The sequence below is a fragment of the Callithrix jacchus genome, chromosome 3, assembly GCF_049354715.1.
Source record: "Callithrix jacchus isolate 240 chromosome 3, calJac240_pri, whole genome shotgun sequence".
NCBI classification, from domain to species: Eukaryota; Metazoa; Chordata; class Mammalia; order Primates; family Cebidae; genus Callithrix; species Callithrix jacchus.
In genome coordinates this window covers 142,318,256-142,390,344 of record NC_133504.1, presented here as the reverse complement: position 1 = coordinate 142,390,344, position 72,089 = coordinate 142,318,256, and the positions used below count along the sequence as shown (strand labels likewise).

Sequence of the window (72,089 nt, the reverse complement as noted above, 5' to 3'; positions counted from 1 at the left end):
AAGGTCAGTCTCTTTCATTGAGGCAGGCTTGATAATTATTTTTGGAAGATACAAGAAAGGTCAGTATTTTTAGTCATTAGTTTTAGCTACTATTAATGTCACCTCCATTCTCCAAAGACTTCTGCTTTGGGCAATAAACTGTCACAACACCATTAGACAATAACTGTGACCACGCCCACCCACTCCCACTCCCATCACTAAGAGCTTGCTGAACGCATGTTCTGTGTCCACTTCTGTTCTGAGCCAAGGATCTTGGAAGCTGGGCCAGACGCAGTAGCTCATGCCTGTAATCCCAGCACTTTGGGAGGCCAAAGCAGGTGGATCACTTTAGGTCAGGAGTTTGAGGCCATTCTGGCCAACATGATGAAATCCCAGCTCTACTAAAAATTCAAAAATTAGCCAGACGTGGTGGGGAGTGCCTGTAATCCCAGTTACTTGGGAGGCTGAGGCAGGAGAATCGCTTGAATCTAAGAGGTGGAGGTTACAGTGAGCCAAGATTGTGCCATTGCACTCCAGACTGGGAGACACAGAATGCGACTCTGTCTCAACAAAGAAAGAAAGAAAGAAAAAGCAACTTCGGGGTCAAGAGGTGACTCTGTGAAGGCTGCACAAGCTTCCCCAGGGGACCTTCGGCAGACAGAGACCACTGGCCCACAGCAGCAGCTCATTCATTTATGTGCCCTTCATGGACTTTTCTCTTCCCAAATCACTTCCTCTACTCACTTACTTCTGTTTCCTGGGATCACATCCCTAGCTCAGAATCTTCTAAGCCAAGGAGATCCAAGAAGGCAGAGCTGGGAGCTGGTTTCATCCCTATTTATGCAGGAGAGCAGGACACTCAGAGGGCCAGGGAGGGGCACCCCCTTCCCATTCAATTTGGTGCAGCCTGCCTCCCTCCCTATCATAGCAGGGTGCTTGGCTCATCCACCTGTTTAGCTTTCAGTCCATCCTCACTTCCCAGGTTCCGTTCCAAATTCCTCTGGGACTTCCAGGTGTCTCAGATCCCTAGTCAGCTGGTGCCTTAACCTTCTCATCTTTCAGCTCCTTTTACTAGGGCTGGACTCAGCTTTCTGATCCTTCCTTGACATACAATGCTAATTAGGAAGCACCCACATTTTTGCCAGAAGCCCTTTCCATGCCCCACACCTTTGGTTCAGACCTGAGTCGTGCACTACATTAGAATTGAGTTCATTGCGCCCCTTGGCCTTGGATCTGGGCTGCTGGAAAGGTTTGCCTTCTGCTGCCCCAGTCACTTCTCTCTTATTTTCATTTCAAGCAAGTCCTGGTATTCCCAGTGTGCTCTTCGACCAAGACACGGGCTGGGTCATAACAAGATTTAGCACAGGGTGTGCTGAAATAAATGAGAAAAACCAAAGGGATAGAAATGATGAGTTCCATGAGATTCATTCATTCTTTAAAGTATGACTGAAATATCGAGCAACACAGTTCCAGAATGACAGGAGCTATTTAATGCTTGTGGACTTGCATAGACACAGGAACAAGACCAGAAGAAGCCCCAGGGCTTCTGACAACCAGGTGAGTGAGCGTAGGGAGGTGTCATCCTAATTCATCTCCCACGCAACTCAGAGTGCAGATTCCCCTCAAGGCTCAGGAAGGAAGGCGTTTGGCCAGGAAAAGTGCATTGCGTGTAGCGTATCAGCTACATGGCCCTGGGGATAGCAATAGTGTTGGAATGTTTTTCGCTCAGGCTTCCAGTTTCCATGAAGCAGGTAATTCTGTCCTCTTTCTGCCTGCTATTCACTCATCCCCCTGCCTGCTCCTAATCTGGCTGCTCACAGGAAGGACACATTCAGCTCTGCTCTAAGTTTTACCGGGCCAGGCCTCTGGAAGCAATGCTGTGATAACCCTGTGTTGCTTGAGCTTGGGTGGGGAGTTCAATACTGGGCTGCGGCATTAGAAAGCCTAAGCCTTAAGCCATGCTCTCCCTATTCATTGCCATAAGGGAGATTTTGATCTCATTTTCCAGTTACTCATATCTGTCTCTCAATTAGTTCTCAACTCCAGTGGGGAACAGGGAGGTTGATTATTGGACTTCCTCAAAACTCACCACGTCATTCCAATTTCATAGCATTGGGGTAAGGATGAAATGAGTCTTTAGAACAGGGCCTGGTGCTTAGTGAAAGCTCAAAAGAGTTAGCTATTTTTCTTATTAGTAGTTGAAGTGGGAAGGTCCTCGAAACAAACCTCTCAAACACCGACTGGGAAGGAAGTGGAGATTTTTTCGGCTGGGAGCTGCGGCAGCATAGATGCCTAACAGCCAAGCTCCACTAACAAAGACAATCCTTGCCCTTTTAAAGGCTTACAACTTTAGAAATTACATGTAAAGGGCTCCTGGACTTATAATTCTAGAAATTACATGTGAAAGGGTCTTGATCCATGAAGTAGGCGTTGGGTATGTGACTTGGGCTGGGTTTGATCATGTTTAAGTAAAAACAATGCCTTCCCGAAAGATTCCTCCATACTGTCCTGCAATCAAAGGAGTGCAATGAAGGGCGGCGCCCAGGTCTGCCAGCCTCGACTTCTATTGAAATGCAATGTACGAGTCTAGGGAAGGGCTCCTAGAAGCTTAAGAGGATTAAGGGTCTCCTTCCTCACTTTGGTATAAGGATGAAATGAGTCTTTAGAACAGGGCTTGTTACTTAGTGAAAGTTCAAAAGAGTTAGCTATTTTTGTATTAATAGTAGTCATGACAGTAACTCATTACACCTACATGTTGAGAAAAAAATGAACAATATGAAGTATGTACTTTAAGCATTGGCTAATAACGCTTTGGATAAGGGAAGGAGAAGTAGATGGAATATCATACAGCAAAATGTGAATTGAGAGAAAAGAAGTGGGCCCTATGGGATCAGTCACTCCAGGACCTAAGGAGAGGCAGACTGACTCCCTGAAGGAATGCTCAGGACCGTGCCTCTGGCTGGAGCCCTGGGCTGCTGTGGGCAGTTCCTCAGCTCCTTCCAGCAGCAAATCCTGAAAAGGATCATTCTGCCATTGTGTGGCAGGAGTGCAGCACCTGTTGTCACCTCAAAGGCCAGGAGTGGGGAGGAAGGTAGTTTCTTGTGCTCTTTTCCCATTTCTTGCTCCTGGAGGGAAAATGGAGAAAGGGAGAAAACAGCCCAGAGCCTCCAAACCATATTAAGTCCAGGGCTTGCTGAGGCTGAGAGGAGGGTCATCAATGCAGATTTCTTCATTTGTTCTTTCAAAGTCCTGTGAATGGGCAGGTTCATCTATTCTCATCATTTACAATTAAAATATTGATGGAGTGGCTCCTACGCATCTACCTCAGCTTACTCTTTTTAATTTGGGTGTTAACTTACCCAGGAAATATCTCTAAGAAAGATGCCAATAACTCATTAACAGCTTATAAAGGATCCTTTTTCTTTTTTTCCAAGTTATTTTAAAACGCAACAGTTGGGAGATTTATCAAGCATTTGTTATTATAAGTTGTTACTGGGTGTTTCTTATAACTTGACTGAGGGTGGCAGCATTTATGGGGATCTCCCTAATTTTCCAATAACTCCCCAAATAACACCATAACTTTCATTTTTATTTTGAAGGAACTCAAAGAAATTTAATGATCCTACAAGGGAGTGCGAATTGTGGAGAGACAGATGTCATGGAAATGGAAATGTTCCATTTTACATTATTCACGGAGACAGCTAAAGAGCCTTGCTGGCAGCAAACACATTGTTTAGAGGGTCTCTAGCAAGCCTGTGCCAGGAGTAGTGGATAAGAGGAAAGATGGGGTGCCCTGATCCTTCTAGTGGTCCATTCTCAGGACATTCCAGTTTCACCTGGTCCCCAGCGATCCAAGATGAAGCAGTATGAAAGGAGAGCCACTTCCTCAACCTGTTTAGTCTCTCTGACTATCTGACACTTTCTTCTCCCCTGAGCAGGTGGTTGGGATTGGCGGGGAGGGCTACAATGCTTGGCTCCAATAGCCAAGGGACCCGAGTGTAGGATTGGGTTTGGGGACTAGAGCTCTAGGTACATGACTGGGTGGGATTGGATGAGAGAGACTCTAAGAAACTTGAAAGTGCCAAGTACTGGACCCCTATGCACCTCAGCACTGTTTCATTTATGCAGATTCCTACCACTCCTCTATCCCTGACTTAATTAACAGGATACCTCTGATTGCTATTCAGGGAATAGTTATGGAGGAGGAGGCAAGAATGGAGGCAAAGAGAACTGTTTGAAGGCCACAGAGATAATCCAGGCAAGAGACAGTGCCTTGGACCAGAGCATGTTCTCCACCACTCTCAGTAGCAGTTTCTGTTGGATAATGCCTGGTGTGGAGGCTGTCCTGTGCATTGCACAATGTTTGGCAGCATCCTTGGCCTCTACCCACTAGTTGCCAGTCATACCTCTACCTGATGCCAGTAGCACCCTCTCCATGTGACAATCCAAAACACCTCCACATATTGCCAAATATCCACTGAGATGCAAAATTGTCAAATGGTATTGAGAACAACTGGCCTAGGGTGCTGGCAGTGAAGTTGTAAGAAGTGATCCGATTCAGGATTTGTTGAGTTTATGCATGAGGAATGAGAGAGGAATCAAGGATGACTTCAAGGTTTTTGGCCTGAGTGAGGGGAAGGATGGAGTTTCCATTGACTGAGATGGGGAAGACCAATGGTGGAACTCCAGGGCAGCCTGGAGCTCACATGAGAGCTCTGGATTCTAGCTAAAGTATATGTATTACATTGCTTATACAATTTCAGAAAACATGGGAAGGAGCTAATGGCTAAGGTCACAGAGATATAAATGGTATTCCAATGACTCCAGGGAAAAGAAGCATTGCTAAGACTTCTGAGGACCTTGGGGCCACAGATATATTCCAGGAGGTCATGTGTTCTTAGGTTTGAGACTGAGGGTGAGGCATGTCTTATCTCAATGAGGGACAGTGGTTACCTTGAACTTCGGATTCTTTCTATCAGAAAAGTCAACAGGATGTCTCTCTGGACCTTTAGAATCAAAGCAATGAGCCGGAACCACGTCTCTGATCTCCACAGCCTTGGGTCCATATGGAACTACTTACAATTTCACATTTACTTTAATTATTTAATGTCTTATTTCACTCCACTGAAGAGGAAGGCATAGTTCAGAGAAGAACACTTCAATGACTTGCATATCTGATTTATCAAACTGAAAATAACTCGTTTTCTCCATTTGCAAAAAGTCCATTGTGCTTTACCTATCATTCTCTGGATAGAGCCTGAGCTGAAAAGTATGTTGCTAAAGCACAGCTATATATAGAAACTTCTCATCTGTCTGAAGATATAAACAACCGCAGGAAGTTTGGAATATGTTGTTAAGACTGCTCTCTTGGTTTCCTCGTCACAGATCCTCTTGCTATTCTGCAGGGAATGTGTTGCTGTCTATTTGGTGTGTGGTTTCCGCTGCTCCTCTCTTCCTAACTTTCAGCGGAGCCTCTTCTTACTTCACTATTGTTGAAGATACTGACTAAAAGAAAATGGCACACTGCTTTCCAGTTGAATGAGCAGATTTTTCAATGTCTGGGAAAACAATAAAATCTATTTCTTTTCTTCTTCTTCCTCTTCTCTTTCTCTCCCCACCTTTTCTCTCTCACTCTCTCTCTCTCTGACAGGGTCTGTCAGCCAGGCTGGAGCGCAGTGGTGTGATCACAGCTCACTGCTGCCTCCAACTCCAGGGCTCAAGTGATTCTCCTGCCTCAGCCTCCCAAAAGTGCTGCGTTTACAGGCGTGAGCACCGTGCCCAGCCAAAAATCTCACTATTTCAGAATGGATCTTACAGGAGAGAGGGGTCTGGAGGTAGAGAGAGAAGCCCTGATTTAATTAGTAAAAATTCTGAGCTGAAGAATTTTGTTTTTAACTTTATTTCTTTTGAGTAAATACAATAAAAACTAAGCTAATAAAAATTCTTTAAGCAGAAGTTCTGCTGGAATACACTTTAATAAGTGTAAAAAATATATGTGTGCATATTAAGTGCTTTTTAAAGATTGTCTAAAAAGAGAATTTCCTTTAGAGTTTCTGTATAATTAACTAAATTGGTACATTAAAAATATTGCAGTTTCACAAAGTCTGTGTTAGTGGATTAAAATCAATGAGATTTTTATGCCTAATGCTCCCTTGCTATTACAGGGCTTGCTAATTTGCCTAACTGATATGGTCTCTGTGGCAGGGTGATGGTATTTCAAACATAGGTTAAAATTAAGAGTAATAGGAGTAATTAATCATAAGGTGATTTCTTTGCTTACCTTTTTTCAAGTTTGTGCTTTAGGTCTATGAAATCATAAGATTATTTTGCCTTCTTAAATTTAGATAAGCCAACTGTTCCTCTGTTTGTTTTTCTTTTTAAAAATCTTATCTTCTCGAAGAAACACAAAGAGAATTGCTTACATTATCTTCAGGGTCTAAGATCTGGGGTCTTCATTTTCGCACCACATCCTTAGCAAAGCCACCACCAAGCACCTCCCTATTTCCCCAAAACAAAACATTTACGGGCATTTAGGAAGTTTCTATGGTCTGTCCAATAGAACATCTGCAATGATGGAAACTGTTCTACATCTGCTTTGTCTGATACAGAAGCCCTCACTGCCTGCGGCTATGGAGCATTTGACATATGACTGGTGATGACAAATGGAATTAAATTTCAGTTAATTTTAGTATTAATAGCCACAGATGGCTAGTGGCCATCATATTGGATAGCTAAACTAGCTACACTGTTTCAAGACAGTGTACTAAAGAAATAGAATTCCGAATAAGCTTAAGACTGTCCCTTCCCTCTCACCTCTCCCCTTCATCTCTTCCATCCTCTGTCTGTCTTCCCTTAAACCTGCACTAAGTACCTACCACCTTCAGGCACTGTGCTTGGTACTGGGGAGCAGAGGCTAAAGATGGCCTCTTACTCTCAGAATCAGCAAAAGTTGGGGTGACAGTGACAGGTTGTAGGAAGAACAGGTATGCAGTCAGTGCCCAATGAACAAATATGTTCATATCATGGGTATCTATTTTTGTCCAATCATATTTTTCTTTTATCTAAAACTCACCATAATATCCATCAAAAATAGCCCAGTAAGGTTTATCAAAATAACTTAATGAAAGATGGATGACTTTGAGATCCCAAAAATGTGGAGTGAGAGAAGCCATGAGGAAACAGAGAAATGGGAACAAGAGGAACTGTGGGTTAGTTGGGGATAAGCGAATGGGGAGGTTCCAGCCAGGGGCAGTACATGGTGGCCTTAAATGGTGAGGATGGTGAAGGCCAGGGAAGAGCTTGGCTTCAGGGCATGAGGATGAGGGAACCTAGAGAAGGACATGAGTACCTAGGTCCCAGTTTGTCTTGATCTAAGAATTATGCCTGAAAACCTAGGCAGGAAGGATCCTGGCTTTTTTATTTACATAGTTGCCAACAGAGGGTTCTGGGTTGGACTCAAAATAATGAAGAAATAAGAGATAAAGAGGCTAATGACATGTTGGCCAGCCAGGCTGATGAAAGCCCAGGTCATGTTCATGATTGTCTCTGGAACATACTGGGATCTCCAACTGCGATGAATGCTATATATATTGTCTGTCCTAGTCTTGCAGTGCTGTCCTTGATCCTACACTTCAATGGACATCTCAGTGTGATGTTACTAATGAGTCATCTCCAAAGAGGGCAGGTGAACTGTTCTGACTTGGGCACATATTAGGAACGAGGGAATAGAAAGGAATGATCTGAATTCCAGTGACTAAATTAAAGAAGGTGCTCTCCAGAACTTGAGCAGTAGGAATGAAAGACGTCGGGGTCTAAGACAACAGATGTCCTGTTGGAGGGTTGCTGGGCACTTAGGGTTCTAGCTGTCATTCACTTATTCTATTACTGCATTCATTTATTCGTTCAACCCATATCTGTTCAGGACCCTTAATATTCATTTTAGAGACAGTCCTAGGTACTGTGGACACAGGGGGGAAGAAGACTTACAATGCAGTGGGGCAGAAGGGTGTTAAATAATTATAAAAACGTACGGCCGGGCGCAGTGGCTCACACCTGTAATCCCAGCACTTTGGGAGGCTAAGGCGGGTGGATCACACAATGTGAAGAGATCGAGACCATTCTGGTCAACATGGTGAAACCCCGTCTCTACTAAAAATACAAAAAAAAAATTAGCTGGGCATGGTGGCGCATGCCTGTAATCCCAGCTACTCAGGAGGCTGAGGCAGGAGAATTGCCTGAACCCAGGAGGTGGAGGTTGCGGTGAGCTGAGATTGCCATTGCACTCCAGCCTGGGTAACAAGAGAGAAACTCTGTCTCAAAAAAAGAAAAAAAAAAGTACAAATTCATTTATGTTTCTGATATAAGCTGTGAAGAAGAGTTACAAGGTGCATTATATAGGAAACTGACCTATCTTGGAAATCATGGAGGCATTTTCTGAAGATGTGACACAATACCTGGAGAGTTATACATGCCAGGGTGGGGAAGAAGAGCATTTTAGGCAGAGAAAACAATGCACTGTACTCCTCCTTCCTGGTACCTTTCGCATCTGGCTTTATGTAGCCATTTATTAAATTACTTGTTGACTCTGTGTCTCCCTATCCAGACTAATCACCCCCAGAGATCAGGTGGAGTGTATTAGACGTGGTTACTGCAACCTGTTCAGTATCCATCCTAGTGCCTGGCACTTGTGAGGTCTCAGTTAGAACCTATTGAAGGTACATGTGTGGAAGCTCAGAAGGAATTTGGAGCATTCGCGAGTCTAAAAGGAGGTCATTGTTGATGAGCACAGAGTAGGGGCTTGAAAGGTTCAAAATAGGACGGAAAAGTTACCCTGGGCCTTGTGAGCCACATGAAGGATTTGGTGCTCTCTTTCAAGAGCAATGGGAAATGACCAAAAGTTGTTAAATAAAAAGTGATGAGATCAGATGTATAGTTTAAAAATAACATTCTGGCTGCTGTATGAAGAGTAGGTTGGACGGGAGCAGGAGTGGGCACAGGAAGACCATTGGAATGGTTGCACAGTGGTCCAGCTAAAACATGATGGCATAGTAGACTAGGGAGATGGAAAGAGATGAAGGGACTCAAGAGGTTAGCTAAAAGGACAATTGCAAAATGGTCAAAGGATCTGAATAGACATTTCTTCAAAGAAAATATGCAAATGTCCAATCAGCACAAGGAGAGATGTTCAAAGTCATTAGCCATCAGGGAAATGCAATTTCCTGAAGAAAGAACCACAATGAGCTATCGCTTCATAACCACTGGGATGAGTAGAAACAAACGGACAGATTATAGCAAGTGTTGGTGAGGACATGGAGAAACGGAAACCCTTAACACTCCTGGTCAGAATGTAGAATGATGCAGCCACTTTGGAAAGCCAGTGCCTCAAAATGTTCAACATTGAGTTACCATATGACTCAGCAATTCTGCACCTAGGTATACACTCAAGAGAAATGAAACCAGATGTCTACACAAGCATTTGTATGCAAACAGATGTCTACACAAGCAGTTGTACACAAGTGTTCATAGCTACATCATTCGTAATAGCCAAAAGTGGTAACATTCTGAATGTCTAGCAACTGAAAAATGGATAGATAAAATACGGTATAGCTATACCGTTCTATATTATATAGTAATGAAAAGGAATAAAGTATTGGTACATGCCACAACATGGATTGACCTTGAAAATATATGAAGTGGAAGAAGCCAGGCACAAAAGATCACATACTGTATGATTACACATATATGAAATACCCAGAATAGGCAAATCTACAGAGACAGAAAGTAGATTAATAAAAAGGTAGAATGGAAGGAGAAGATGACAGAGGTGAGAAGGACACAGGAAGGGGTGTGAGAAACCATAGAAGGGAAAATCTAATAGATCTGAATATTTTGCAAGTTTGTCTTCAGGAACCTGGCAAAGTGGTTCTCTACATAGAGCCTCTAGTTTGGGAAGAAAAAATTGGGGTTTTGAGAAAATCCCCTTAATAGCTAGAGGTTGCTTATTTAAACCACAGTCCAGTGGAGGAAGCAATTTTGAGCCTTCCTAGAAGCACTTACACTTTAAAGACCCTCCTATCTTCTGTGTTATTAGGGGACCAGCATGGCAGTCATTTGATTAATTTAATAGACTTTTATATAGCATTTATCAGCATCCGTACAGCGGCGATACCATACAAAAATGCCAGCAGGGGATGTACAAAGCCTGTAACTAGTGAGAGTGAGATCAGTGGGAAGCATGAGGGAGATGAAGGCCCCTGATTCGAGTTAAATAATAATAGCTTCCCCCCTGGTCACAACGTCACCGCAGATGAGAGGGTCTTTAAAGTTTAACTGCCCTCACTGGAGAAGCTAGCAGTTTTATCCCCAGGGCAAGCCATCAGAGCGGGGACAAAGCAGTGTTAGGCAGGCTGATGGATTAAAAAGGAATGTCTTTCTATGAGTGGCATGTGTAATATGTGGATTTCAGTTAATCCCTTTTCTGTCTTGAGGCCTGGAGATGCTCTGTGATGTTTATGTGACCCGAGGAATGGATGGGGAAGCATTAGGGGCTCCTGGAGTGGAGCAGTAGGATCTGAGATTGCCAGGATTTCAATTTAGTGGGGAGACCAGGCTTCTGGGGCCACAGACTTCTGTGAAGGGAGAGGAAAGAGTAAGGCAGGCAGGAGTCAGTGAAAAGTGAGTGAGGCTGAGTTAGGCTGGGATGGCCAGCAACAGGAGGTAGAAGTGGAAGGTGTGAAGCTTTCTGAACAGAAGCTGGTTGGATGGGGGCCTTTGGAGCTTCAGGAATTACCTGGCAAAAGTTGAGACTCGGAAATAGCTCAGGCCTGGAGAGCAAAACAGAGGGGATCTGTTACCTCGGCAGCCACAGAATCACTGGTTCTTGAGGATATCTCGGAGGCCATCTGGTTAAACCCAACAGATCTTGTTTGCCAACAAGATCCCACAGAGGTGACACATCCCAGAGCTGTGAGAAGCAGGAATTCCCTAGTCCAAGTCCCACCTCTGGCAAACATGAAGGTGAGTGGGATCTCCTAGGAAGCAGTCTTTTGTCCTCAACAATTCTGTAGTGAGAGACAAGTGAAGAACCATTGGGGCCTCATACTAACTCCATACTCACTGTTCAGAAAGAATCTGGCGCTCAGTGCCCCTAAGAGCCTATACTCAATTCATGTCTGAGATGTCAGAAATGCAGGACTCAAAGGGACACGAAAATTCAGGACATGCTGGAAGGAAAAAAAACTTCTCAAAAAAGACCCAGTGCCTAAGACTACCACCACTGCACATTTCCAACATGGCCTTGCTCATAGTGGAGACGTTTTCTCCCTAGACATGGTAAATAAGCTGTGTCAACATTAGGCCCTGCATGGAAGAGTGTTTCAACTGAGGTTTAATTCCAGCTCTGGGCATTTAGTGCAGATCCTGCGAAGACAAACTCCGCAATTGTTTTTCCCTCCTCAGATACCCCCCAAGTCTCTGCTATCGTCTTTGCCAACATGACACACTAATTCCAGGAACCTAAGTTTTTCCCGGAATCGCTGAGAGTGCTTTTGTTCCCTAAATTTTGTGGGTAGGAAGCTAGTGCTATAATAGCTGTATGTCATACTAGGTCTTTGGATTCTCTAAAAAGATGACATTCATGAAAGACTTTGAGGCTTGAAGAAACTGTATCCATCTCAATGCCAGGAAGGTGGGGATCGCTGCAGAAAGAACCAGAATCCACTCCCTGCCCCTCACCCACATTTCTGTTTTTTGAATCAAGAACTCCCTGATTTTGAATTAAGAATTTTGGACTTGGGACTCATAGGGCAACATGATTTGCTTTAAAAATCTGTTCCCTTTGTACTTTCATTTACAAGAAGGTTTAGTCCTTGGGCTTAAATTTCTCCCCAAGAATTTAGTAATAAAGAATCATTTTTATTATTGGAATATGTTTATGTTGTCAGTAAGTCTAATTTTAGAACCTCTGATGAGCTGTGTTGGATGACATATTTTGGTATGGAAAACACAAGAGGGAGTAAATTTTTCAGCCTTAGATTAATGCCCAGTTTGGGATTTTGATTCCCGTGCTGGTTAGATCTACTTGTGAACCTTGCGGTGGCTAAATCTGCACTTTAACCTGCAGACCCAGTAGGGTCCCCAAAGGAGCAGTGGTGGGTGGTTATTGGGCACCGCCTCATGGAAGCCGAAAGAACACTGATTCCAGGATGCTGTTTTCCTTGAATAGCAGCCTAGCTCCTCTCTGCCCTGTGTGAGTGGTGAGTTTGGGAACGGGCTCTTCTCCTTCCAGCTTCTCTCTTGGGCTCTACCTGCCTGCTGAGAAGGTACACTACTGTGCACGCACAGCCACAGGTAATTGTGGCAAGGCAGGTCCTGAGTCCATGCAGAGGTTATGGTGTGCCCCCTCACTACCCATGGCTGGTGGATTGGTTGAATTCAAGGAAGCAGAGTCCATTAGCTGGCCCACTTGGTCAGACATTGGGCCACATCCGCCAGCATAGCTTTGGATCGGTGAACCCCCATCTGTCTGACTCACGTGTTATCTTTTGTTCTCTTTTCTATAGGAAAATCATAGTGTGTACATTGCTTGAATGACCCTTTTGGGGTTTGGCTTTACTCGCAGGTAAAGGAGACATTTTCAAGGTTGTAACCAGTCATTCTAAGCACGGTCCTTGCAGCAGTGGAGATAATCCCAATGACTACAAGAAATCCCTGACTCATCCAGAACCTGTAAGCTCAGGACAGCATCACAGGAAGGCAGCGAGTTGCTGAAGTGCTTCCATGAACAATCTTTGCTCCCTGCCTACGTGGGCAAGAAGCTGTACACTCCGGGATAATTTGGATGATTCCAGCATGGGTATACTCCACTCTGCCTCATGGCACTTGCCAAGGCTGGAGGGAGACCACATACCTCCCTTCTGTTTTCCATTGCATTCCCTTCCCCAAACTTTCCATCCAGAAATTCTTTGGTTGACCCTGCCACATTGTATATTCCTGGTTTTTTTCCCCTATGATACATTTTCTTTCAGTATTCTTAGATTCCTAATAAATTGATTATTTAAACATAGACAATGTCTAGATTAATTTTCTACATAAAAATACAAATTCTAGGGTTCCTGTAACACCTTTTACAAGATGTGATCTAGACTTCTTATACTCTATGTTGACAGTTTTCATTTCAACCAAAATTTAGGTGACTGCTTACTCCATGCATCTCAGTGTCTCTGGCATTGTGTGAAAGATGGTGAAATGAAAGTCACAAGCCCAGTCGTCAATGATCTCACTCTCTTGAGTGCAAAGAGTAAGTAAAAAAGGATTAGAGAACAGAATAATAAATGAAAGAACGGAGGTTTAAATGGGTTGTAATTTGTGTATGGTGGCTTAGGGGAAGGGCATCAAGCTGAGGGAAGACATAGTGCACCCCACCTGGTCCAATGGGTTGAATCACATACAAGTGATCAAGCTTCACTGCATATTTGATTTTCACATTTCACGTATGTTATGACTTTAAACATACTGCAGTGTTTGGAACCCAGTATCTTGCCATTGGATTTGCTGAGACTGTAACAAAAACCTACAGGAAAGAGAAATTTTTGAAGAAGCTCCCCTGGTGTCCCTTGGTTTTCTTTCTGCAGACACACAATGGCCAGTGACTGCAGGTATGAGAAACCTCACCAGCTGCAAAGAGTGGAAAAACTCCTTCCACTTTCCTCTAGAGTGGTGGTGTAAATGGTTGTTATCAACGTAGTGGGTAACTTTGAAACCAATGCTTCTCATGCTTTAACATGCAAATGAATGACTTGGGGGTTTCTCAAAGGCAGATTCTGATTCCAGTAAGTCTGAGGTTCTGCACTTCTCACAAGCTTTCAAGAGATGCTGATGCTGCTGGTCCTGAGACCACACTTTGCGTTGCAATAACTGAGCCTGTGTAAACTAATAGGATGCATTTATACAATTTTCCTGTGTCCTTGGATAACTGCCCTGTGGGGCTTTATGGTCTGGTCATCAGGACTCCTTTCTGAATGCCAGAAGACTTCCTGAAGTGGGTTTTAGGTACTCTCAGCCTTTATAGGGAATGATCAAGGACAGCCAATCAAGCACCCCTTTCTTCTCCCAAGACTCACCATGTTCCCTGTGTCATTCATAAGGTGCCTACAGGAGCTAGCATATTCTAAAATACTGCTAATTTTATCTCTTCTACAGGTGAGGAAACTGAGTCACAGAGTGAGAGTTGTTTGCCAGGCTAGGATTTGAACCCAAGTAGTCCAGATCCAGAGCCCAATACTGTGCTTCTCTGCCTTTTAACTATAATAATCTGACCACTGATGACTAATCCAGCCGTTGACCCATGCTTTAAAGAGAACAAAATGGCTGGGCACAGTGGCTCACGCCTGTAATCTCAGTACTTTGGGAGGCTGAGGTGGGTGGATCACAAGGTCAGGAGTCTGAGACCAGTCTGGCCAACATAGTGAAACCCTTTCTCTACTAAAAATTTTTAAAAATTAGCTGGTGTGGTGGTATGCACCAATAATCCCAGCTACTTGGGAGGCTGAGGCAGGAGAACCATGTGAACCTGGGGGGCGGAGGTTGCAGTGAGATTTCGCCATTGCACTCCAGCTTGACTGACAAAGTGAGACTCCATCTCAAAAAGCAAACAAATAAACAAACAAAAAACAAAAAATAACCCAAGAAAACGAAAAGCACTCCAGCTTGACTGACAAAGTGAGACTCCATCTCAAAAAGCAAACAAATAAACAAACAAAAAATAACCCAAGAAAACGAAAAAGTTATATTGAGCCCTGTGGGAAGAGTGTTAACTTTCCTCTGAGACCTGAGTTCTTTTTCCTTTCTGCGTTTTTTACAATCTAGAATTAAACCAGTTAAAACAAAACTTTCTCACACGCAAACTTGAAATCCATTCAATATTACATTTATTTTCTTCTATCCCCAAAGAATTCTTTAATCCTTCAAAGTAAAAAGAAAGAAGAGAAAAAAAAGTAACTGTATTAGCCTGCCCTGGCTGCCATAACAAAATACCATACACTGAGCAGATCAAATCGTAGAAAGGTACTTTCTCACTGTTCTGGAGGCTGAAGTCTGATATCCGGGTGCCGGCATGGCTGGCTTCTGATGAGGGCTCACTTTCTGGCTTGTAGATGGCCACCTTCTCTGTGTCCTCATATGGCAGAGAGAGAAAGAGTGAGAGAGAGAAAGCTCTGATATCTCTCCTCCTAAGGGCACTAATCCCGTCATGAGGACCCCACCCTCATGACTTATTTAAACCTATTATCTCTCAAAGTCCTCATTGCCAAATATCATTGCCTTGGGAGGGTTTCAATTTTAGAGAAACAAGATTTAGTTCGTAGTAACAACTCAGGGATGGCCAGTTGTCTGTATGTTCTGGGTCCAGAAAAGCTTTTCTTCTTCAGAGTGGTCACTCTGTCTCAGAGCAGGACAGAAACAGTGTGGGAAGTGACACGGGTGACAAGGGACATCTCACAGGACCTGACTGGGAAGTCTCACGGGCTCTAAGACTATGTATGAGCTGGGGGTGGGCAGCATGTCTCTGTGGTAGGGGAGAGAATCTTTTCTAGTAGTTTTACAAGTAGAGAACAACTATTTGGAGTGGGCACCTGGAGGCATATCTTTCTCCCTCCCAGATTCCATCTTCTTAGCTTATTCAAAATTAAAACAACCTAGCCTCAGGCAACAAGCATTCTACAAGACAGCCCACACTAGAAATGAATGTTTTCTTAATCAATTTTGCTGAAAGGAAGAACTGAGATTGGCAAAAAAAAAAAGCTGGATTTGGTGAGACAATTAGAAAAAGAGGAATTGGAGTTTTTCTACATGTGTGTTGCACAAAACTGGGGTTGGGCAGGGGATCCCTTCCATCATATTTCCCTAGAAACTCAGAGTTTGGAAATAGCGCCCTACAGCTCTGATCTCAACTGGGCCAGTGGGTGTCTTTCCCGGGACTTTCTGGGTTTGGGATGAGAAAGCTGGGAGAGTCTTTCTAGTGACTGAAGCCATAAGATGACAAAGTCGGGGCTGTTGGCTGCCATGTCTGCAAGTCTTCAGACAGAAGGATTGAATGGAGAAGAAGGGGCTGGAGATGGAGGGTCAGAATGGCGTGAATTAAGCCTCACCTCTGTCTCCCACCCCACCTAAAACATTTATATGTTTAAGACCTAATGCCCAGGACTTCAGAATGTGACTATATTTGGAGATAGGGTCTCCAAAGGGTTAATCAAAGTTAAATGAGGTCATCAGGATGGATCCTAATCCAACCTGACTGGTGTCATATAGGACGAGGAGATTAGGACCATGTGAAGACATAGAGAAACCAGGGAGAGGAGCCTCCGAAGAAACCAGCGCTGCCAACACCTTGGTCTTCGGCTTTGAGCCTCGCCTCCAGAACTCAAAGTTCTGGAGAAAATTAGTGTGTGTTGTTTAAGTCACCTACTCTATGGTATTTTGCTAGAGCAGCCCTAGCAGACTAATCTAAGTACTCCTGAAACCTAAGCACATTCCTGTTCTTAGAGTCCATGAGACAACTCATTATCCCAATGATAAACTCCTGTTTTCTCCAAGAGATCTGATGATGCATCACTTTAATTAGATGACTGTCTTCTTCCCGTGTGTCTTCATATCGTATTCCCTTTTACATGTGTGTCTCTGTGTTCAGTTTCCTGTTTTCATAAGGACACCCATCATATTGCATAAAGGCCTGCCCTAATGACTTAATTTTTACTTGATAACCTCTGTAAAGACTTCCTTCCTTTTTTTTTTTCTTTTTGAGACAGTCTTATTCTGTAGCCCAAGCTGGAGTGCAGTGGCGTAATCTCTGCTCAATGCAACCTCCACCTCTGGGGCTCAAGTGATTCTTGTGCCTCAGCCTCCCCAGTAGCTGGGACTGCAGGTTGTGCGCCACCACACCCAGCTAAATTTTTGTATTTTAATAGAGACAGGGTTTCACCATGTTGCCCAGGGTGGTCTCGAACTCCTGAGCTCAGGCCACCCACCCTCCTCGACCTCCCAAAGTGCTGGGATTACAGGTATACGCCACTGTGCCCGGCCCTGGCTCTTCCTTTCTTCTCTTCCGTCCCCTCTCTTCTTTCCTCCCTTTTTCCCTCCTTCCTCTGTCATCTCTCTCTCTCTCTCTCTCTCTCTCTCTCTCTCTCTCTCTCACATGTGTGAGCATCATGTATATGCATGATAGGATCTCATATTGCCCAGGCTGGTAACAAACTATTTGGCTCCAGCAATCCTCCCGCCTTAGCCTCTTGGGTAGCTGGGACTACAGGCACACACTACTGCATCTGGTTATTGTTGTTTTTTTTAAAAAGCCACTTTGTTGTTTTTTTTCTTTGGTAGAGATGAGATCTGGCTCTGTTGACCAGGCTTATCTTGAACTCTTGGCCTCAAGCTATCCTTCCACCTCTCCCAAAGTGCTGGGATCACAGGTGTGAGCCACTCTACCTGTCTCCTTGTTTTTAGTTAAGGTCACATTCTGTGGTACTGGGGGTGAGGACTTCCACATATCTCTCTTGGAGGTCACAATTCAACTCACAACAGTGAACTCCTTTTTCCTGGACTTACGGGCTTCCTGGTATTTGGAAAGATGGCAGTAAGACCCAAGAAAGAAGGGCCTCAACGATGTGGCATCCAGTTTGAAAGACCACAGGCTGTGCAGGACCTGAGTGGCCATGTCAACAGGTCACTGAGGGTCAACCTGTGTGGACTGCAATGCTTTCTCTGTGTGCCGTGACCCCAACCCCCAGATGCCCTGACACCCTGGAGATTTAGGACTGTGGGACAAACATGGCACAGAGGGGGCACTTACCTCACAAAGAAGAGAGGTTTACTGTTGAAGGTTATGGGAGATAATTCAGAAGGTATGTTTCTTGTATACTTAAGCATGTGCAGCAAGATCTCTGCTACCGCACCTCTGACCAGGTTCCCCACCACGACCTCTCATTAGTGTCTGTACCTCTCTTTTTGCTCCTACTCTCAACAAGCCAAATACCGATCATGCCAGCAGTTGTTTTCTAGCGTTTGTTTATCACTGGCTGCTTGATTTTTCTCTCCCCTAGAGTTCTTTTTGTTCAATACGACCAGTACCGATATTAATAAATGTTACATTAAAGAAGCCGATTGCATTTGTGAAAGAAACAGATGGTGAACCCTCATAAATAATTTGCTTGGTCATTGTATCTTCTTTTTATCTCTCTTCTTCTTTCCCCTTAAAAAAAAACTTTTATTTGATGTATATCTCAGACAGAAGTAAAGGGAAAAAATACATAGAAAAGAATATGATTTCGTAATCATAGAAAGAATTGTGTTCAGAGACAGAGAACATGCACTAAATTTCTATAGTGAAAAGCAATTTCCTTCTAACATAAGCCATAATTTTTTATCCTGTTCACAATAATTTTGCAGTCTCCACATTTCCCTGAGAAAATAAGCCCCAGTTTCCTGACCTTGCTTAAAAAGTTCAGTTTGGAAAACCAGCTCCCGAGTTCACTCCCCAGTCATTGGTTTACGGGAGGAAGCTTCATTCTGCAACAGATGAACAGCTGGAGGTGCCCTCCGCCCTGGTCTCAAACCCTTCCCGTGTCTAATTGGCTGTGTGATCTCAGAGAGGAAATAAACAAAGGGCTTCGGTTTTGCTCTATCTCATCAGAAAATGCTGATTTAAAAAATCAAGTATGCATTATTTTCTTCAGTTGTTCCTTTATCAAATCTTGAGTGCCTATTATATTTGACTTTATAGCTCAGCTGGGAAGACAAGCGAAAATGTGAAATCGCAACCTAGATAAATGCTAAAAAAGGGAGACTAGGAGTACATACAAAGGGAATTTGAGCCAGTTAGGGATTCAGGGTGGACTTCTCTAGGGTAGGGCACTTCATGCTATTGACTGAAAGACTGAAAGATGGGTGCAGAGTGGTGTGTGATGGAGCTGGAAGGTAGACAGAACCAGCACGTGCCCATGCAGAGCTTTCCAGAGCATGGTAAATATTTGGTCTTTAATCCAAAGCAATGACTGGGGAGCATGTTTTAAGTGTGTGTGTATGGGAGAACAGGGGTATGATTGTTTTTCCACATCGAGTCTCTGGTGACAGAAGTCACGATAAAAAGTGAGTCTTGGCCAGGCATTGTGGCTCATGCCTATAATCCCAACACATTGGGAGGCTGAGACAAGTAGATCTCTTGAGCCCAGGAGTTTTAGACCAGCTTGGGCAATGTGATGAAATCCCATCTCTGCAAACAATACAACAATTAGCGGGGAATGCTGGCATGTACCTGTTGTTTCAGGTACTCAGGAGGCTGATGTGGGAGGATTGCTTGAGCCCAGGAGGTTGAGGCTGCAGTGAGCAGAGCAGTAAATGCCACTGCATTTTAGCTTGGGCAACAGGGTGAGACCCTGTCAGAAAAAAAGAACAAAAGAAAGAAAGAAAGAGAGAAAGAGAAAGAAAGAAAGAAAAGAAAGAAAGAAAGAAAGAAAGAGAAAAAGAAAGAAAGAAAGAAAGAAAGAAAGAAAGAAAGAAAGAAAGAAAGAAAGAAAGAAAGAAAGAAAAAGAAAGAAAGAAAGAAAGGGAGAGAGAGAGGAAGGAAGGAAGGAAGGAAGGAAGGAAGGAAGGAAGGAAGGAGTGAGTCTGTATAGTTGTTTGAGAGTCTAATGATAAAGAGAGTTTTTGATTTATCAGAACCTTGGGTTCTGATATTTGGTTCACGATCCATCTACAGAGAACCAAAACTGAACTGTAATTAGTATATAGGCCATCTGTAGCTGCAAGATTGTAAAGGATGATACAATATTTATTAAAAATATGGATAGACAACTAGATAGTTATGTAGATTCGCTGGAAGGATGCATATCAAAATGTCGTCTCCTGGTTAAGGGATTTCTTGGTGACTTTTGATTTTCTTTTTTGGTACATTTTATATTTTTCAAGTTTTCTGGAAGTAATTTTTTTTAAGAACTCCCTAAAAAAATAACTGAGTATAGAATCACATTCAAGTCACCAAGTATACATGCCCTTCTATTTGGGAACTGAATAGTATGGGATCAGGTTACTGTGAGGCAAGAGCTTCAAAAGAATAAAAAACGCAGGTTTGCTATGGACTGAATTATGTCTTCCACAGATTCATGTGTTGATGCCCTAACCCCCAGTGTGGCTATATTTGGAGTAAGGAAGTAATTAAAGATAAATGAAGTCATAAAGGTGGAGCCGTGATGTGATAGGGCTAGTGTCCTTATAAGAGACACCAGAGAGCTCTTTCTCTTTCTCCCCACCAGGTGAGGATGCTGAGGAGGCACCATCCATGAACCCGGAAGCAGACCCTCAGTAGAAGAAACTCAATTAGCTAGCACCTTGATCTTGAACTTCCCAGCCTCCAGAATTGTGAGAAATAGTTTGTTGTTTAAGCTACACAGTCTAAGGCATTTTTTAAGAGCAGCCCAACAGACTAAGATGGATGGTTGAACTCCATGGCCACAGTGTTTCTGAAAAGACGTCAGAGAGAAGGAGAATTGTATGCTGTGCCTTGTCCAATTTCATTACATTTCAAGTTCCTTTTGTGATTTAAAAAAATGCTACCATCTAACGCCTATGAAAAAAATCAACAGCTCCTCATAAGAAGAATTTAAAGTATGGGAGCATGTCCAAATGTAAATCTATGTGCATGTAATGGTTGAAAAAAACATAAACACTGCCCTCAAATCAAATTTGAGCCAAGTTTTGTCCACGGAGACCGAAACTGAAGGGTCTATAGAATTCTGGGAGTCAGAGAACTTCTTTGTTCTATGAGAAGGGCAACATTACGGGGGCTTCAGAGATGGGAGGAGGCTCTTTCCCAGGCAGAAGCAAAGAGTCTCAGAGGAAGGAGTGTTAAAGCTGGGTTCTGAGGGATGAATAGGAGTTCACTGAGTGGGTGAGGAGAGAGAAGTTTCTCCTGTGAGTTTATGAGAGCAGGAACCAGGTCTTCTTTTTCTCTGTGCCTGGCATCTCCCTGGTGCTTTATGGGGTGTATGCATACAGGAGCACAGCGGTCAAAAGGAACAGTATGTACAAAGGTCCTGGGGCCAGAAGCTGTGTGAGATGTTTGAAAGATTCTAAATTGTCTGATAATGTTGGTGTCTGTGTGGGGTGTGGGAGCAGGGTGGGGTAGTGAGGAGGGTCATGGGACTGGCTGGAGTAGAAGGAAGTGGTGCACAAAGGAGGTGAGGTTGGAGAGAGAAACAGCGGCGGGATCACGCGGGGCCAGTATGCTGCACTTGGCTCTGTGGGCAATGGCATCGCAGATTTGCCGGCAGGTGGCAGAATTGGAGTGGTAAGTGGGTCTTCAGATCTTAGCCCGTGTTTCCTCCATTTCCATCCAAAGTAGTTCTCTTTATTTGTCATGTGACTTTGCAGGGAGGTGTCTGGTTTCAGATGCGTGGGATCACTGGCAGGCATGGGAATGCATCTGGGTGAGTTTTTCAACGCCCCCCCCAACCCTGCTACCCTGTCCTCAGGCAGAGCTGTAGAGGGGCAGGCTGTCTTCTCTTTCCTTTTTAACTCTGTCATTCTCCCACACACCCAGAGTCCTTGCTGCTCACTTTCTGAAACTATGCAGCTCCTCTCTGTGTGGCACGCACGAATGTGGGGTTTGCTGGGTAGGAAACTACAAACTCTCAGGTGGGTCTGAGGCAAGGTGAAGGGAGGTTGTGTCAAGCATAGTCTGGAAGAGGTCCTGGGATCCCCGTCTCCCTGGAGCCAGTGGAGGATGCTGAAGAACAGCATCTGAAGCTGCCCTGAGAATGGCTGGGGAATATGAGAGGTTTATGAGCTCCATGCACCTCCAGCAAAGACCAACACAGAAGATGGGATTTTGTGAGTTGGGCAATGAGGATGGTGGGAGGCCAGGAGTCTGTTCTGGAGGATGGCAGTGCCCTCAGACCCATTGTGTACATTGGATATGTAATCTGACCTCCCTGTCCCTGTGCCATACACACCCTCAACCCTTCAATACACCAGCCATGATCCCATAGCCAGCTCTCCCCTTCACCTTCTGATGCCAGACTGGCAGAAACAGTAATAGGAGGCTCCCCACCATAAGGACTCCATGTGGTGTGAAAAACCGCAGCCCCACTGCTGGGCTACTGGGTGCCTGTGCAAACCAGGTAGACACCTCTACCTTGAGCCACTCAGTAGCCACCCACTTCCAACAACCTGCATGGCCACATTTGCCTATCACCAGTGCTCCCCAACTGTGTCAGTCTTACTTTGCAAGTCCTCTGTCCAAAAGAGACTCTCTCAGAGGAGCATGCTGTGGACAGCCAGATCCAAGATTAAAACACATTTTTAAAGGGCATTGTCAAGACTGCATTGGAGAAACTGCATGAAAGACAGAAAAAGCCCAAATCAAAGATGCAGTTGCCACTGGCTCTGGCTCTGTCAGACAGGTATCCAAGCCTCAGAACGAGGCCCCCAGATGCTTCCATGGGACGCATTCTCTACGTGCCACAGATGGTTCTCAGTTTATACATATTTCATCTGTTTGAGTGTATGTGGTTTGGGGCAAATAAAAGCAAAGCGATTTTTGTGTCTCCAGCTTTGCCTTCAATATTTAGAGATTGTATTTCCACCAGAGCCTCTGAGATGTAAGTAAATGCAAACAATCCCCACCAATGTGCGTTTGAGCTCTCTGTGGAGAGGGGGGCTCAAGGTTGTAGATTTCCATTAGAAATTGGCATCTCATCCTCTCTTCTCCTCAACGGGCCCTTGTATGAAGCTGAGATGCCAAGTTATTTCCCCAGAGCAATGTTTCCCTCACATAGTGTCACACGTCCTCAACTGTAACTGACTATCTCTCTGCCAGCCTTCATCTACCGTAACTGACATCAGATGAGCACATCACATGCAAAAGCACTGGTGCCATAAATCTTTCAAAAGATTAAAGGGAGGCACAGAATCAGGCACCAAAGCAGGGAATTGAAAATACGGTGAATGACGAAGACAAAGGCTTCTCTGATTCTCTGTAAGATTAAGAAACTATCAGAAATGGTCAGAAGTCTTGTAATCTGCCTGGGCCTACCCCATGAAGATCTGCTGACCATGCTTATCAGTGCCTTCTGGTCTCCCAAGGAGATTTTTTTTTAAAAAGTTGAACAGAAACAGTCATTGCTAATATCTTTATTCCCAAATATATCTCCTCTGACCATGTCAGATCTCATTCTGTCACCTCATTGCTTAAAAACTTCTGATGTTTCTCAGTGTTCACTGGAAAAAAAGCTTCCTTAGCATGCCCTTTACCTAACATCTCATCACACTTTCCCCGTCTCTTTGTCAGCTGCTCGCGTGTGCGAATTATATTTGACCACTTGGGACTCTCACGTATTTTAATACCACATGTCTTTGCTTATGCTGTTCCTCTGCTGGAATGCTGTTCCATGCATTCTGTGCCTGGCCTCCTCTGACTCATTCTTCACATCCAGGTCCTCTAAGAGAAACCACTGCAGGAGAACTCATGCTTACCTATATATGTTACAAAAGTCTTCATCAATTCCTATATTATAACATTGTTAGATGGTATTGTTACTATTTGCCCACACTTCTCTCCTTTGCTGGACTCTGAGTTCCAGTCTTGATATATGAGCATATTCATTGAAAACCTGGCACATAGTAGGGGCTTAATGAGCATTTTCTGGACTGAATGGAATGGGATTATATGTGAAAGAAAAGATGTAATATCAAATCCATAAGCGATTGATAAGACCCACTGGTATTTTCTGATGAGACTTAGAATAGGCATATATAGTATATTAGTCTATTCTCATGTTGCTAATAAAGACATACCTGAGACTGGGTTATTTATTTACGTGTTTAATTTTTTGAATTCCATAGGTTATTGGGGAACAGGTGGTGTTTGGTTACATGAATAAGTTCTTTAGCAGTGATTTGTGAGATTGTGGTGCACCCATCACCCAAGCAGTGTACACTGTATCCTATTTATACTGTTTTATCCCTCACTCCCTTTCCATCCTTTCCCCAAATCCCCAGAGTCCATTGTGTCATACTTATGTCTGCGTCCTCATAGCTTAGCTCCCACTTATGAATGAGAACATATGATGTTTGGTTTTCCATTCCTGCGTTACTTTACTTAGAATAGTAGTCTCCAATCTCATCCAGGTCACTGCAAATGCCATTAATCCATTCCTTTTTATGGCTGAGTAGTGTTCCATTATCTATACATCACAGTTTCCTTATCCACTCATCAATTGATGGGTATTTGGTTTGGCTCCATGTTTTTGCAATTGCAAATTGTGCTGCTATACACGTATGTGCAAGTATCTTTTTTATAAAATGATTTCTTTTCCTCTGGGTAGACACCCAGTAGTGGGATTGCTGGATCAAATGGTAGTTCTACTTCTAGTTCTTTAAGGAATCTCCACACTGTTTTCCACAGTGGTTGTACGAGTTTACATTCCCACCAGCAGTGCTGAAGTGTTCCCTGTTTACCACATTCATGCCAACATCTAGTTTTTCATTTTTGATTATGACCATTCTTGCAGGAGTAAGATGGTATTGCATAGTGATTTTCATTTGCATTTCCCTGATCATTAGTGATGTCGAGCATTTTCTCACGTTTTTTGGCCATTTGTATCTTCTTTTGAGAATTGTCTATTCATGTCTTTAGCCCACTTTTGGATGGGATTGTTTGTTTTTATCTTGCTGATTTGTTTGAGTTCATTGTAGATTCTGGATATTAGTCCTTTGCTAGATGTATGGATTGTGAAAATTTTCTCCCACTCTGTGGGTTGTCTGTTTACTCTGCTGACTCTTCCTTTTGAACTAAAAGGACTCTTCCTTTTGACTCTTCCTAAAGAACTAAAGCAAAAGTTTTTTAGTTTCATCAAGTCCCAGTTATTTATCTTTGTTTTTATTGTATTTTCTTTTGGGTTCTTGGTCATGAAATCCTTGCCTAAGATAATGTCTAGGAGGAGTTTTCCAGTGTTTCATTCTAGAATTTTTACAGTTTCAGGTCTTAGAATTAAGTCCTTAATCCATCTTGAGTTGATTTTTTTATAAGGTGAGAGATGAGGATTCAGCTTCATTCTCCTACCTGTGGCTAGCCAGTTATCCCAGCTCCATTTATTGAAAAGAATGTCCTTTTCCCTCTGTATGTTTTTGTTTGCTTTGTCAAAGATCAGTTGGTGTAAGTATTTGGATTTATTTTTAGATTCTCCATTGCTCTATGTGCCTATTTTTATTCCAGTACCATGCTGTTTTGGTGACTGTGGCCTTATAGTATAGTTTGAAATCAGATAGTGCGATGCCTCCGGATTTGTTCTTTTTGCTTAGTGATACTGCGTAATTTATAAAAGAAATAGGTTTAATTGACTCATAGTACCACATGACTGCGGAGGCCTCACAATCATGGCAGAAGGTGAATGAGGAGCAAAGTCATGTCTTACACGGCGCCAGGCAAAAGAACATTTGCAGGAAAATTCCCCTTTATGAAACCATCAGATCTTGTGAGAGTTATTCACTATCATGAGAACAGCACAAGAAAAAACCACCTCCATGATTCAATTACCTCCCACCAGGTCCCTCCCACAACATGTGGGATTATTACAATTCAAGGTGAGATTTGTGTGGGGACACAGACCCAAACCATATAATATAGTTATAAGAAACTCTGAAGAAGAAACTGCAGAATCCTTAGGGTAAAAAACCTACCTATTTTATTAACTATTTACTTGTGTTGTTTATTAATTTAACAATTGCTTATTTTAGGTCTAATATGTGCTAGACATTGTTCTAGACACCAGGGATTCAGCAGCAAATGGAATAGATAAGAATTCCTGCTGTCATGGAACTTATATTTTAGAAGGCAGAGTGTAGTGGTTACAGTGGGCTCTGAGTTCAATTCCTAGTTTCATCACTTACTAACTGTGTGACCTTGGGAAAGTTATTTTCCCAAGCATACTTCCTGTTCTTTGATTTCCTCATTTGTAAAATGAAGGTTAAAATAGTGCCTACTTCACTGGGCTGTTAGAATGATAGATAAATTAATCCATGTGAAACACTTAGAATATTGGCTGGCAGATAGCATACACTCAACAAATCTTGGCTATTATTATCTAATAGTTGATTTCACAGCTGAGAAAACAGAGGTACGGACTCCACATTTGGCTCTTGTTCTAATCTCTCACTCAGGTTGCCTCCAGAAGCAACGAGCTTGTAAGCTCCTGTCTGCAGGCGCCTCTTTTCTTGTGCATGTCTTCCATCCAGAATTCCACCTCCATTCTCTCCTGCTGCTCCCCGCCTGTCTCACCCTTTCCCTGATTGACACTTACTTGTCCTAATATCTCAGCTTAGAATCATTCTGTCTGGGAAACCCAAGGATATAGAAATTGAAACTACTTAAAGGTGGGGTTTACTGCAGATTGCCCATCTAGTTAAACTGACATCATATTTAGAGCTGAATTATTCAGGTGAGTTCTTCACCTTGCATCAACCTTATTGCTCAACTTCCTGTTCTCTAGATCTAGCCAGGGGGAAGTTCTGAGTAGTTTTAATCTGAATGGAAATCCTCTCTCTTGTCAGCTCAACACGGGGTCTTGTCACTTACTATTTGTTTTTCCTTGAGCAAGTTAGTTAGTTTCTCCATCTTTTCGTTTTATCATCTGTAGAATGGGAATTAGTTGCACACAGAACTGCCTCATTAAGTCATAGTGAGAATTCAATGACAGAGTTATGCAAAGCCTTTAGTGCAGTGCCTGGAAGATACTAAACATTCCGTAAATGATGACAATTATTATAATTTAACTTTTATTATTTACTGAGTCCAGTTGTCACCTTGTCTAATTGCTTGACTCCAGGGGATGACATTTTAATGGTAACTTGAGCAGGAGGAAGCATTGCAACAAATAACTCCTTCATATTAATTGCCTCCTTAACTCTTCTAAAAGACTTTAAAAGAAACAAATCCACTGCATCCTAACCCAAATTCCTTACTTCCTTCCTTCAATAAACACAAGGAGAGTGGAGATATGATCCAGGTAATTCTGCAAAAACAAACACTCTGTAAATCTCAGCAGCTTAAGACATCAAAGGTTTATTTCTTGTTTATGACATGTGCCTGAGGTTAGCAAGGGGACTCTGTCCCTCAGTGGCCCTAGGGAATGGGGTGGCCATCATCTGAAATGTTGTTGTTCCCCATGGCCAGAGGGAAAAGAGCTGTGGATGGTTTCAATCCAGCAATGAGGTAAGCACTTCAGCCTGGAGAGGGCATTCGTCACTCTACCCACCACTTGCTGACCACATTTGTCACCTGCCCCACCGAGGCCCAAGGAATATGGCAGTGCAAATCCCAGAATGGGGAGAACTGGCCATATTTGACTACCATGGCAACCAGAATGCAAAGCGCTGTGCCAGACACAGTAGAAGACAGGATGATACATACCCTTTCACCTTGGTCCTCAGGTTACTTACTGTCTGGCGGGAGGGATAAGGACAGCAGACAGTAGAACACAGCAGATAACATATCTGGGCTTCCAGCAGCATTCCACTGAGTCTAGAGGATGAACAGAGTGATTCATTCCCATGGCACTGCTGTGAACTCTGAAGAAATTCATCACCAGGGGTCTGGCAGCGACTGTAAAGATGTTATTTGGGAGACGAGAGCCAGGGTAGTAATAGCTCATCGTTTTTAAAGTTCTAGTGAAGGCTGTCATCACTGGCCACATCATTTATTTAAATATCTATCTGTCGGTGTGAGGGGCCCAGCGAGCAGCAGATGAAATCCTGCCCCACAGAGAACCTGGGAACCAGGGAGGCACAGGCACAGTGGCAGGCTGGGGTGGTGGGGAGGAGACACACCTGGGATACACTCACACTTGATAGGATTCTTTTCCAGCACGATCCAGCCTTTCAACCACAGATGCTTATTGGGTGCTCACTTGGTACAACAAAACAGGGATGTCAACATGGGAAATACAGCAAAACAAAGGGCTAGCCCTGCCCTCAAGGTGCTTGTAAGGAATTAAGAGAGATGCAGGGAAAATATCACCATCAAAATGTAGTAATAATGAGTGCCTACGTGAGTGATTCAGACACATCCTGCAACAGCTGCAGAGGAAAAGCAAGCTCCCCTGGTAAAATAAGTCCAGGAGTGAAAACAGAAGAGGTAAACTCTCTTTAGTCCTGAAAGATGGGTAAGTTTTCGGTTGGTGGAGGAAAGGGACAGCATGAGAAATGACATGTACAAAGGTGTTTAGAAAGGAAAATGAAAGGCCCAAGTAGAGTTTAACTAGAACAGGGACTTTGTATAGGTGAGTGGTGGTTAGAACAAAAGGTTGGTGAAAAAAAAGTTGAAGAAAAATGTGACTCCCCGTGCAGAATTTATCCAAGGGGCAATGAGAGCCGTTGAAAGGATACAAACTAACATTTATGAAGCATTAACCATTTAAGGGCCAATGTTAGACACCTTACATGTATTAACATATTTTATCTTCATCCCAACTCTCAGAGGTTAGCAGGAAGAACCCTACTTACAGAAGAGGAAATTGAGGCTCACAGGTCATCTGGTAATAAGGGATAGAGCTGAAATTCAGACACAGGACTATCTGGTGTTAAAGCTGTGCCTCTCTGTCACACCACACTGACTGTCCGTGAAGACTGTGGGTTGGAACATGACATAGTTATACAACACATGACGAAGATCAAGGAAACTGGCATAGAGAAGAGAGACTGCCGACGGGGAGTCTGAGAAGGAGGTGATTGTAAAAGTCCAGGTTTTGGTAAGGGCTTGAACTGAGGTGATGATGCAGGAAATGAGTATGACCACGAACGATAGGGAAGTCATATGAAATTGCCAAATTGGCAGGAAAGATGGTGCCTTTGATTGTACACACAGTAGGTTTGAAGAAGATAGATCGCCAGGTTTTTGTTTGACAGTAGAAACCAGATTAGTGAAGTGTTAATTGTTGGAAGCACAGGCACTCTGCAACCTAGGCAAACTACTTAACTTCCATAAACCTCAGTTTCCCCTTCTGTAGGGATCTATGTAAGGATTAGATGAGGTAATTCATGCACAGTATTGAATATAGAGCTTGAGAAACAGGAAGAGTGCCTCATTAGTGATAGTGGACGTTTTATTGGAGAGAGAAGGCAGAGCCCAGAAATGCGCCTTTTCCTCCGTTATCTTCCTTGGCTCTGCAGGTGTTGCCTTGTGAGCCCTGGAAATGCTGCCTACAACTTCCATCATACAATTGTCCGACTGATCTTGGGCTTGCCCATCTGAACATTGCACTTGACTTTTGTCACCTGCACCTCCATGGTGGGGGTAGGAGTCTGGTCTGCCTCATGGTGTGATGGGCTTGGGATTTCCAGGCTTCCAGACAGAGGAAGACATCAGCACCCTCCATTTCAGTCCGCTGTGATTATGGAGCTGTTAAACCATCATCACATTACACTATCTTCACAGGGAGTGACTGAATGTTCTATGCAAAGTGAGAATTTGAGAGAAGAGACTCTCAAATCACAACCACCACCATCACCAAGGTCAAAGAAACACTCCCTGCTCTTATCATACAGCAATATTATCTGATGCCAGAGAATTTCATAAAAAAACTTGAATGGGCAATAAAAAGAAGCCCCCACACTAGGCAGGCAATCAAATTTCTACATCTTAAAAGCCCCGATGAATTACATACAGAGTAACCAGGTTTGTCCTCATAAAAGTCATTCTGCTATCCTCAAACTCATCATAAAAAGATCTATATTAAAAATCAGCATGATGTCCATAAAAGATTGAAGCAAAAAAAAATAATAATAATGTAATGTTGATTCTCCCAGGGCCCAAGGCAACCCTGTCTTCAAGGTACAGCTTCCATGAATGTCAGCATAAGTAAAGGTCTCCATCAATTGGTTATTCAATAAAGCCAAGGAGTAGCTGAAACCATATACTTGTATATATGTTTAACTCTTTGGAAGCTGAAGAATGAACAGAAAACATAAGTGAAAGTTTTACTATTCTGTTAATACTGTCATAATTTTGGTCCACCCCAATCTCAAACAGGTCTTACAGGATTAAAGGGTTACCAGCCTAAATATTTATTTTATCCACCCATGCTTGAATTAATTTTTCAAAATAAGACATTGTCTTGGATGTTTCTTGTTGCCACAATCACCTGCTTTTCCCTCTTGCTTTCTCTGTATGTTCCCTTCCTTAAAGCCAAAGAGTCTGAATTTCTTTCCCCAGACCTCAGAGAGGTCTTGTACACTGGGAAATTGACACTGAACATGAAAGACAGAAGCTACCTTCTTGACCTCAACATGCCTACCTTAAGAAGAGCTTTCGGGAAAGCTGTGATGGGGCCCTTCCGTCACTGGCAGGGGGACAGGGCATGGCCTCATGGGATGTGTTTTCCAGGTTCTTGCAAATAAGCATGGTGGACATGATGACACCATGGGGCCTGAGCAAAAGCCTTGGCCTTATGGGATATTCCTTGTGGCACATGAGTCAGAATGTGCTATTTCATGGCAGGTGAAGACACTGGGGCCTCAAGACTTGCAATGATCTGTCAAATATCAAAGCTCAGCTTCTTAAAGTCTTCATTCCCTAAGCTATAAAAGGGGGGCAACAAAATAAGGATGAAATGAGATGACCCGGAACGCTATAGACTTTTCACATTCAACCATTGCTTGGCCCTACCTGCCTGTCTGAGCGGTGGTAAAGACGCAGTTCTGTCCCAGTCCCATCCCCTCCTCTCCTGAGTCCTTCAGTGCTGCTCACCACCTCTCCTTCACCTTCTCTTGCTTCTCCTCCAAGAAGCTGCAATGAGGAAGGTGTCCATGTGGCAGAGTTTGGGTTGAGACTCACTGTTCTGGGGGCCGATGAAACTAGACTCAACCCACTGGCCCCTGCGAGGGCCTCTCTGTAATCACAGCAGTGCTGGGCTACCTGCTCGAAAAGGATGGCATGTAGCAGAGGAAGGAGGCATGGCCGCGCCCGGACACCCTCTCAGGGTTCATCTGGAGGAGGCCTCCTCAGTGTTCCCCTCCCCACTGCCCATCTTTGTTATACACTCTCCCTTAAAGCCAGAAGCCCCCTGTCTTGCTTCCTCAAGCAGAGGAGGTGACCTGGCAAAGGTAAGAATGAGGTTCTGAGTCAGGGGAGGCTGAGAGCAGAGGAGGGAGGAGGAGAGTTTCATTCCTTCAGTGTTGGGGGCTAACTCCTAGGAAGAGGAGGCCTGTGCCTCAGAGCCATGGGTAAGGTCATTTATAGAAACTTTGGTGCCTCTGCGGGGTTTCTGGAGTGGCTCCCGTGTGCCACAGAATAAAGCTCGCACCATTGCCACCACCTCCTGGCTGACCCTTGATCTCTGGCTTGTAAGGCCAGGGCTGACTGTACATCCCTCCTCCTCCTTCCTGACAAGCAGCAGAGACACTCCCTGAGGGCTAGTGCCTCCACACTGGCTACAGCCTCATCTCCAGCCTGCAGGAGCAGGGGGGTCTCAGTAATGAGACACCTACACATACCCTAAGTCCCAGGGGACAAGGTGGACAAGGTGGGAGACCCCTCTCTTAAGCTCCATCTTAGTTCGTGGCAATTACTCAGATCAAGGGAGAGAAACAGATTGATCCCTTCATCCCTATCCTTACCTTGGCATGGGAAACCACTACCCACGGTGCCTAACACTGTTCTGGCATGCCTCACCCCTGTCCTAGCTGTCTCAGGCCATGCACTGGGAGACCCTCTCCTCCAAGTATGTCTTTTTAAAATTTTTAATTTCATTATTTTTGATTTCCCCAAATAGTCTTCATCGTCCAGTATGTCTACCAAGTGCTGCCACCCGCTGTCTGTTGGGAAAATGACAAACAAGTTTCTGCCTCCTGACTTGCTTACGGGGCCATGAGCAACTCCATCATGTTTGGGTTAGAGCAAGTGAAAACAGAACAAAATATTGGGATTTGATGATACTGCAGAAAATCTAGGTTCTGACCATTTTCCCAGAGGGTCTTTCTGGGTATCATCAGTGGGACCTGGGCTTCTAAAACTGGGTGGGGAGAAACTCATATTTTGTCCTTGTCATTTCTGCCCAGAGTTATTGTCACCCAGACGGACTGGAATGAGGAGAGAGTAGCCAAGACAAAGAGAGAAAATTAGTGTGGACCATGAGACACGAGTTTATAGTTTATTGTTCCTGGGCATAGGATGGAGCCTTCCTGCTCTTCTGTCTCTGGGGTGTCCTCTGCATCTCCATCTCCATCCTCTCTGGCTTCCGACCATCACAACCTCTGCAAGCACACTCTGAAGTTAAGAGAATAAGAGAAATAAGGAAAGGAGATAAGTGAAGAAAAAACTACATCTACAGTTTTAAAAAAACTGTCATTCTGGGATCTGAAGGCAGAGTGCTAAGACATCCCTAGTTATAAAACCTATCTTGATTGGAATTTATTTATTTATATATCTACTTCCTAAGATGTTCATCAGTAGCTTCCAACAAAAGATGCAGATATAACAAAATTAAATAATTTAATTAGCATTAAGTGAGAGTCTAATGTGTACAAAGCATTGGGTTGCAGGGAGCTTGGCCTTGTGCAGAGAGCAAGGGACTTGGAATATCTTGTAGCAGTGTAACCTGAGAAAGTTAATTTTTAAGCATCAGTTCCTCTTCTGTAAAACCAAGTTAATAATTGTAGAACCTACCTCACAGACTTGTGTTATGGGTTTAAGTAATGTATGTTGAAGTGCTTAACGTAGTCTCTGGCAATTCAGTAAGCACTTAATACACAGTAAGTATTACTGTGATAATTCATTTCTGGGCTAAGAAAGAAAATGACGGTGGGGACATTGTCCTTCTTCTGAAGGAGACAGAGAGGTTGGGAAAGACTTGATGTGTTTGGGGACGGGTACAGAGGTTGCTGAGTGACTAGGGAGTACACAAGGAGAAGAAGGAAGCCAGGCTGCACAAGCCTGAACGATGAATTTATCCTATGAGCAATGAAAAGCTACTTGGCAATTGAGAAAGGTCACTCTGGTGGAGGTCAGATGAAAGTAGGAAGAGATGGGAGACAGGACACAGTCATGGCCTATTGTAAGAGGTGAGGTAGAGACACAGAAATAAGTTTCGCTGGGACGTTGGAGTGGAGAGGGAGAGTGGGGGCAGATTCCAAGGCCTCTGGCTTGTGTTATTTGGGTCGCTCCACTAGAATGTCAGCTCCATCAGGGCAGGGGACTTGTTTTGTATATTGATATATCATCCCCAGCACCTAGAACAGTGTCTGGCACATAGTAAGAACTCCGTAAGTATTTGTTGAATGAATGGATGGATGGTGGTGACATTACACTAGGAAGGAAATAATAGAGAACAGCAAATTTGGAGATGAAGATAATACTTTTATTCTAGATATGTTGAACCTAAGCAGGCTAGGGGATATTCAAGTGAAGATGTCTCATGTGGAACATGGAAACTGCGGCCTGATACTCAGGAGGTAACTTTAGGCTTGAGTAGAGTTTTGAACACGTTGGTCTGTAAGATGGCTGAAACTATGAGATGGTTCAGATCTACCTGTGAAATTGTGGAACAAGAGGGGAAAGGGTCAAAAATAGAGACAGGTGAAAATCCACATTGGAGGTCGGAGGCAGGGATTTAAGATGAGCTAATAGATGGAGAGAAGATAAACAGCAGTGGCACAACTGGGTGCGGCAGCTCGCATCTGTAATCCAGCATTTTGGGAGGCCAAGGTAGGCCTGAGGTCAGGAGTTCAAGACCAGCCTGGCCAATATGGTGAAATCCTGTCTCTACTATAAATACAAAAATTAGCCAAGTGTGGGGGCAGGCACCTGTAATCCCAGCTACTCGGGAGGCTGAGGCAGAAGAATCGCTTTAACCTGGGAGAAGGAGGTTGCAGTGAGCTGAAATCGCACCACTGCACTCCAGCCTGGGTAACAAAGTGAGGCTCTGTCTCAAAAAAAAAAAGATAGTAGCAGACAGGCTATGAAATGTAACTTCAAGAAAGAGTAATAGTACCAGCTACTGCAGAGGGCTTGAGTAGACCGAGGATCACAAAGGCCTACTTAATGTGGCAGTGAGGAGCCCCCATCCCTTCCATCAGAATGGCTTTCTATTTTCCACTTCCTTATCCAAATAATTAGCAAATAATCACAAATCATTGTAATTAAATGCAAAATCAAATAGGCACATTTATGCAATACTAAGGAGGGACTTCTTTCCCAATTTGTCATGTTTACAATAATGTAAATATCAGGTTAAAAAACAGAAATGTTCAGGTTCTAATGAAATCGTTCCCTTTCTCACTTTGCTTCCATGTGATATTTTAGGTTATTCCTGTAGCTATTAATAGTGCTCTAATCCACACAATTTGGGAGCAGATTGTCGCCTCGGAGGACTTTAGATTGGATGCACACTTGCCTCTATTTCTATGAAAATTTCATGTTTCTTAAATGTCATTTTTTGAACTTTAGATATGCGAACTTAGTGTGAGACTCTAAAATGCAATGATTTCTTTTTACAGCCATGATTAGATTTGTTTAAATAATTGGTCAGTTCTGACAGTTGTATTAAAATCTTTCAAAAAAAAAAGATAGAAACCAGAACATGCTATCTAAAGTATACATCCTCTCCTGTTGTTTTGGAAAGCCAGTGGCACATACTTCATATGCAAGACCCTCATTGTTAGGCCCCTTACATATGGACCATCAAGTGCTGGCTACGCATTTTTCTATAAACTCGATCTTCCATAGCTCAGCTGCTTTGCCGAGGCACAGTCCTGGGGAAGGTTGCCCGGATTCTCAGTTCAGCATAACGTTTGAGTGATACAGCACAGTATTCCTGTTCATATAAATATTTTAAGTTGAAAAAACCCCTTTTGTTATTTTTCTCTCTGCCTAAGAAATACTTTCATGAACTCTTCCCATAACAGAGCAGTTCTCTGACTTCAGTAACCCTGCAGAGAGACAAGGACAGCCTCTTGGCACTGCCGGGTTTCCACAACTAAAACATTGAGAGAATATGCAGAACCACACCACTTTTGGGTGAAGAGAGAGGTCCTTATTTTCTTTCAACTGTACATCCTTTCTCCTTCCCAGTTCTGGATATGGAAAAAACTAACACTGGAGTTAATAAGGAAGTAGGTGTGTGATCACACTATTAACCTCAGAGAGCCTACTTTGGAGTTTCCAATTTCCTTCCCATTTGTGGTTGGAGTGTGACCTGTAATCTGGAGTTTTATTCAATAATTACTTCTTTGAAGGCATCTGTGACTAATTCCAGCCACTAGTTCTCTTCTCTTCCTTCCTTGTCTTCCTTTTTGCATTGTGTGTGTATGTGTGTGTGTGTGTGTGTGTGTGTGTGAGAGAGACAGAGATTTATCTTTTTCCTTTATCCTCCTATGTTTTCTATTTATTCATTCATGTATTTCTCTCCCTTCACTTATCTTGCTAACTTACAGAATACTACAGAACAAGGATTATATTTTTTTCGTTTGTTTTTCATTTCAAAGTACCTAGCGAGAGATAAGAGTATCTAGGCATAAAAGAAGTGTTTAACGAGCACTCATGGATCAATTATGTTAGGACGAAAACCAGATGCTAGGATCCGGTGTTGTACCCTTTCATCCTGAATAATGCATTTTGCTCAGCAATTATCACCCCAACCTTCATTGGGGATCCATGAACAGACCAAAAATTTAGTGTGTGTTTGTGTATGGGAGAAAATATGTGTGGATGTAAGGTATGTGCATGTGCCCAGTCTGCAGCCTGCATCAGAGTCAAAGGGGTTCAATCCTCAAAAGCTCAGGGAAGTTCTTTTTTTTCCGTTTTTCTTCCGTCCCCCGGGAAGGAGTTCTTTCCTTCTCCTTGGTGCTGGCAGATGAAAAGTGCAATAACTCAGCACTTTTTTTTTTTTTGAGATGGAGTTATACTCTTGTTGCACAGGCTGGAGTACAATGGCACGATCTCAGCTCACAGCAGCCTCCGCCTCCTGGGTCCAAGCGATTCTTCTGCCTCAGCCTCCTGAGTAGTTGGGATTACAGGCATGAACCACCACGCCCAGCTAATTTTGCATTTTTGGTAGAGATGGGGTTTCTCCATGTTGGTCAGGCAGAACTCAGACTGTTTTGGAACCAGTCAGGGTCTTGCAGACATGAGGAAATGTATCACTAAAAGTTTTAGAGGCCAGTTGTGGTGACTCACGCCTGTAATCCCAGCACTTCGGGAGGCTGAGTTGGGAGGATTACTTCAGGCCAGGAATTTGAGACCATCTTGGGCAACATAGCCAGACCCATTTCTACAAAAAATAAAAAAAATTACCTGGGCATGCTGGTACCTGCCTGTAGTCCCAATTACTAGGAAGGCTGAGAAGGGAGGATCACTTGAGCCCAGGAATTTGACCTTTCAGTGAGCAATGATTGTATCATTCACTGCAGCCTGGGCTACAGAGTGAGACCCTGTCTCATAAACAAACAAGCACCTTAGAGATGAGATGGGATGGGATAAGGAGGGCTCTGAGTTGGCCAAAGACCAAAGTCCAATTTTACTAGAAGACTCTGGGGCCTAGGTACACACAGAGAACCTCCGTGGTTATCAAATACAACCCAAGCAGTGTGTTTGGCACTGGCCTTCCTCCAGGACTGTGACTCTAATGGCTATTTCAGTTACGAGTCCTGACAACAATGATTTTTTTAATGTATTCTGGCCATTAATGGGTGACATGGAGGCAAACACTTAGTAGACAACATTATAGAGTAAGAAGAAGAAAAGCTGGAAGAAGAGGAGAAGAAAGACAAAGATTTAAGAGAATAAAGACGGTTAAATACGAAACTGGCTCCAAAATATATTAATATAAAGGATTATGGCGATTGAATGGAAAGCCTCCTAAGGTTTCATAAAGGGAAAATCGTTCACTAAGCTGGAAATAGAAAAAAGAATAATTTTAAGTGCACGTTTCAGATAAATTATCTTAGTTCATTTAGTACCAATATTTCTAATGAACACTTAGGGCTGATATGAATCATTTCTCTGCTGACTCCATTAGGAAGCCTATTGGGCGTGCAATTTGAGTGGGATTACAGAGAGAGATGTTGAGAGATCTGTGATTTAGAAGGTGGGCAGCTCTTCTTTGATAGGTTTGAGTGTCCTCTAACTCCATGAAGAGAGGGTCTGACAAGCTCAGCTTCAGAGGCAGGCTCTGGTTAAGACAGGCAGCATTGGGTCCTTCACCGAGTGGCTGGCTCAGAGGAAATTTACACTGGTGATTCACTCATTGCCATGGTAACCACTTGAATGCAGAGGAGTACATTTGTTCATTTTTACAATTATTCTATTATTTATACTGAGGCGTCTTGGAGAGAATGATATATATCTGGGGAGGAGTCAGGAAGGCTACCCCTTGGATAAAAGAGACAATTAACCACAAGATGCCCCAAATTGGAAATACATGTTTGCTGATCACCAGGAACGTAGTCTCTTTCCACGTAGCCCTGAGGGAAATCTTCATTATCCAAGATGTTCTGCTAGCCACAGAATAGGGAAATGGGCAGGTCTCACTTAGCAAACTCAGTTCTCAGGAATAGGCAGACATTTCTTTTTCTTGACCAGACCTTCGGGTTTTTGATTCAGGGTTTTCTCATAGTGCATGGTTTATTATACTTAATCACCTAAAATATGCCACTACATGCAAAACTAAGATGGCTTTTAAAATGTCTGAGAAAACGTTTGACCTTGAAGTCGTCATCAGAAAGCTAGGCTTAAAATGTAATGAATTTTGGTTTTTACAGATCTAGCAAAATAAATGAATAAATGAGCGTGGTGTTACACACCTGTCGTCCCAATTACTAGGGAGGACAAGGAGGGAGGATCAATGGAGCCCAGGAATTTAACCTTGCATTGAGCAATGATTGCACCACGGCACTCCAGCTTGGGCTCCAGAGTGAGATGTGTCTCACAAACAAACAAGCAAACAAACAAACAAAAAACCCTAAGGGATTAAGATGGGATGGGATAAGCAGGGCTCATAAGCAGGCAAATAAACAAATAATCTTCCCAAACCTTTAATATTTAGGGTGGATAATTTGATATACTCCACCTTTTTGTTGCCTTGATTCTGGGGAGAAATAAAAAGTGAGAGAAGTCTCCAACCAAGTGAGCAGAGTTACATTGTCAAGAATATTTCTCTAAGGGAATTGATTATCCCATAATTATATATAATCAAGATGCATAACTGCATGTATAATAATTTAACACATATGTAAAACATTGCATATATAATACATAGGTACTGAGACTAATTCAAACATATCAAAATGCAAAACTGGTTTAATATGTTTTATACAATGGAATACCTGCAGCTATTAGCTGGTAAGAATGGGTGATGGAGATAAAATCTGTTGACAGGAAGCGGGGATGCAGTGACTCACACTTGTAATCCCAGCACTTTGGGAGACTGAGACGGAGGGTCACTTGAGCCCAGGAATTCAAGAACAGCCTGGACAACATGGCAAAACCCTGTCTCTACAAAAAATACATAGCTGGGCGTGGTGGTGCGTGCCTGTAGTCCCAGTTACTTGGGAGGATCACCTGAGCCTGCAGTGAGCTGTGATTAAGCCATTGAGCGACAAAGTGAGACCCTGTCTCAAAAAGAGAAAATGTTTGTTTACATGAAATAATGCCAATGATGTACCAAGATTTTAAAAAGTAAGAAACGAGGGGAAAAAAGAGCAGATTATAAACTATATGTGTCTTATAATCACATTTCACTTTAAAATATTCCATTCTTTATATATATCTATATGTCTATCTATGTCTGTACTTATAGAGAAAGAAAACCTAGAAGTAGAGTCACCAAAGGGTTAATAATCATTATCTATTGTAATGGGTGGAGTGTAATTTTTCTATTTTTCTTCCTTCATAGACTGTGAGCAGAATAGTTATATGATCATAGTTATATTCTATCTATAATTTATTAATCATCTATTATGTGTCAAGCCCTTTATTATGTTCTGTTCTCCTAGAGCTTGTGTTTTATGACTGGATATATCAGCTGGCATTCTAACTATAGCTGCAAACAACAGAAACCATGCTGCCTAATTTAAGTAGAAATGTGATTTATTAAAGGACAGTTCTCCCGGGGAATTGTTCCCCAGAATTGTTGGGAGAGCTGGAGAAACAAGATTCAAGGCTAAGCTTCCATGAGCAACTCCCCAAATCACATCGCAGAACTGACCTGATGAGGTAGCCACCTTTACTGTTACTGCCGCTGCCGAGCAGGAAGTGAAAGGAATCGGCTAGTGTAGCTCCTACTGCTCCAGCACCAGAGCTACTTCTGAGCCAACGACTTGCATTTGTAACCCCTGCCGCTCCTGAAAGCTGAACTCATCAGCTGCTACCTGCATCTGCAAAGATGGAGGCTGCATGCATATGTAAGATCCTGTGTGCAGACAGATGGCTGCCAGAACCTGGGTCACATGCCTGCCTCCGAGTTGCCGAAGTGGCTGGAAATTTGGGTTCTGAATTCTGCATTGATGGGGTTCGCTTAATCCCAGTACTTTGGGAGGCCCAGGGGGTGGATCAAGAGGTCAGGAGTTCAAGACCAGCCTGACCGACCTGGTGAAACCCCATCTCTACTAAAAATACAAAAAAATTAGCCGGGCGTGGTGCATGGCACCTGTAATCCCAGCTGCTCAGAGGGCTGAGGCAGGAGAATCGCTTGAACTCAGGAGGCAGAGGTTGCAGTGAGCCGAGATCAGGCCATTGCACTCCAGCCTGGGCTGAGACTCCATCTCAAAAAAAAAAAAAAATTATAAGGACAACAAGGAACCTGACAAAAGTACTCGTAGGTTATTGATGGCAGTCAGGACTTGTTTTGAATGCATGTAAAGGAAGCCTCATGCAAAGGAGGTTAAGGGAAAGAGGCAATGAATGGGCTCGGTTCGTACTGGCCCCTGTCGTAACTGGATCCAGGGATGTCATCAGGTATCAATCTCTTTCTGTCCTCAGGTTCTTTTGTGTGGATAGCATAATGGACCCTTGGTAGCCTCACATATCAATACAATTTCATTAGCAGAATTTCCCCAGGGCTTAGACAAAAAAGCCTCCATAAAGAGACTTTGATTGGTTCAGTGTGGTCACGTGCCTATCCTTGACCAACTCATGTACTGGGGAACCTGGGTCATATCCCTGGGGTGTGATGGTGTCAACTCTACTCCTGAAATATGGAATTGGTTCCCCACAAAAAAAAAAAAACAAAAAAAACAAAAAAAAACATATCCTGGTTCCAGCACATACTAATTGTATCATCTTGGACAAGTCACAATTTCTCTGAGCCTCAGTTTTCTCATCAGTAAAATGGGAATAATAAGAGTATGACTTCATAGGGTTGTTAAGACAAGATTAATATAAGGTTTAAAAGAATTATATTTGTAAATCATAGAAAAAATGTCTGTCATGGTATACAAGTGTTTACTACTGTAATTATATTCTGTTAGTCAGAAGAAGGGAGAAGAAGTGACAGGTAAGGGAGACACATATTTCTACTGCACTCTAGAGCAGGCAGTTGAAAATGTGAGTCTGAATTTTAAAAGAGGTCTTGGCTAGAGTCTGCGGAATGAATAAGAGAGTGGAGTATATGACCCCTCAAGGGAGAAAGTATGGAGAGGGAAGAAGATGAATAGGGTGGAACATAACCAACTCCATAAGGGGACGAACTTTATAGTACTGATGTTTTTCACATCATACCCCATTCAGTGGAAATTCAACTCGGCAGTTTTAAACATGCACTTTTGACTGTGTCGCATTCCCACCATGAGTCTAAGTCCTTTCTTGAGATTCTTCTGAACTCTGTACACTTTAAAGATTTTTTTTAATAACAGATTATTTGACCACATTAAAATTAAACATTTCAGTTCAAATAGAGCAAACTATAGATAAAGTTAACAGATGGGTGACAGACTGGAAATAAATGTAGTATGGGATTAGTTGATTGGGATTAGTATCTAGAATATGAGGAACTCCAAAAATAAAAAAAAAGTAAAGGATGTGAATAGGAATAGAGAATGATCGATTCCTTGTCAGAGAGATACCCAAAAGTGGTCCATAATGCGATCTGTACATGGATATTTCTAAATGCGATGTAATAGCATGAATTTGTGTACAACCTAGTGATTTATCAGTAAGGTCATAGATACTGTAAAATACTGCACAGTAAGGGAAAATCTTTGAACTAGATGTGCAAACAGCAACCTGAACAGATCCTAAAACCACAGTGTTAGGTAAAAAAGGAAAAAAAGAAAAAGAAACAAAATGAGATCTTGAAGCCAATACTTCTTGGTAAATTAGAAATACAATAGCATAAAATAACACAAAGGACTTAGCAAGGGTAAAAGCATGCTTAAAAAGATAAGTATATGAAAGTAGATGACTTTTGGGGGAGAAAGGAGAGAACCGAAAAGAAAAATAAATGAAAAAAGTCTTTCTATTATTGCCTCAAAGAGAGTGTACATGTGAGACTTGGTCAGATCTCGACATATCTAAAGGCTGAAAATTTGGGTGAAGCAATGTATTTTTTTTAGTAGAGAATAATTTCATATGTGTGAAACCTGGAAACTCTTTCACATTTTGTATGCAATTAATGCATGTCCCTTTTTCCTTCCTTCAAATTATACACAAAATCTACCTACACCTTTCCACCTCCACTGCTACCACCTTGGCTCAGTGGGTGGTCTTCTGTTGCCTTGTCTAATGTAATTATCTTCTAAGAAGTTTTCCTGCCAAGATGCACCACCAGCTCTCCCATTCCCAAACAAATCGCCGAACCAAAGCCAAAGTAATATTTTAAATACCTAGTTGGGATGATATCACTGTTTCAACTAAAAAGTCACCAGTGGTTTTCTATCTAACAGAATAAAACCCTCGAAGATGTATGTCTGTCACTGCCCCCCCCCACCCCCCAGCACACCTCTTAAGATCTCAAATCCTACCTCAGGGCCTTTGCACTTGCTGTTTTTTTTTCTGTCTGGAACCTTAATCCCTTCTTAGGTGTCTTCTCATCAGAGAAGACTTCCCTGATCACTCTCTAAAATAGTAAAGGTGTTCAGGAAATGCCACCCCCAAATATGCCACTTTGGACTCAGGGCACTTAGGGAACAGCAAATGCCTTGAGGGGCTTTTCTGTGAACTTCCTTTATCTGCCTAAAGACAGATATTTCAAAAAGATCTCAGTTGTCATGAATCCCGTCCCCAGGAATCTCATCAACCAGGGAAGATTCAACTCACCTCCCAGGAGAGGAGACTGGGGATTGACCCCACACCCAGACAGACTTCAACACAGGATACCACCTGTTCTTCTCAGGGTCTATTCATCTTTTCCAGAAATTATTCCCTCTCCCCTAAGTTGCCTACATCCCTAACCTCTCTCCCCTGTAAGCTTTTCCATCTCAGTGGGTTGGTAGATATTCAGTGTTTTTCCCTGTGATGCCCCCATGCACATGATACATCTTTATTCTTGTTAATCTGCCTACAGTCAATTATTTCAGACTCAATTACCAAACCCTTAAAAGCTAGAGGGAAAGTTTACCCTTCCTTAAGACAGCAAATTCCCTTTTCTCCACCCAGATTGATTCCTCTTATCCTATTTTATTTTTCTTCATGGCATTTATTTGTTACCAGATACCTCTATCCCATTAGAAAGTAAGTACCTTGAGGATAGGAATGTCTTTCTGTGTCTACTCAATTTTCAGTGCACTCAGTAATACTAGTTGAGAGGATAAAACAATGAATGAATGAATCAAGGAGAAAGAGAGAGACATAAGACAAGCAGACAGAGAAAGAAAGAAGACAGGAACACTCTGGTGGACCCACCACACTTGAAGATTTTTCTGTGAAGTAGAAATGATTCTTGTGACAAATCTTTCATCCTTCTTTCCTTGCAGACTTCCTCCCCTGGCTTTCCTTCAGGTTTGATGATTGACCAAGTAGCAGCTGCGATATGGGATGGAGGCATATTCTGACTCTGCTCAGAGAGGGCCACTTCCTTGTGATATGGGTGACATTTTGACTTATTCTTCTGTAAGTGATTCTTTTTCTGTACATGTTCACTCCTACATGCTCATATCTACCTTAGAAAAAGGAAAAATGGGATTTTAAAAATGACACTTTATGAGATTGCCATTTTCCTCTGTGATATTCTTCCCCAAGACACATAACTTGAGTGTAATTATGAGAAAAATATTAGACAAATACCAATTGAGGGATGGTCTACAAAATATCTGACCGGTAGTCTTTAAAACTGTCAAAGTCATGAAAAATGGGGAAAACCTAAGGAACTGTCACAATCAAGAGTAGCTAAAAGAGACATGAGCTCTAAATGTAATATGAGATGCTGGATGGGATCCTTCAACAGAAAAAGGATATTAAGGGAAGAATTAGAAAACTTGAAAAAGTGAGGACTTTAGTTAATGACATATCAATTTGGTTGACGAATTATAAGCAATGTGCTGCACTAATGTACAGTGCTAATACTGGGGGAAACTTTAGGGTTGGGGTAGCATATGGGAGCGCTCTCTATACCATCTTCACACTTTTTCTGTACATCTAATGATGTTCTAAAATAAAAAGATTATTTTAAAAAGTTGCTATTCCTCAAATTTATTAGTGCTCTACATAGCGGGGCAAAGGAATTGCTTCTGGAGATATGTCATGTTTAGTGAAACACTTCGTCACAGTTCAGTACCCCCTTCCCTTTCCCGTTACTGCTAAGCAAGGCAGGTAGATACAACCTGTCGTTTCTCATGAAGGAAATCCCTTAGTTGTTTAATTAGCTCTGTATCACATATAGCCTGAGGATTTACACGTTTGCCATGTTTAGGTTTCAGCTTGGAGCTCAGTCCTGTTATTTTAAGATTCTTGGCCGTTAACTGCAAAGGGGAAGTGAAAAACACCTTCATTTTTTATAACAGAACGTGTTTTAACAAAAATAATTTACATGAACATGAGCCAAGGGACAAAGCCTAGGAAGTCAGCAGTCCTGTGCAGAGAAACGTCTACATGGCATTTCCTTATTTTAAGAAAATCTTTTTATATAGACTATTTAAAGAAGGATAGTTTCCCTCTCATTTCCTCCTCTAAAAAATAATATACTTGAACACTGGATCAGGCCTATTTTTAAGGGGCCACTGATAGAAATGAATTGCTCTTGGCTTTCAACTCTGAGATCTGCCTTCCCCAAGTTCTTCTCCAGCCCACATGCTTTTTTTTCTTTTCTCTTGGTGGGTGATTTCTATTAGGGTTTTCAAGTATTCTCTATTTAAGAAGGCAAATGCCTTTAGGAAGCTTCAAGAGTTATTAATAAAATAATAATTCAAATAAGAGCTATAAGCCAGACAATTTACATGTAAAAAAATGGAGGCCAGGATGCCTATTTTTTAAGGAGGTCATGAGAGTACAAGGAAAATTGCATAAATCAAGAAAAGGCAATGCTAATTAAGACCAATGGAAAATGGCTGCTTATCATGAAAAACAAATGGGAAGATGTATTTCTCGGGAGTAAGAGTTTCAAGAAGTAAGGAAATTGACTAATTAGAAGAAGCTGCAGATTTACTTTGCAAAATGAGAATATACAGAAATAGCAAAACTTAGGCCTATTTTGTAATAAGTCTACCACAGATGTAGTAAATAAGGTGTGAGCGTGTATTCTGTAAGTATACGTTCTGTATATACACATATCTGTTCTACATACACATTGCATGTCAGATCATATTGGGTGCTAGATCTTTCTCTCATGCAAGTGTAAAGCAAATGTTATAAAAGCAACACCCCTGTACTCATCACACAATTTAAGTGAGATCCCCTCATCCTTTCACTGGTGGTCATCACTATTCTAAATTTTAAAGTTATTTGTTCCTGTTTTCTTTACAGTTACTACCACACACAAATATATCTCTGAACAATATATTTTCAGTTTTTTTTTAATTTTTGAATTTATTTAAATGGAATTAGACTGAATAACTATTCCTCCCATCCAAGTACTAACCAGGCCCGACCCTGCCAAGACCAGATGAGATCGGGCGCGTTCCGGGTGGTACGGCGGTAGACCTGAATAACTATTCCCATGACTTTTTGAACTGAAAGATAAAAGCATTTATTTTATATGTTATATTATGATAAGATGTTTTAAAATGTTCATGTTTATGACTTTTAAAAATGATCTTATAATCAGTTCCACATTTAGTTACTAGTAATCCGAAAAGTTGGCCTATATGGTACTCGTTTTTTGAAATTGTTGATAATGTTCTTTATTGTCTTTTATGGAGCTAATTTTCATATATGTTCCCCAAGAGCTGGAAAAAAATCCAAATTCTTGAAATGTTGAGTGCAGCGCTGTATGTAGGTCCATTCGATCACGCTTGTGAATTATGCTACTCAAATGTTGTATAGACTTTCTAAACTTTCTTGTCTGCTTGATCTATCAATGATTAAAATAGGTATGCAAAACTTTTCCAACATGGTTATCGTTTTATTATTTTCTTCTTGTAGTTCTATCAATTTCTGCTTTATACATTTTGAAGCTGTATTCTTAGGTCCATATAAATTTAGAAACATTGTCTTTTCTTAATTAAATTATGCTTTATTATCATGTAATCTCCAGTAATAAATTTTGCTTTAAAGGCTACTTTATGAACATTATGTGACTAAACCAGATTTTTAAAAATAATATTTACCTGGTCCAACTTTTTTTACCTTCAGCATTTCTCTTTTGTTATGTTCTAGCTATGCCTCTGTGAAGTCTAAGATAATCTTATTTTTAAAGTTAATATGATCATCTTTGCCTTTTAACTAGAATGTATAATATTAATATTTAATGTAATTAATTTTATTTTGAAATGTATTACTACCACAATAGTCTGTGCTTCCTAATGGTTCTGCTTTTTCTTTTCCTTTTGTTTCTTCCCTCTTGTCCTCTTTGAATTCATTGAGTTGTCTTTTTATTTTTTCAGTTTTCCCCTATTCTAGTCGGAAATATATGTTTTTATTTTAGGATTATTCCAAAGTTTGTTGTTATCAACTTAGGAATATTGAAAGTTAATTCATATCTTTATCTCCTCCAAAAACCAAAAAGACCTTAGAATGCTTTAAGCCAATTTGCTTTTCTGATGTATATGGTGTATTAGTCGGGGCTCTCCAGAGAAACAAAGCTAGTAGAATATTTAGATCTAGTGCTTGCTTCGGGAGCGCATATACTAAAATCGGAACGATACAGAGAAGATTAGCATGGCCCCTGTGCAAGGATGACACGGAAATTCGTGAAGCATTCCATATTTTCTAAAATCAAGAAAGAAAAAAAGTATTTAGATCTAGATTTAGATCTAGATATATAGATAAATAGATGAGAGAGGATTTATTATAGGAACTGGCTGTGGCAATTATAGAGGTTGAGAAGTACCATCATAGGCCGTCTGCAAACTGGAGAACCGAGAATGCTGGTGGTGTGGCTCAGTCTCAGCCTGAAGTCCGGAGAAACAGAGGAGCCAGTGGTGTAATTTTCAGTTCAAAGCTGAAGATCTGAGAAACTGGGGGCCTGCCGGTGCAAATCCTGGATTCTGAAGGCCAGAGGACATGGACTTCTGATGTCCAAGGGCAAGAGAAGGTGGCTATCCCAGCTCTAGAAGACGCAGCAAATTCACCTTTCCCCTGCGCCTTTATCCTCAATGCATTGGATGGTGCCTCCCCACCGTGGGTGAGGGCAGACCTTCCTTATTCAATCCACTGATTCAAATGCCAGTCTCTTCCAAAAACACCATCACCAATGCACCCAGAAATAATGTTTTACCAGCAATCTGGGCATAACTTAATCCAGTCAAATTGACAACTAAAACTAGCCATCACAAATGGTATTCATGATCAATATTTTAATTCTTTTTCTGTAGAAGTAATCAAATTTATATTTTACTTTTAATCTAGGAATACATTAAGAGGATTCAAATATTTAAAACTGTTGAAAGATACTGTGAAGAGTCTTTCCATTCCAGCTACCCAATTTTCTTGTCTGGAGGCCACCAATGTTAGTTTCCCACGTATCATTACAGAGATTTCTTAAGCAGATGAATATATCTTTTTATGCAATTTTATTCTGTTCTTTTTTTCTTTCCTAATGTTCCAAGATTTCTTTTATTATTTTATTTCTATTTAGAGGACTTCCTTTAAACCATTATTTTATAGTAGGTCTGCTGGTGAACTGTCTCTTTGTTTCACTTCATTTGAGAATATCTTGATTTCACCTTCATATTTTCACAGGTAATTTTGGGTTGAGCATTATTTTCTTTCAGGCCTTGAAAAATGGGCCAGTTCCATTTGGCCTCCATAGTTTGGATGAGAAATTAGCTGTAATTTTTTATTTTTCCCTTATAGTAAGGGGTCACTTATCTCTTGCTGCTTTATGATTTTTTTCATTGTCTTTTGTTTTCAGGAGTTTGACTATGATATGTCTTGGTGTGATTTCTTTGAGTTTATCCTTTTTGGATATTAAATATGTAGGTTTCTGCTCTTTGCCTCATTTGGGAAATTTTTGGCCATTATTTATTTGAATATTTTCCAGCCCCACTCTCTTTCTCGCCTTCTGGGATTTCTGTAACACAAACCCCTAGATCTTTTTCTATAATCTCACATGTCCTGGGGCTTTGTTCTTTTTTATTCTTTCAGTCTATTTTCTCTTCATTGTTTAGATTAAGCAGTTGCTACTTGTATATCTTCAACTGTGCTTTTTTGTTAATCTACATTTTTGGCATTTTCAGATTGCCAGTTTTTTCAGCATCCACTCTGGGAAACACGAGGCAAGAAGGAAACTTAGGGCTCTCACTGTGTTGTCCCTCCAATCCTGAGGTGACTGAAGAAGGCTGATCTGCCTTCTTCCCTCCACCATTCAGAGTCTTCTTACGTTTATTTTTTATATAATATCCAGGGTTTTTAATTGTATTTAGCAGGAGGAACAGGGAAAAGTACATTCACTCCACCTTCAACATTATTATTTTATATAGTTAATGTCTCTTTAAACATGATTTCTTTGCTCACCGTTCATTCTTGCAAGTCAAACCATACTTCTAGGATCATTATCTGAAGTATACCCTTCAAAAAGTTCCTTCACTTAACTGTTGGTAGTAAACTCTCTCATTTTTGATTGTATGAAATGACTTCCCCTACCCTGCTTTTGGAAAAAATCATTTTGTTTTGTATACCCTTATATATTGACGGTTATTTCTCTCAGCAATTTGAAAATATTTCTCTGCTGTCCTCTGGCTTTCAGTGCTGTTGTTGATTAGTCAATTGCAACAATACTTTTCATGTCACACATCCTTTCTCTCAAAGGATCCTTTATTTGTTATTGTTGATCTGTAGTTTTCCCATGATGCATCCATGTTTAGATTTCTTTGCTGATCGCTTGTTTAGCTTCCTGAATCTGAGCATTTGTGTCTTTCATCAATTCTGGAGAATTCTTGGCTAATATCTCTTCAATATTACATCTTGTCCATTTTCTCCATTAGTTCCCTTTTTAAAATAATACTTTTAAAATATGTCCCTTTAAAAAAAATAATACTGTTTTAAAAAGTCATTTCACCAGATTCACTGTCTGGTAAGGGTCCACTCTCTTATTCATAGGTGGTGCCTTCTGGCTATTTCCTCACATGATGGAAGAGGGAAGGCAGCTGTTGGAGGCCTTCTTTATAAAGGCACAATAAATGACACAATAACATCAAGCAATGGTCCTCTTATTAGATGCCTTTTAGCCTTCGGAGTCTGCCTTCCAGGGATCTCAAATTCTGATATAGTTCATTTCTTTGTTTCTCTGTGCTGCTTTCTTGGTGATTACTTCAGATCTATCTTCTAGTTCATGAACTCTGTTGTTAATCATATCTGATACAATGTATAACATGTCCAATACATCTCTAATTTTACTTAGTATCCTTTTTATATTTTTTCAACTTCGCTTTTCTTCAAACCTCACCGTGTATTAAAAAGATAACTATTGAAGATAGAAACTTCAAGCATATTAAGGTAAAAAGAGTAGTGTAGTAAAGCCCTACGTACCCATTATCCAGCTTCAACAATGAATAACGCATACCTAATCTTGTTTCCTCTGTATCCTACCCACTTCCTCTCCCTCTCTGGATAATTCTGAAGCAATCCCTGACATCATATTATTTTATCTGTCATAGTTCAATATGTATGACTAGTAGATAAGAATTCTCCTTTAAATAAACAATACTACCATTTTCATACCCCCTAAAAGTCCACTGTAATTCTTTAATATCGAATAGTCTTTAAAAAATATTTTATGGTTTGTCAATCATACTTTTAACATCCTCCTTTATTTCTTGAACACAGTAAACACATTACATTTATATATATATATATATATATATTTTTTTTTTTTTTTTTAACAATATATTTAGTCCTTGTGGGCCTGATATATTTTTTTTTCTGCTGGCTCTTGCTCATGGTAGTTTGTTCCCTCATGCATTTGTATTTTTTTTTTTTTTTTAATCATGAGCTTATGGTTATTGGAACTCTGCAGGAATTCTTTGAGATTTCGGTTAATGTTCATTTCCCCAGAGATTTGTGATTGCTTCTTCTAGGCACCTGGAGCACACCCTAGTCTGTAATTATGAGAATTCAATTCTCAGGTTGAGTTTTTCAGCCTATAGTGTAAATTTCACACCAAGTTTATGCGACTGTCACCTTGTGATTCGTAATTCTTAGAAGAGCCTTTATTTTCTTTCCTAACTCACAGTCAAAGCTGAGAGAGTCAAGACTTTTTATGGTCTATTGCAGCTATATTAATTTTATTTTTACATCTTGCCTTCACTGAGGCTGTTGCTTTTTGTGGAACTGGCTCTATGCAAGGGTCTCAATTTGCATAAACCCAGGCATTGTCTCTTGTCCTTCTGCACATGCCTGTACTCTGTTTAAGAACTCTTCATGATCATGTATTGGCATATTTCCTGAAGACAAGATTTATTTCAATGCTCAGTTATGGCTCGGATTCATGCCTTTTTACTACTTTTATCTGTGAGGATTTCTTTCGCTGTGTTCTACTCAGCTAAGCATTTAAAATGGTATTATAAATATTTCATTCAGCACTCTAAGATGTTCTGTACTGGGATTCCTCAGAATATCTGCTGTGCTGCCATATTCCTACAAAGAGGAAGGAGTCCAAATTATTATGACTTAATCTCCACCTGATTTGCTGCCAGAAATTAGCCTTCATCACAGCGTCTCCCAGCTGTTCCTGAGAGCTTCCCATTCAGGGAGCTATCTGATGTTGTTTTAGTTTATTTGGGTGTTCTAACAAAATACCATAAACTGGGTAGCTTATAAACAACAGAAATTTATTTCATAGTTCTGGAGGCTGGAAAGTTTAAGATCAAGATGACAGCAGATTCAGTGTCTGGGATGTTAACAGTGGAGGGTATACGGGTTCTTGGCGTTTTGAACAAAGAATTGGACAAAACACACAAACACAGCAAGGAAAGAAGAAAGAGTTTTATTGAAAATGAAGGTACACTCCACGGTGTGGAAGCGGGTCTGAGCATGGGGGCTCAAAGGTCCTTTGCAGAGTTTTTGTGAGTTTAAATACCCTCTACTTGGGGTACACCCTATGTAAATGAAGAGGATGAAGTAAAGTTACAGTCGTTTACGGCATTCACCCTATGGAGAGGACATTTCCCGTTATAGCTGAAGTGTGAATTGGCCTTATGTTCCCTGCCTCCAGACGCTATTTTCCTGCCTCAGTGAGGATCTGCTCTCTTGTTCATGGATGGTGACTTCTGGCTATTTTCTCACATGGTGGAAGAGGGAAGGCAGCTGTGAAGGCCTCCTCTATGAAAGCACTTACCTCATTCATGAGGGATCTAGCCACTTCCCAGAGGCCTCACTCTTCATACCATCACATTGGTCATTGGTTTCCACATACGAATTTTTCAGAGGACACAGACATCCAGACCATAGCAGATTGGTTCTTCGGTTCAGATCCTCTCTGCTCTGTTCGGTCTTTCTCATATGACCCTCAGGCCTCTGCTGCTTGTAACGCTCATTAGTTTATCGTTCTGCTTGGCAAAGTTGTCCTTTGTTGGTGACCACCATTGTCACTACTATTTTTAGCAAGATACATTGTTCTTTTCTTTTACTTCAGGCCAAATATTGGATAGGCCCTTGTCCTCAATTCTCTAAAGAATAGAAGGTATGAGAGAGAGAGAGAGCATTGTAACACAGAAATGAGCTTGCAAATGCTTCCCAGGGCCAGACCCATACTCAGGACTTCTGATGGACCTGCCTCTCCACATCTCTCCTACCTTATCATGATGAGTTTACTTTTTAACACCTGAGTTCCTCTACTCACTGATGGGCTTTGGAGTCTAGGCTAAAATTCAAAGTCCTAAAGAGGGGAATTTTTATGCTCCCTTGCCCAGGCCAATTCTCACCTTACCAGTCCCTATTCTCTTTGCCAGGAATGACTGCCACTCATAGTCATTGCAGAAGGATGGCTTGTTTTGTTTTTTCCCAAAAAAGTCCAGAGAGATATGGCCCTAACCTGTGCACGTCAAACTAGTCTGAGACTTGTGTATTTTTTTCAAGGTCTAGGTCTTTGAGGGACATTTGTAAGACTTCACCAATTCATCTCAGTTTAGGCTGCACTAAGCCTAGTCCACATAACAACTTAGATAATAAACATACACAAAATTGCCCAAGAAACACATAATCCAAAAGAGGCACAAAGCAGTCTAAAGCTGTATTTAGAAGAATAACTGCTCTCTAAGGGACAAATAATCCTCAATGATGCAGCTGTCTTTAAAACATCTACCCAGTTTACCTGACTACACAGAACACTAAATATTCAGGTTACTTCACTGCATTTAGGTTTTTTCCATAAAGAACGGGCAGTAATATGCCTTTCATTTGCAAAACTAAGAGTCCCCAGAGTGGTGGGTGTTCCAAAAAAACAAATGGAAGCAATAATCAGCCTCAAAAGTAAACTCAAATCTCCACCTGGGACCTCCTCCCAGACACACACTTATGAACCAGAAGCTGCCACTCTTTAAATGGCAATTTTTCCTGCTACTGCATTCATGTATTTTCTAATAAGAATGTTTCATCTACTATACCACTCACCTACCTTTCTTAAGCCATCACAAAGCACAGTGTCTTACTCTTAGTGGATACTTGTTAAATGTAGGTTGACTGTCACATAGTACTATCAATGATTCTTAGTGAGCATGATTTGACTCACACATGTCTCTTCCTACTGTGCTATGGAAATGAGGGCTTTGATGCAGGGTGGGGTTGAGATCTCATTGCAATATGTGGCAATGGAGATTTTAAATCCCTGCTCTGCCAAATATTGTGTGACCTTGGGTAACTTATTTTTTCTAAGCTTCAGTTTCCTTGTAAAAATGTTAATATATTAAAGAACTCGGCAAAGTGTCTGAACGAATATTAACACTCTCCTGTTTTTGCTTCTACCACCTCTCAGCCTCAACATGCCAGAGGCCACCCTGACTCCAGGAATGACCAGAAGAAGATGCAGCCCAGACCATTCATGCCGATGTTTCTGAGCTCTAGAGATTATTTGTAGTTGTACTGGGACATCCCAGTTCAGATATGCTACTAGCGTTCTTTGACTCCTGCAGGCATTTGTAGGCTATTCCCTAGAGCTAGAGAGGGATCAAGAAAGGCTTGAGCCCTATTGTTACAGGAAAGCGGGTCCTGATCCAGACCCCAAGAGCGAGTTCTTGGATCTCACACAAGAAAGAATTCAGGGTGAGTCCACAGAGTAAAGTGAAAGCAAGTTTATTAAGAAAGTAAAGGAATAAAGAGTGGCTACTCCAAAGACAGGGCAGACCCAAGAGCTGCTGGTTGCCCAGTTTTATGGTTATTTCTTGATGATATGCTAAACAAAGGGTGGATTTTTTATGCCTCCCATTTTTAGACCGTGTACGGTATCTTCCTGACATTGCCATGGCATTTGTAAGCTGTCATGGCACTGGTGGGGTGTAGCAGTGAGGACGACCAGAGGTCACTCTAGTTGCCATCTTGGTTTTGGTGGGTTTTAGCTGACTTCTTTACCGCAAACTGTTTTATCAGTGAGATCTTTACGATCTGTATCTTGTGGCCAACTTCCTATCTCATCCTGTGACTTAGATGCCTTAACCATCTGGGAATGCAGCCTGGTAGATCTCAGCCTCATTTTACCCAGCTTTTATTCAAGATCGAGTTGCTTTGGTTCACAGCCTCTGACACTATTATTGTGTATTTTTCAAACTGTTAGTTTTGACTCAGTGAATCCTGACATTAATTTAGTGAATAACTAACACTTTGAAAAATTATGTAGTACAATAAAAAGAAATATGCATAAAGGAAATCATGTTTTGTGAAACTTTTGTATGAAATGAGTCACATTGTGTATACAATGTATTTCTTATATGAAAGTTGTTAGAATCAAAATGGAGTTGCTAATGTTAAAACCAAACCAAACCAAACAGCCCTGACAAATAGAGCCAGGGAAGGCTATGAAGAGAGGGTTCTTATGACTGGTAACAAAAACTGTCACAAAAGACTGCAAAAACTACAACCTTGCACAAAGGACATTGCCAACTTACAGAAAATACTTCTGCAGGGTTATCTACTCATCAGCTGCCTGTCCGTCTGGCCTGGCACCACTCTTGTTATCAATCTTTGGAGCCAAGGATAATTATTTCAAAACAATAATGTAATAATCCTCCTCATTTTTCCTTTAATAATATTTGTCTTCCTTTACCTCCCTGAATACATACATAGTTTACTTTGGTTCACATAGTGCCATTGTAATACTCTACTCACAAAGAAACATTGCTTTCTTTTAGAGAGCCTCTCTTGGTTTGTTATTTAGATTGACACTTGCTGTGGATTGCAGTCAAAAAATCTGAGAGACATTACTCTTAAGAGTTCTGATAGGTCAGGTGTGGTGGCTCACACCTGTATACCCACGGCTTTGGGATGCCAAGGTGGGAGGATCCCTTGAGGCCAAGAGTTCAAACCCAGGCTGGGCAACATAGCAAGACCCAATCTCTATCAAAAATTTTAAAAATAGCTGTGTATGGTGGCATGTGTTTGTAGTTCTAGCTACTCAGGAGGAACTAAGATCACATCACTGTACTTCAGGCTGGGTGACAGAGGATGTCTTTAAAATAATACTAATAATAATTAATAATACAAAGAAAAGATTAAAAAAGAGTTCTGATAAAATAAAACATTGTCTTAATTATATGAAAATAAAGTAACATAAATGAATATTCTCAAATAAACAAAAATAGCATGCCCTGTGTGGTAAATGGATTGCTCTATTAGCCCTAATTATTTCCCATTCTGTAGACAGATCCTATGCCACAAAATTTGTAGTACATTTCCATTCTAACCCTGCTCTCAGTTTTGTGACTTGACTTAGCAAATGAGATGTGAGCAGAGGCTTGAAAAGCACTTGTGAAGTTAGGCTTGCTGTTGTTCTAGCCTTTTGCCATCATTGTGAAAACATGTCCAGGCTAGGCTGCTGGAGGATGAGAATCATATGATGCAGAGATGGGGACAGAGATGGCCCCCATCTCCCATCCAAGGTTATCCTAGACCTGGTGGCAGACAGCCAACCTTCCTAGGAAAGATCAGAAGAACCACTCAGCTGAGCCCAGTCCAAATTGCCCAACCTGCTAATCATGAATTAAATAAATCTTTTTATATGCAATGGGGGTTTGTAGTTGTTTGTTATGGAGAATTTTTGTGGCAATAGATAATATATGTATATACCAAATAAGATATTTAGCCATTAATAAAATTCATAATAATAATCATTATAATAAAATATGTATCAATTTTCCAAAGACCATCTCACTTGATAGTCTCAAAAATAACTTTTCATCTTTGTATTTCACATTTTACTGGGTGCTGCATATAGGGCCTTTATTAAGAAAAGGGTTTATTTAATTAATTTAATAGAAGACAAGGTGGCAGAGGAAGTAGATCTGCTCAAGTTACTCAACAAGGTTCTGTTACCAGGAGACCTGGATTCAGCCTCCCAAGAATTCTCTTCATCAGAACAATCTGCAAGTTGCTGGCCTCTCCCATCTTTCAAAATGAAAGGCCTGGTTCCTACCCGTTCTTCTGGATCTACCTAAATTTTCATAAAAGTTCCTGAAGGATGTCAATTTGAATAATTAGAATTGACATTTTGCTAGCAAGCAAAATAGAGGCCCTTTCTCAGGAAACCACAATGACACTAATATCCTCCGAGAGCATCCTGTCCTCCAAATAACCTGATTTGTTTTCCCTAAATTTGCATTTTCATTTGATCATTAAAAATTTGTTATTCTTTGTAATAGGAAACCTGTGATTCTCTTGAAAAGTATGGCCTGTTGGTTCTCACAACAAAATTCTGGTGCCGTTTGCTCACTGGACATTCAGTTCCCGGGGGTCACCAGTTATTTAATAAAAGCCTGCCCCTAAGAAAGAGTATTCACCCCAGCCAATGATGAAGGCATGGAGAATGGCAAAGTGGTAGTGGAAGTGGGAGTGGGGAGCTTTAAGTTTGCTTTTATGGAATCCATATCAGTAGGTTAAGAAAACAACATTATCTGTATTAATAGAAGTGTGTGTGTGTGTGTGTGTGTGTGTGTGTGTGTGTGTGCATTTGTGTATGTTGATGAGGGAGAAATAGAAAATAGGGCAAAATCCTTGAAAGCCACCCCTTGGTGCCAGCAACCTCCATCAGACAGACCTGATAATTTGTGAATCAAAAATAGCCCCAAATACCCTGAGTCTTATTGATAACGGGGCCAGTAAGCAACAACTTTACCTATGCCTCAGGTGTATTTCAGTGTCAGATTTATGATCCCAAAAGAAGGCACATTTCTTTTGGGTACCTGCTATGTACTGGTCAGTGTTTTGGGTGCTGGAGAGATACAGACAAATGACTCAATCCTAAACTAGGATGATCTAGTCTGCAATTGTTTGATGTGTTTGTGACACCAGGAAAGAGTTCAATGTTTTGGCTCTAAGATGACTTAATTTCAATAGCCCAATGGGGCTTCCTCCTCCCCTTAAAATTTCTCTGCTTGATAGCTTGGTTGTTCTTTATATCTTCTGGTGGTTTTACTTTGTGTTGTTCTGGGGTTTGCATTTGGCACAGATAATATTGAATAAAAATATTCATTAAATAAATGTCAAAATGATAATATTTTTAATGCCTCAAAATGAGTGATCAGTTGGTTTAACAGAATTCACAGAAGACAGTACATGTGTTTGTGTGCACACAAAAATACGTTCAAGAATCAGATCTGATATATATATTTAAGAACCTAAGTACTTTTTCAGCTAAGGATCTTAGGTTGACTTGAATCAAAATTTGACTTACATTTCCCCTACTGCTTAAAGCTTGGTTTGAAGCTTAAGTACTTGGGTTCAAAGTACTTCAGCTTTTAACAAAATCCTTTGGATTCCATCAAAATAGTAGATTAAGTATGCTTACCTCAATCCCCTGCTTCACAAAAATGCCACTGCAAATCTATTTTAATGAATGTTTCACATAAGTCGTTCCTTGAGAAATGATTAGTAGGAAAGTTTAAGATAATCAATTTTAGCTAGACAAACAAACCATTTTTGAACAAGTTTTTCTTTTTTCCTACATGAGCAAGGATTTCAGGAATCAATTTAAACAAATTTAAAATAAGATTTGTTTTTATTAAAGGTGTTTTTTAAATCAACCTTGAAATCATGTAAGTTATAGGGAAACGAAATTAAAAAAAAAATTTGCCCTTATGGTGCAGTTAAGTATTTTTTAAAATATGTTAGTTTCTTTTTGTGTTGTTATACATTTATTATTTTTATGAAATAAATTGGCACTCATGATGAGAGGTCACTCTTTAGCGATGCATGATCACATGATCACCAATATTTATGACTGAGTGTTACACACATGTATCATTCACATTCTTATTTAGGGTTAGATTTATTTTTACTCTAATTGCCTGTAATCTATTCAACCTCATAGAATTCAATGGGATTAAAAAATAATCAACATAGATATTTCTTGAATATAGGTGTGATGGTTAATACTGAGTGTCAACTTGATTGGATTGAAGGATGAAAGGATTGATCCTGGGTGTATCTGTGAGGGTGTTAACATTTGAGTCAGTGGGCTGGGAAGGGCAGACCACCCTTAATCTGGGTGGGCACCATCTAATCAGCAGCCAATGCAGCCAGCCAGAATATAAAGCAGGCAGAAAACGTGAAAAGACTAGGCTGGCCCAGCCTCCCAGCCTACATTTTTCTCCCACGCTTGATGCTTCCTGCCCTCGTACATCAAACTCCAAGTTCTTCAATTTTGGGAATCGGACTGGTTCTCCTTGCTCCTCAGCTTGCAGATGGACTATTGAGGAACCTTGTGATCATGTGAGTTAATACTTAATAAACTCCCCTTTATATGTATGTATCTCTTATTAGTTCTGTCCCTCTAGAGAACCCTAACACAATAAGTGTAATTTATCATCATGTATTCCAAAATTATCTTCTATTTTTGAGGAGACCAGAGGGCTGTGTGATAATACAGAAAAATGTAACTATAATATCACAGAGCTGGAAAGAACTCAACATAATCCAAGTCCTTCATTTAACACAGGAAATGACTTGACTCATAAAGGTTAAGTGATTTGTTGACCACTCTAACCTCATATACCAAGACAATTTCAGAAATGTTCGGCCTGGAGATGGCAGTTGGAGTAACTTACACATAATTACCTCTGCTGAGTTTTTTAACCAAACACTTTCGAACTTTCCAGAGTACAATACAAGGGCAAAATGTCAGGCTACACATGGGAGCTAGGGGTGGGTAGTTTGGCTGATGTGTAACTATGATGTGTTCTTCATTACTCACATAATGAATGTGCCAAGAGCTCGCACCAGAAACTGAGAGGAAGGAGAGGATGAGGATCAGAAAGGAATAGCAAACAACTCCACTGGGGATAGCATGCTGATTCTACACTGGCAAATACTGACATAGAGATCAAACTTTTGGCTAGAAGAATTAGGCGATACTAGTTTCTGAATCAGAGGGTTTCACACCTGAATGCCACTCAAAACCGGGTGTGTAGAATAACCCAGACAGGACTAAGGTTTATGAATACCATTAGTGAGATGCTGAGATAGTGTCCCTGGTTCATGATGAATTATGATAACATTGTGAAAGTTGTCTTCCAGGAGGCTGGCAGTCAGAAAAAGCTTCTTCAAGAGGAATTCCATATTGAAAATTGCCAACATTCGTATGACTAGTTGAATCTGGTTTTGGGGTGAGGAGGCAGTGTATGATGGTAGAAAGGACCTGGGCTTTCAAGGGAATTGAACCTTAACTCCACTGCATGGTGATTGCGTGGCTTGTCTTTAAAATGGGAGTAATGATACTGCTCTGTCAGCATGGTTTTAAGAATTAGATGCAGGTATGTACAAGGTATATAGTCGGTGTTCAGTCAGTGGTAGTCTTTATAAATTTTCCTCCATCTATTTGAGGAAGGACAATAATAGTACATTGGCTTCCATTATTGAGCATTTATTATTATTATGATTATTATTATTTGGGAGACAGGGTCTTGCTCTGTCACTCAGGCTGGAGTACAGTGACATAATCATTGCTTGCTGTAATCTTGAACTCCTGGGCTCAAGTGATCCTCCTACCTCAGCATCCCGAGTAGCTAGGACTATAGGTGCACATCACCATGGTTGGCTAATTTTTTATTTTTTTGTAGAGACAGGGTCTCACTATGCTGCCCAGGCTGGTCTTGAACTCCTGGCCTCAAGGGATTCTCCCGCCTCAGCCTTCCAAAACATACACTGTACCCAACCCTGAACCTTTATTAGATGTCAGGCAAGAACTTAACAAACAGTCTTTTTGAATCTTCACAACAACCCTATGGACTGAATATTATTGACATCATTTTTCATACACAGGAAACTTAGACTCACTAAGTTTATGTAACATACCAAGGTCAAGGACACTTGGAAAGTAAGATACAGAGGCAGGGTTGCAACCGGTGTATCCAGCTTTTCCCTACCATTCCACACTCTCTCTCGTGTCGTTTGGAGTCTGAAGACTGATTCCGCTCCATAGACGGTCCTTCTTTCCATGTCTGTTTAGGCTGAAAAGAAAGATACGTATCATTAACTAATAAAGATGATTTTAAAATCTCAGAACTGTTTAAAATGAATGCGTGGGGGAAAAGGTCCAAATTTCCACAGTTTTTAGTTGAGACCCTCAGAAACCAAGGTGAAACTAAAAGACAGTGAGACAGATGTTTGACTTTTAGCTTAAACAGTGAAATTTTTAGTGCTCTGTTTGTTTTAGAACATATTTTATAGCAATTGCTCTCAAAAGATGAGAAGACAGAAGTCTCTTTTAGTGTTTGGAAGCACTTATTTTTTTCATTTTCTTTTGAATTACAATGTTACAATTGGCTTTAGAAGATAAAGTTTTTAAGACATTTATCCTAACTTCCGATGTTAGCTGATTTCCATTAGCTCTGCTGCAGTGAAATTCAGGTAAACACAATTTTATTTCATGCCTTCCGTTAACAAAGTCAAAAGATTAAAACATACAAGGTCATGTTCCTTTCAGTCTGACAAAGCATTTAGCTTGGGATTGTATTTATTGCCTTGGGATTTTCTTGCTTCTAAAAGATTGTTCTGATTTCTTTGGGTTAAGCTGTCTGGTGACACCTTGTTATCTGAACTTGTAGCTGGAGATGGTGGTTGGTTGTTTTTACACCCCAGGACCGGCAGGGACCTGGCAGGGGGCTCTCCCCTTCTGCCAGGTTCCCTGCCGGTCCTGGGGTGTAAAAACTTTGGGAAAACAGCCTTATAGCAAATCTGCTCACAGCTTAATTAATACAATTGCATCAATTTGTTACCTTACTGATCTGTCCTTTTCTCAGTGTTACTATATTTGGAAAGATAAATTACAACCAGTTAATCCACCAACAAGTATTTTTAGAACATTTTAAAGGGCATCTAGCAAGCTATTGACACCCCGGCAGTTGCAAGGAAGTGTAGCATACTGGAATGAGCAAGAGTTCCTGGTGAAGAAAGTTTGAGTCTGATGCTGATAAGACAGTGATGCTGTAGATCATGCTGGCGGAGGTCATAACCGCCCATTACTGAGCATCTTTCAGTTCTCAGAATTAGAGATAGATCTGTCTCTAAAACTCACACTCTTTCTGACACTACTTTCTAAAACTCACACAACTTCTTGTTAACTGGTGCAGCATCTGTGGCATGGTACTAACTCTTGGGTCACTTACTGTAATGTCACATTGTTAGGAAATAACGTGCATAATACAAATGTGATGCCAGAAGTGTAAGCTACATCCCTTCATCTCTCGAAACTGCATTTTCCTGGGGATGATCATACCTATGAATTTTTTTTTTTTTTTTTGAGGCAGAGTCTCACTCTGTCACCCAGGCTGGGGTGGAGTGTCACTATCTTGGCTCACTGCAACCTCCACCTCCTGAGTTCAAGCGGTTCTCCTGCCTCAGCCTCCTGAGTAGATGGGATTACAGGCACGTGCCACAATGCTCGACTAATTTTTTGTATTTTTAGTAGAGACGGGGCTTCACTGTGTTAGCCAGGTTGGTCTTGATCTCCTGACCTCGTGATCCGCCCACCTCGGCCTCCCAAAGTGCTGGGATGATTACAGGAGTGAGCTGCCGTCAAACCAGGCCTGGTACCAGTGAGATATTAAAGGGTAGTTGTAAGGACAAAGGAAGAGGTTAATGCAATGTGCCAGGTGTATGGAAGATGTTTCATAGTTAGTAGTAATTATTAATGTTATTATTATTACTGGACATAGTCTTGGCCTCTAAGAAGTCTCAGTGATGGGAGGAAAGTTTTAAGAATAAACTTTCAACAGTGACAAGTGCTAGAGAGGAGCCAAAAGTTAAAGGAAATAAGACTCAAGAATATTGCTTTGTTAGCTCAGAGTTTTTGGAAAAGGAACTCAAGGAAGTCATGAGGCTGGGCATGAAGGACTCACTGAAAATTCATACACCTTGGCTGCGTGCGGTGGCTCATGCCTGTAATCTCAGCACATTGGGAGGCCGAGGTGGAGAATTGCTTGAGCCCAGGAGTTTTTTGGTCAGTGTGGGCAAAATGGCGAAACTCTGTCTCCTCTAAAAAAAAAAAAAAAAAATTAGCCAGACATGGTGGTGTACATCTGCGATTCCAGTTACGTGGGAGGCTAAGATGGGAGTGAGGGACTTGTGTTAACTTCTCTTCCCAAGTCTAACTTCTCTTCCCAAGTTCACAAGGGGCGTGGTTTTAAAGGCAAGAACTTCCCAATGCCATATCTTCATCCACACACACCCCCATCCGGAAGCCTAGAGTTCTTTGTCTAAATATCGCACTGGTGGGAAAGGTAGACTGTCCAGGTGAGCTCCCTTTGTTTAGAGAGCCAGCGAAAAGCTATGGAAGGACTGTGAGCCGGGCCACCAATCCAACATTAGAGTCAAAAATCCATCACTCCAGAGGAAGTTTGAAAGAACTCCTCTCACTGGACAAGGATTTGAATGGGGCAGGCGTAACTCCCAGATTAAAAGTCCCCCTGCCCCTTACCTGTGCAGACTTCATCTCTGGATCCCTTCCCACGACAGCGTGGGAGTTTCCTCTCTCTCTCTCCCTACTTCTCTTTCTCTCCGCCTAATGAATAGCTTTTCTGCAAAAACTCTTTGGGTCCGATATTTATGTGAAAGAGCCCACTGCACCTCCAGGGCCTCTTCCCCATTCCTGGCGAGGGGAGGGTGCGGGGGCCAAGAGCCTGGAACACCCTGTTATAGGAGGATCACTTGAACCCAGGTGCTTGAGGCTTCAGTGAGCTGTGATTATTCCACTGCACTCAGCTAGGGCAACAAAGCAAGACCTCGTCTCAAAAAATAAAAACAACAACAACAGTAAAAAGAAATTCACACACTCATCCCTGCGCACACAATGCATTAGACAGTGTCCCACAGCATACTCTCTTACTTAACTAGTTTCACACTGGGACTGTGTTAAAACTAATTTCCAAGCCTCCTCTTCCTGGTCTTTGGGTAGCTCCATTTATGTTTCTGGGACAGACTCAGTCCCATTGTTCTCTTCAACTGGTCCTGCTGAAGCTGCCAGGGACGGCTTCTCTTCCACAGAGGAAAGGCTGAATATGTTGAAGCTGCCTTCAGTCTTAGCCTCGGGGTTTGTGAACAGCAAACTCTAAAGAGTTATAGTCCACCAAATGCTGCACAAACAGACTGAATTGATAAGAACTATGTCTCTGTCACGTGTTAACTGTAATGGTCATTGGCTTTGTTGTCTAGTTAGTCGACATTGGACTGAGACACATCCAAATGCTATTTTGCCTCTGCAATTGTTACAGCAAATCTCAGCACTGTACTTGTTTTGGTCTTTGTTAGTTAATAATAAATTTAAATTATGTAAACAAAACTTGCTTCTCTTGAGTATTTCAGCTTTTCTGTCTTTCCCCTTGGCTACTCTAAATCTGCATGAGAACAACACTGAGCCTCAGAAGCCCCTTTATAGAGATATCTCAACTAACACTGCTGAAAAACAGCTCACAGGTGGCATCTACTTATTTGTTTTTCATATCAAGTTTAAAAAATACGTAATACATGTTCTTAGTAAAGATTTCAAATGGAAAAAAAAAGGGTTAGTGGCTGGGCATGGTGGTGCACGCCTGTAATCCCAGCACTTTGGGATGCCAAGGCAGGTGGATCACCTGAGGTCAGGAGTTTGAAACCAAACTGACGAACATGGAGAAACCCTGTCTCTCCTAAAAATACAAAATTAACTAGGCATGGTGGCGCATGCCTGTAGTCCCAGCTAACTCAGGAGGCTGAGGCAGGAGAATCGCTTGAACCTGGGAGGCGGAGGTTGCAGTGAGCGGAGATCACGCCATTGTACTCCAGCCTGGGCAACAAGAGTGAAACTCCATCTCAAAAAAAAAAAGTTTAGTAGTGGAAAGTAAGTCTCCTTTCCTAATTTACCTTCCTACTTTTTTTTACAGCATGTTTGTGGCATGATATAATCTGATCTGAGTACAGATGAAATTTGAGGTTTCATGTTATGGAAAATGAATGTTTCCAACTTTATCAATGCTGTCACTTTACAACTATGAATACATTGAATTTACTGACAAGAAGTGCTCCCTACACTGAAATATGACAGCAGCAGCAACAGACAGGAAAGAGAGCAGAAAGAGAAAAGAGAGCACATTAGAAGTGAGTAAAGACAACACGTAGAGCTTTGATGTGGCTTCCCAAGACCAACTTTCCCATTTCTAAGCTGGCATGTGGCCAGCTCATGGAAGGACAGATTAGGGAGCTTCATGGTGAAATGTACCATGCAAGTCAGATTCTATCCCTGCTGAACTTCAGAGAAAGCACCACCAAAGTCCTTTGCTCTAGCTTTGCAAAATAATTTCAAAAGTTATTTTGAAAACAAAATCTACACAGTCATCAGGATTTCAGGGAACCATTCATATTTCCCCGGCTGTCCTGTCACTCTTATTACCACTTCACAGCATGAAAACAAGAATAGAAAAATCTGCTTACAATGCCTACGCATAGGTGTTTCTTCCACATGCCTATTTTCATTAAATAAATAAAAGAAAAAAACTAAAATAAAAACAAACAAGCAAATGAAAATTCCAAAAGTCAAAGAAAAGCCTCAAGAGTCCTTCTGTGGCCCAGCATGCTCTCAATTTCTTTCTAAGCCTGACTTCTTGGGTCTCCTGCATTACGGTCAGGGTAAGTACAGAGCAACTGTTTATTTTGTTTTTCACTTACCTGCACAAGAGTATTTTGATGGAGATGGTACTGGAAGTTCAATTAGGCACCCACTAATTAAATATTTCACACAAGGATCATAAAAGGTAAATTTCACTCCTACCTACCACCACTCCCTTAATCTTCCCTAAATTCTCTAGACTTTGGAAATCCCCAGTAGGGCTAACAAACCTGCAAAACCTAATGAAAGCTGGGCGAGGTGGCTCATGCCTATAATCCCAGCACTTTGGGAGGCCATGGTAAGAAGATGGCTTGAGCTCAGGAGTTTGAGACCAGCCTGGGAAACATGATAAAGCTCTGTCTATACAAAAAATACAAAAATTAGCCAGGTGTGATAACACAGGTTTATAGTCCCAGCTACTTGGGAGGCTAAGACTAGAGAATCACTTGAGCCTGGGAGGTTGAGGCTGCAGTGAATGGTGATCACACTACTGCCCTCCAGCCCGGGTGATAGAGTGAGACCTTGTCTCAAAAAATGAAAACCAAGAAAACAACAACAAAAAACACCTAATGAATTTAATCTCAGGCCAACCAGAACCAAGATTTAATCATTATTAATTCATTATTTAATAATATAATAATTTCCATTTCAACAACTCTTCCGCAATGATAAATAAATAGTACACTATGTATGTGTGAGATCAGGTGGTTTCTTCAGTTCTCCACTCCCCATAACCTAGTCCTCTTTTCTTCCCCTATTTTATTTCCGAATGTACTTAAAATTATGTACCTCACAATTTACACATCGCTAGGAACTTAACCTGGGAGAATTTGCCTCTCCAGCAATATGCAGCTCCTGGCATATACATTTTGATACTAAGTTTAATTACTGATTCTAAGTTTCTTGAGGCCAGGATCTGTGTCTTACTTTACATCACATTTGTAACTTCTAAAATGCTATGAATAAATGATGCCCAAGTGAGTGGCTAAAAGGAAATTTAAAACTTGACATATGAAACAACAGATTCAAAATTTAGGAAGGTCTAAGGGGCATGGCAGACCTCAAAGATAATTATAAAAGATTAAAGCAGCAACAGAGAGATAACGTATGCCGATTTCTTAGAAAAGCAACGATCATAAATCGTTAAAAGCTTCCAATAATTTCTTTTTTAAGTGAGAGGACTAAAGCCATCTATTGCTTCTTTCTTTTTAAAGTTTTCAATTGCAGAAATTAGTCTACCTTCCAAACATGTTTGGAATGTATAAGTTGTCCATCTGCCTCTTTTGCTACTTATTGGGAAGAATTATGCTCAGGGTCATTAGAAAAGTAATTCTCTCTTGATTTTTCAAGAAAATCCCAGATGTGAGCTGCACATTGATAACAGAGAATTTAGTTCGCCAGTGAGAGCTGAATTGGACTGTGGTTGTATCTTTAAAGTAGAGTTGTTATACTTCCTTTCTTTTTCAAGGACAAATTCAAATCTCCTCTCTTCTTGTCCATGATAGTTACTCTTATGGGAAACTCCACTAGGATATACATATTTTGAGATGGTAAAACAAAAAAACAAACAAACAAAAAAACAATTGTCCATTCCTCAAGGACCTAAAAATAGAAATTCCATTTGACCCAGCAATCCCATTACTGGGTACATAACCAAAAGATTATAAATCATTCTGCTATAAGGACACATGCATACGAATGTTCATTGCAGCACTGTTTACAATAGCAAAGACCTGGAACCAACCCAAATGCCCATCGATGACAGACTGGACAGGGAAAATGTGGCACATATACACCATGGAATATTATGCAGCCATAAAAAACGATGAGTTCGTGTCCTTTGTAGGGACATAGATGAACCTGGAGAACATCATTCTCAGCAAACTGACACAAGAACAGAAAATGAAATACCGCATGTTCTCACTCATCGGTGGGTGTTGAACAATGAGAACACATGGATACAGGAAGGGGAGCACTACACACTGGGATCTGTCGGGGGGAATAGGGGAGGGACAGCGGGGGGTGGGGTGTTGGGGTGAGATAGCATGGGGAGAAACGCCAGATGTGGGTGATGGGGAGGAAGGCAGCAAATCACACTGCCATGTGTGGACCTATACAACAATCTTGCATGTTCTTCACATGTACCCCAAAACCTAAAATGCAATAAAAAAAGAAAAGAAAAAAAAGCAAAAAACCAATTGACATGTTTTTTGAGAATCCATTTGTGAGATCCAAGTATCAAATTCAACTCTGAAATGTCATACCTGGGGATGCAGTTATTAGTCTCCTAATCTTGCTCTCAAGAATACTACATGAATGATCATGCAAACCAGATGCTGTAAATTAGGCCACATGTTTAAAATGACCAAGTCTTTAGTGGAATTTAATCACTTGAACCCTGGCAGTATTTGAACACCAAACAGTGTGATACAACGGTACAAACTGTCAATCATCAATCATATATACACAGCATCTACTGTTACCTGGATGACACTTTACTCTGAAGTAATAAGTTTCAATTTGTTAATGCAAATGATGGGCCTTATGTATTAAAATAATTTAAAAGTGGGAGAAGGAAATTATTATGGAATATATGTTGTCACATAAATTTTCATTTTGACAAAACTCTGGGCTCCATGTGGGAACTGAGGACAATAGTAATAAGTTCTCTTTAACTTGAGTACAACTTGAGAAGCAGAAACTTTTCCCTAAAAGATAAAGTTCTAAAATAGGTCGGGTGTGATGACTCACACCTGTAATCCTAGCAGCAGAGATGGGTGGCGGCAGAGATGGGTGGATCACTTGAGGCCAGGAGTTTAAGACCAGCCTGCCCGACATGGTGAAATCCTGTCTCAACTAAAAATACAAAAAGTTAGCTGGGCGTGGTGGTGCACACCCGTAATCCGGCTACTCAGGAGGCTGAGCCATGAGAATCACTTGAATCTGGAAAGTGGAGGTTGCAGTGAGCTGAGATCACACCACTGCACTCCAGCCTGGGCAACAGAGCAAGACCCTGTCCCAAAAAAAAAAAGTTCTGAAATAACTTCCAAAGTAAATACAAAATGGCCACCACAAATCCAAGAGGGTGATGGTATTTCAATTTCTTTTTCTTCTGAAGTACTTGACACGATTCAAAAAAAATGACTACATGTTAGGGACCTTAGAAAAAAATATACATATTAAGAAAAAGCAGAAGGAAATTTGCAAAACTGGAAATAGTCATGTGGGCTGGTAAGATTATAGATGGGCTTTTCTCTTCCAAATTTTATGAATTGTTGTAATAAAAAGAAAATGGCTCTATTGTGCTCTAGGTCTAGGGTTTGACTGATCAGATTGGGAGTGCTGTGGGTACCGGCTTTTCCCCTGGAATGGTCTACTGTTTGCAGAAGCTGCTTTTGAGTTTTTATTGAGTCATAGAGGAAAAGAAGAAGGGATATGTATGTGTGTATTTGTGTGTGTGTGTGTGTGTGTGTGTGTGTGGTTCTTCCTTATAATGCTGCCATTTTTTTCTGAGTGAAAAAGGGTATTTTCTTTGCACACATTCACTTTTTCTCCCTTTGCCTGCTTTCTATGACAACTTGCTGAAAAAAAATATCAAGACAACAAAAGATCTGGTTACAAGTAATTATATTTTCCTGTTCTATGCCATTGTACATGTATAAAAAACAGTCTCATAATCTGCAGAAACGCACATGATTACCACACCCTTCAGCAAACTTCCTAGATCATATTAGTAGGTTAAGGTAGTTTTCAAGTCACTTGCAAAATGCAATTAAAATATAGCACCTTTTCTGTGTGTAAGCAGTCTTCTACATACAGTCATTCTATGTTAATAAATTTTGGCTTTAAGTGTAAAAGTAAAACTGAGAGATAAGATAGTATTGAATAGTGAATGAAGCAGGAAAATACTTCCAGTTTGAATAAATATTTGTTTGCTACTCTTAGTCTTTCAACATGTCTTAGACTCCGTTTCCCAATCTGTGCAATGGCTATGATGTTCTTACCCTGTCTGTCTCAGAAGATTGATGTGAAAATGCTCTAAAAGTACTGGCTGTTATCAATAGGTCTGTGCAGGTCACTTGGAGTTTCATTTTGTTGTTGTTTTCTCTGCAGACCACAAAGAAAACCTTCAACTCTTCTCTCCAAGAGCGCATCCTATTCACCCAGCCAACCCCCTTTTGCTATATAGCCGACACGCATTTCCTCCTCCCTAGTACTGACATTCACAAGCATGGCTCTACATGCAATCAGCGACCCCTTAAGCTGCCCGGAGATTTATTTTCAGTGACTCATGATGCTCATTGAAACCAGAAGGACCATGATCCAAAGCCACTGTCTCTGGCACTAGGTCTTTCCAGACAAGAGCTCTTTGCTGGCAGTAGGCTGAATGACTCTCTTGCAATAATATTCTATGACCAAAATATCTCTCGAGGACTTTTAGTTTACTGTCATCTGTGGAAAATAGGAAGCCTGCATGAGGCTTTCTAAATTCTTAATGTATTTGGTAGGATTTTGAAACAAGTCACAGCTACAGGCAGAAATAGTAAAAAATGAAGCCCGGGCTGACTTATGAAATACAGGAACTTATAGTTGCCTTGACATCACGTTGCTCCTGGTCTGTCTTTTTAATTTGCCAATACTTTCCCTTAAGCATTTTGATGTGACTTTGCAGTTGTTCACAATAAAAGGTAGAGATTTCAGGGTATGTCTTCTTTCCCTTCAAGGATATAGCAATGGAAACTCAGAGAGTTCTTGGTCTATCCATTGGACAAAGAAAAAATTCTAGGGGGTCTCTGAAGTATCAGAGGAGCTAGGAGGTAGGAGGCAGGTATTCAGCAGGGATTTGGTGGAGGAAGGGAAGACCTGGGTGCTGGAGGAGAGAAAGGAGTACAGTGCAAAGAGGGCTATGCACACCCGGTGAGGCACCTTCAGGAACCAGAGGCTGAGCCATGAGAATCACTTGAACCTGGAAGGTGGAGGTTGCAGTGAGCTGAGATCACACCACTGCACTCCAGCCTGGGCAGCAGAGCAAGACCCTGTCTCAAAAATAAAAAGTTCTGAAATAACTTCCAAAGTAAATACAAAATGGCCACCACAAATGCAAGAAGGTGATGGTATTTCAATTTCTTTTCTTCTGAAGTACTTGACGCGATTCAAAAAAATGACTACATTAGGGACTTTAGAAAAAAATATACATATTAAGAAAAAGTAGAAGGAAATTTGCAAAACTGGAAATAGTCATGTGGGCTGGTAAGATTACAGATGGGCTTTTCTCTTCCAAATTTTATGAATTGTTGTAATAAAAAGAAAATGGCTCCATTGTGCTCTAGGTCTAGGGTTTGACTGATCAGGTTGGGAGTGCTCTGGGCACTGGCTTTTCCCCTGGAATGGTCTACTGTCTGCAGAAGCTGCTTTTGAGTTTTTATTGAGTCATAGAGGAAAAGAAGAAGGGATATGTATGTATGTATTTGTGTGTGTGTGTGTGTGTGTGTGTGTGTGTTTAAATATAAACATAAAACAAGGAGAAGAAAAACAGTTGAAAGTATATTTAGTTGAGGGTGGGGACTGAGTTTCTCTGGGTTTAGGGAGTATTAAAGTCATGATAAGGGCCTGGCCAGGTACCTCACACCTGTAATCCCAGCACTTTGGGAGGCTGAAGTGGCAGGATCACCTGAGCCTAGCAATTCAAGACTGACATGGACAACATAGCAAAGCCCCGTCTCCACAAAAAACAAAAAAGTAGCCAGGCATGGTGCACACACCTGTAGTCTCAGCTACTCGGGAGGCTGAGGTGGGAGAATCGCTTAAGCCCAGGAGGCCGAGCCTGCAGCAAGCTGTGATGATACCATCGCACTGCAGCCTGGGTGGCAGAGCAAGACCCTGTCTGTAATAAATGAATAAACAAACTCATGATAGGGCTTGATGGGCTGCGGAAGAGGGGCTAGCATTTCATATTATCCCTATTAAACATTGGCAAAACAGATCCGTTTTCTGTTTACAGAAAGCATATGGGGGAATAGATTATTGTACAATTAGACAATCACCTAAGTTGACCATAATTATAAAATGTGAGAGGTGCTACAATTAAGAGAAAACCACTGGGAGCTAAGAAGAATGCACAGTTATCTCACACCTGGTCTAGTTGTGGGTCAATAAAAGATTTCCTTAAGGTGGAGACCTCTGGGCTGAGACCAGTAGGATCTCTGGAGGTACGGGAAAATGAGGAACCTCTCTGTGAGCTGTAGAGAAAGCCAGAGTCTGGAGCAGATGGCCTCAAAGGGACCACTCTGAGACTGGGAAAGTGATCAGGAGAAAGGTATTCATCATAGATTACAGATTCCTGAGGACGGTGTGGGATCATTTGGAAGGGAAGGAAAGCAAAGCCTGGGGCGCTGGGTGAGGGCCTCCTCTGCCCATTCCTGCCCCTTGGCAAGGACTTGCCTACACAACCCAGTCTCTTTATTTGCTGCATTGTTTACAAAGTACATCTGCCACTTCTCCAGCTCTTGACCCTTACCTGCGTGGCCTTTTGTGGGGCAGACCTGGAAACTCTTAAAGTAGGTGTGAATGCCCCAGGAAGCTATAATACTGAACTCCTTGGGAACGCTAAGAAATGGAAAGAAATTGACCAAAAACATACTTCTTAGGTGAGGCTGAGGACCAGGGGTTTGGGACCCAAGCGGCCGCTGCCTCCTGCTGGCAGAAGAGAGAGCAAGTGATAGTTCATAGCTTGGGGCTGAAAAGCCTCTAATTTATAAGATGAATCTCAGATTGTCACAATGCCCTCGAATGGAGAGCACTATATTGGTCTAACAATCACGAAGTTTCTGCTCTGTCTTAATTTTCGAAGATGAGTTTAGTCCTCTTCTGTCCAAAATGATAGCCACTAGGCACATGAGGCTGTTGAAATGTGCCTGGTCCCCATTGCAATGTGCTGTAGGTATAAAATCCACACCAGATTTTGAAGCCTTAGTAAATGGAAGGTAAAAGCTCTTATTAACAATTTTCCAATTGGTTACTTGATGAAATGATGGTATCCTGGACATGTTGTGTAAAACAAAACACTTTGTTAAAATAAATTCCTCTTTCTTTCCCCTCTTTTTAGGTATGGGTTACTAGAAAGTTTAAAATGACACCTTCACATTTGTGCCTCACATTCTTTCTGCTGAGCAGCGCTGGTCTAATCAGACAAAACCTCACCTTTTCTCTTTCATCTCTTCTCCTGTAGATAGCAATGTCACCCACCGCAGTGATGTGATTCAGAGCATCAGTGATGGAAGAGAAGTGCCACCTGGTTCTGTATTCACTTCACTGTGCTTCATTCTCCTCACCTCAGCAATCTAAGACAGAGGGGAAAAAAAACACTCTGGCCTGTACAAACCTCTGCTGCCTTGAAGTTTCTGCCAAGAGAAGGATGGATTGGCCGCTCTTCTCCTGGCTCCCCTGAGCTTGTCATCTGCCCAGCTTCCCAGGCACTTGTGCACTGAGGATTGTTCCTGCCAGTTCTGCCTTTCACAGATGTGGCTCTGGGGAAGGACCTGCAACAGTTCTCAGTGCACGGGGGGAAAAGGTGGCATTGGGCCAGGATTTTTTTTTTCTTTACAAATACAGTGTTTACAAAGGCAGCTGTGAAGCCCTCGCTTCCCTCAGCACAGAGCCATACACTTGCCACCTCTGTTCTCCTTAAAACTGGAAGAGGCCACTCTGAGGAGAAGCTGCATTTTTAGATGGATTTCTTCAAATTCCCCAAACCCTGCAGTGTGTTAAAAAAAAAAAAAAAAAAAAAACAAAAACAAGCAAAATTGCTGCAAAAACAAAACCAGAATGAGCCACTAATGAAGTCGTTTCAAATCTGATGGCAGAGAGTGAGAAAGCATTTATCCTCTACTCTCTCTCCTTGTCAAGCCAGCCTCAGGAAATGTCTAGAGTTCATCTTAAGGGACCTAATGGAGATAGATTTAGAGCTGAATTTCAATGATATAGAAGAATTTAGGTTGAGAGAGAGGTGAATGAGATTATTATAATAACTTGTGTTGATCAAGCCCCTTTTGACCCTGTTATTGATTAACTTTTACAATAGTCCTATGGGGTGAGGACAATTGTCAACTTCCATTTTGCAGCAGTATAAACTGAGGCAAGGGGTTGCTAGATAAGTTGCTTAAAGTCATAAGCTTAAAGACAGCAAAGACTGTTTCTAGCCTAACTCTAGAGCCAGTGCATGCAAGTGCTTCAAACCTCCCTACTACCCTGTCTCCCATATGTGAAGGG

General features: G+C 41.5%; 1 long non-coding RNA gene and 1 other non-coding gene across 2 annotated transcripts; one reads left to right on the top strand and one right to left on the bottom strand.

Annotated features, from left to right (window-relative positions):
- Window positions 1-32,136: 32,136 nt before the first annotated feature.
- Window positions 32,137-39,391, bottom strand: LOC103792038 (uncharacterized). The gene is made up of 2 exons (XR_013533300.1): window positions 39,219-39,391; window positions 32,137-32,284 (listed from the first exon to the last, which is right to left on the bottom strand). It is a non-coding gene; the product is annotated as an uncharacterized LOC103792038 (long non-coding RNA).
- A 6,812-nt stretch (window positions 39,392-46,203) lies between these two features.
- LOC118152476 (U6 spliceosomal RNA) lies at window positions 46,204-46,310 on the top strand. Its single transcript, XR_004741237.1, has one exon. It is a non-coding gene; the product is annotated as a U6 spliceosomal RNA (small nuclear RNA).
- Window positions 46,311-72,089: the final 25,779 nt, after the last annotated feature.